At 38.9% G+C, this 70,290-nt stretch overlaps 2 protein-coding genes across 4 annotated transcripts; one reads left to right on the top strand and one right to left on the bottom strand.

Moving 5' to 3' along the window:
- Positions 1-12,542: 12,542 nt before the first annotated feature.
- Positions 12,543-38,270, top strand: LOC119775772 (NACHT, LRR and PYD domains-containing protein 3-like). 3 transcript variants are annotated; one of them, XM_038273851.1, is made up of 9 exons: positions 12,543-12,620; positions 12,780-13,002; positions 13,134-14,934; positions 24,301-24,474; positions 31,839-32,028; positions 34,684-34,856; positions 36,466-36,636; positions 37,048-37,218; positions 37,384-38,270. In XM_038273851.1, the coding sequence occupies exons 1-9, from the start codon at positions 12,618-12,620 to the stop codon at positions 37,394-37,396; spliced, it is 2,919 nt and encodes a 972-aa protein (XP_038129779.1). In that variant the 5' UTR covers positions 12,543-12,617; the 3' UTR covers positions 37,397-38,270. The 3 variants fall into 3 exon arrangements, 2 of the variants coding, with proteins under 2 accessions (XP_038129779.1, XP_038129780.1); XR_005279702.1 differs by lacking the exon at positions 37,384-38,270 and having other exon boundaries at positions 31,839-32,030; positions 34,766-34,856; positions 37,048-37,183; XM_038273852.1 differs by lacking the exon at positions 31,839-32,028 and having other exon boundaries at positions 34,686-34,856; positions 37,384-38,265.
- A 14,469-nt stretch (positions 38,271-52,739) lies between these two features.
- Positions 52,740-68,769, bottom strand: LOC119775773 (zinc finger protein OZF-like). Its single transcript, XM_038273853.1, has 3 exons — positions 68,731-68,769; positions 65,720-66,025; positions 52,740-54,910 (listed from the first exon to the last, which is right to left on the bottom strand). The coding sequence occupies exons 2-3, from the start codon at positions 65,916-65,918 to the stop codon at positions 53,718-53,720; spliced, it is 1,392 nt and encodes a 463-aa protein (XP_038129781.1). The 5' UTR covers positions 65,919-66,025; positions 68,731-68,769; the 3' UTR covers positions 52,740-53,717.
- Positions 68,770-70,290: the final 1,521 nt, after the last annotated feature.

Genomic DNA, 70,290 nt, shown 5'->3' with positions numbered 1-70,290 from the left:
GTGCTATTCTAGAAGAATTAAACTTACAAAATTAAACCAAATTCACAGGATTCAATCGCAGATGTCTGTCCAATGCTGGTCCAGGTCGGAATAAACTGCTCAAATCTACTGTTCTATGTAAAGAGTAGGCTATGACATCACAGACATCTGTTCTAGGCCCGCCCACTCTCCTCTGATGATAGAATTCTAGACATTATGCGGACGTTTCTGGCCCCGCCCACATGGTTCCGTGTTCTAAATGGAATAATGAGAAGGAGCATTTTCTTTTCCTTTTTTTTTCTTTTTTTTTTTAAATCTGGGTTTATCTGGTTTGGCTGATCAAATTAAATATTAATAATTTTCATCAGGCAGACACCAACAACCTGTTCAGAGTCACAGAGGAACCTCCAGCAGATTTTCAGAAGCAGAACATCCAGGGGCAGGACATAGAAACTGTGGAGAACTTCAAATATCTGGGTGTTTATGTAGATAGGAGTGAGCAGCCCCTGCTTAAAACCTTCTATGACTCTGTGGCTGCATCAGCCCTCATCTGCGCTGTTGTCTGCTGGGCCCCAGGCAGCACAGAGTGGGACAGAAAGACACTGAACAAACTGGTGAGAAGGGCCGCTTCTGTCCTAGGCTGCACTCTGGACTCAGTGGAGGAAGTGGCTGAGAGGAGTGAGTTGTCCAAGCTTACATCCATCTTGGACAAAGCATTTCTCCTCCTGCACCAAACTGTAGAGGAGCTGAGCAGCTCCTTCAGTGAAAGACTTTTACACCCTGTTTCTTAAAGGAGCGCTACCGCAGGTCATTCATCCCTCCTGCTATCGCACTTTACAATGCAGCATCATAACTGCAATAACTGTGCAATAACTAATGTGCAATCACTATTTAATACCCTGTGCAATAACTAATGTGCAATCACTATTTAATACCCTGTGCAATAACTAATGTGCAATCACTATTTAATACCCTGTGCAATAACTAATGTGCAATCACTATTTAATACCCTGTGCAATAACTAATGTGCAATCACTATTTAATACCCTGTGCAATAACTAATGTGCAATCACTATTTAATACCCTGTGCAATAACTAATGTGCAATCACTATTTAATACCCTGTGCTATAACTAATGTGCAATCACTATTTAATACCCTGTGCAATAACTAATGTGCAATCACTATTTAATACCCTGTGCAATAACTAATGTGCAATCACTATTTAATACCCTGTGCAATAACTAATGTGCAATCACTATTTAATACCCTGTGCAATAACTAATATGCAATCACTATTTAATACCCTGTGCAATAACTAATGTGCAATCACTATTTAATACCCTGTGCTATAACTAATGTGCAATCACCATTTAATACCCTGTGCAATAACTAATGTGCAATCACTATTTAATACCCTGTGCAATAACTAATGTGCAAGCACTATTTAATACCCTGTGCAATAACTAATGTGCAATCACTAATTAATACCCTGTGCTATAACTAATGTGCAATCACTATTTAATACCCTGTGCAATAACTAATGTGCAATCACTATTTAATACCCTGTGCAATAACTAATGTGCAATCACTATTTAATACCCTGTGCAATAACTTAGGCAATAATCCTGTTAAATAAGAGACCCCAGCTGTTATGTAAATATATGTGGATGCACTGTATATACTGTATATGCGCCATGCACCTTTTCCTTCTTTTGGAACCTTCTTTTGTCTATTGAGCCGATGTGACAAGTGAATTTCTCCACTGTGAGATCAATAAAATCTATATTATCTTTTGTTATCTTGTAAACAGATATTTCTGATCTAGTTTGGACAGCAAAGGGACACTTATTTTGTGGTGCTTTGACCATTTCAGTGGATCTTCTTCAGAAATAAAATTAAATACTGTAGTTTAAAAATGTAACTAATAAAAATCAAATACCTCTGTATGATGCTGAAAATGTCATTGCTTTTAAGATGATTTTTAGATAAGAATTTCAACAAACAAACCCTCTTAAGTTTGTTCTGCAAGAGAACCTACTGTGTGTCGAGGAGGATTTCTAACATTTTAGAATAACATGCTAATATCAAAGTCTAGGTAGTTATATCTTGTTTACATCCAATTTACATTATATTTATAGATCAAATGCTCTTTCATTTAACATTAACAGAAAAATTCTCCATTTTGATTTTACAGAGCATTTTACTACGTTCCACGCAAAGAAAAAACAACAAAAAACTGTTGATCTGTTCTGATGTTCCTGTTGAACATTTAACAACCTGTAAGATTATTATTGAGGTTTGAGGCAAAGAAGGTGGATAATGACCAAATCTTGGCATTTATTTTTAAAGGTTAAAATATCTAGGGCCCATAAAATAAGACTTATTAAATGGATGTCAATTACAATAAATGCACTGATTGGTTTGAGATAATTTTTTATAGCAATAATATATATTGTGGTAATGAAAAACTGCCCCATTTTCTGACAAAATGTCAGCATCTGTTTGACAAATAAGGAAATGTTTTAGTGTACCAGCAGTAAACTGGTCAAGACATCAAAGTGGACTCAGGTTGCTGATTGGTGGTCGGCCGTCATCTGCTGGTCGGGGCTCGAAGCTTTCTTTCTGAAATGGGTTGTTGTATAATCACTTTATTCTGATAATATTACAACTTTTTTCTCAAAATGTTACAACTTTATTCTCAAAATAAATAAAACTCCCTAATACTCCGTCGTAGGAGAACAAATGAACATTCATACATTAACCTGGATGATGATGAAGAAGCACCTTGCTGCCATTCTTCTGGAGACACAGGTTCTAAAGTGATTCATATCACTGAGTCCTTTTGCTTGGAAAAGAACTGATTAAATTTCAGTTGCTTCTTGAAAGAGAAATGCTTAAACCAAAGAATATATTCCATATTTAAGGTTAGCTTAGCATTTAGAGTATCGCAGCATTTGATTTTAAGCCAAAGTAAAAAGGCCCAATACAGCAATAGCAACTCAAGCAGCTAACCTGAAAGAGACATTAACTATTGACTTGCATGACTTCATACAATCGTAGTAAAGAAAAATATATAAATTTGGCGCGGCAAGCGAAAAATAAAATTCTACAGTAGGTTAAATGTTAGCACGTTTATTGAGTGAGAAGTGCGAGATAGCGCTAATGCTAAAATTGGAACTAGCTTGCGCTAATGCTAGCTCTTGCCAATGCTATCATTGCTAGCTCGCGCTAATGCTAATAATGGAGCTTGCTCACGCTAAAGCTAGCTCTTGCCAATGCTATCATTGCTAGCTCGCGCTAATGCTACTATTGGCGCTAGCTCACGCTAATGCTAACATTGGCGTGAGCTAGCGACAAGGCTAAAGTTGCAAACATTGTCTGGCTAATTTTAATGGCACTTTATATCAATTTAGAGCTAAACTCTGAATCTCTGCGCTTCTGCTTCCGAGACGTCCATGCCTTATTTCTTAATTTTTCTTAACAGGTCCTCGGTTGAAAGACCTGCTAACACCATATGGCTTTCCTCCACAAACTGAAAAGCAACGCCCAGTTGCTCATAGCAACGCCTGGTTGCTCATAGCAACACCGTCGCTATGAGCAACTTGTTCAAATCCAAATAATTTATAGTAACTTACATTATGTGTATGATCACAACATCTAATGGGCAAAGTTAAAACAATTTTAAGCTGCTTTTATATTACCTAAATTATTTATTTGACCTACATCAAAATGATCAAAGAACTTCATCCAAGTTTCTTTACCAGATATATCTTTTCTACCTTTCTTTACCAATAATGTATTATCCTTTATATTTCATGTTGGTAAAGCTTTAAAGAATCTTTTCAGTAAAACTTTTTGACTTAAAAAATAGAGAATACAATAACACAATTTAACTAAAATGTGTTAACATACAATAAACAGTAAATATTAAGACATTAAGCAACAAACAAACAGACTTACCACTTTTTTTAGGGTGAACAACATCTTTATTGCCTCCTTAATACACAAGTCCCCCTCCTGAAGCTGTACTTTGATGGCCGCTTAAACCTTCGCCCTGATTTCCTCCTGACCCAGGAGAGAATAACATCATATTCATGCAGTATATGCTGTTATATATGCATATATATGCAGTATATATAGCCCTTCCTTGTCATGCACATCCTGTGATGTTGGCATATGGTGTAATTTAATATTTCTTCAAACTGTAAAATCCTTGCACCAAACTAAATTATAATAAAACTAAAATGCTTTCTTTAAACCAAACTAAGATGTTCCTCTTATATGGCGAATTTATGTCTGTATATTTTGCAGAAATATGTTATGGCGCATGATGGGGTTTTTCATTTTTACATTATTCCGTTTCATTGTCCACATGCCACCTAGACTTGCAGTGAACGCTGACACACCGCTGAGCTTTCATGTTTTCATTCTTGAAGAACGAGATGTCTGCCTCTATATTGTATTGTTTATGTAGGTGTTTTACAACACTCAGGCTTACGTTGTAGATGTCGTATGTGTGAGAGATGTCTGACTGGCTTCGTGCGAGCTTGGACGTTACGCAGCGGCAGTCACTGGGTGGCTGGGTAGATGGAAAAGGAAAAAGGCCAGGGCCGAAAATCTTTCCCAGTCCGACCCTGGATCCTTTGATATTCCACCATCCACCATCTGCTACATTGTCCACAGGGTGGCAGAGGGTATTCTAGGCCTGAAAAACAGTGTGATCCTCTTCCCCCATGGAAACCAGCTGGCTGAGGTAGCAGCTGGCTTCCAGCAACTTTCTGGATCCACTTGCCTGCAAAAACTGTGGTTGGCAGCATTGATGGCATCTAGATCAAGCTGCCTAAAGAAAACGCAGAATGTTATATTAACCTCAAATTATTCCATTTAGTTCAAATCCAAGCCATATGTGACCACACCACTAGATTTCTTGATATTCTTATTGGGTATCCATGATTCCACTGTTCTAAAAAATAGTCCTGTTTACACCCACTCCCTCTACCCACCAAACCAGTATGTGATGCTTGGCGATGGTGGTTATCCATGCCTGGAACAGCCAATCACGCTTCTCACGCCATATAAGGAGAACCTGTGAGGAATCCAGTTGAAGCTCGATTTAACTGCCATCACTCTCCTGCAAGAGCTGTCATAGAAAGCTCCTTTAGAATTATGAAGGCAGGTGGAGAGCAATATTTCTAAAAGCACTGGAGGTAAAACCTACCTTTGCTGTAACTTCTTCCTCAGTCAGGGGGACATTATGGAGGTGCTGGAGGAGGAACCAGAGGCAGCAGAGGAAACCTTCCAAGGAGACGACCAGGAGCAGCAGAGTGGAGAGCCCCTGAGAGCAGGACTGGAGGCTGCAGTGTCAGCTCCAAGGATCAGAGCCCAGGCTCTGCAGGAGCAGCATTACATTTAGAAAGCTTTAAAACATTTCAATCTCAATAAATACATTGCATTTTTATTCATGTAAATATTTTTTAAATGGTTGTAAATATTGAAATTATGTAATTATTTTCTGTCTTTGTTCAATTATTAAATGTGTTTAAAGTTGTTGTCTCATGTATATAGGCGACAGTGGCGTTGGATGGAGGAGTTTGCCCTGTAATCGAAGGGTTGACGGTTCAAGCCCCGACTCCGACTTTCATTGTCGTTGTGTCCTTGGGCAAGACACTTCACCTGCATTGTCTACTGATGGTGGTCAGAGGGCCCGGTGGCGCCAGTGTACGGCAGCCTCGCTTCTGTCAGTGAGCCCCAGGGCAGCTGTGGCTACAATGTAGCTTGCCACCATCAGTGTGTGAGTGTGTGTGTGAATGGGTGAATGAATGTAGTGTAAAGCGCTTTGGTCAAGTCTCCTAACTTGAATAAAGGCGCTATATAAGTACATGCCATTTACCGTTTAATGTCTCTAAAATATTTCTTAACATCCCAGTTTATCTGGTTTTGATGAACGTTTAATGAATCTCTCCATCTTCTACGGTGGCTGAGAAGTGCAAAACACATTTACAATTCAAAAACAAAATAACATTGAAGAAACAAAATTATATTTTATGAAACAAATGTATTTTTGAAAAAAAAGTTAAAATTTTTAAAAACAAATTTACATTTTAGAAAACAAATTTACATTTTAGGTAACACATTCACATTTTAAAAGTTAGATTTTAGGTGAGAGAAAGTTTCATTTTAGAGAAAAAAAAATACATTATAGGGAAACAAATTTACATTTTTTTTTAAAAAAATGACCGGTTGGAAACACTTGTACAAGTGCAAAGACAAAACTGCACGCGGCAAAACACAGTTACATAGCCAAAAACAAATTAACAAAAGACGGCTACATGGAAAGGGAATGTCCCAGTGGCCAGCTGTGACGTCACGATTACCTTGACTTGTAGTACAAACAGCTCAATCTGTAGTCCTCCTGCTTCACGTGAAAAGTCAGCGGCGATTTTAGATGGAAAGAATTGCACTGAAGCTATTTTTCTTAAGTTTACGCTAACCGAACAATGTTTTGCCCTTATTGTGGTCTCTGGAACTTTTACGGGACACGGACCAGGTGGCAGGACCAAGCAGCAGGGCCGAGCTCAATAGGCTCTATGCACAGCTCCACTACTTCCTGAATTTAATGCAGCTCCTTTGTTTCCTGTCTCTCATGATTGGATGCACTGATTAATCCAGGTGTGTATGACCTAAGTAACTGGCCAGACACACCTGGATTAATCAGTTCATCCAGTAATGAAAGACAGGAAACAAAGGAGCTGCCTTAAATTCAGGAAGTAGTGGAGCTGTGCATAGAGCCTATTGAGCTCGGCCCTGCTGCTTGGTCCTGCCACCTGGTCCATGTCCCGTAAAAGTTCCAGAGACCGTCCGCACGAAGAACAAAATGGTGTAAATTGGCAGAAATTTGCTCCACAATAATAAAATCGACGCTGTCTTTTCACGTGAAGCAGGAGGACTACAGATTGAGCTGTTTGTACTACAAGTCAGGGTAATGGTGACGTCACATCCGGCCACTGGGACATTCCCTTTCTGTGTAGCCGTCTTTTGTTAATTTGTTTTTGGCTATGTAACTGTGTTTTGCCATTTGCAGTTTTGTCTTTGCACTTGTACAAGTGTTTCCGAACAGTCAATTTTTTGTTAGATGTAAATTTGTTTCCCTATAATGTATTTTTTTCCCCCAAAAATGAAACTTTCTCTCACCTAAAATCTAACTTATTAAAATGTAAATTTGTTTGCTAAAATGTAAATTTGTTTTTAAAAATGTATCCTTTTTTAAAAAAAATACATTTGTTTCATAAAATATAATTTTGTTTCTTCAAATGTTATTTTGTTTTTTATTTGTTAATCTGTTTTTGAATTGTAAATGTGTTTTGCACTTCTCAGCCACCGTAGTGATAAGAGAATTAATCATTTTAACATGGAAATAGATGTCATGTTTCTTTAAGTGGAGCTCCATAGTTCAGTGGCTGAACTCTTTTAGCCTCTAACTTCCTGCTCTTAGAGTTAGTTTCACTTCTCTCCTCAAAGAGATACAGAAAGTAATATCTCCACCGGAATCTACTACAAGGTAAAGAAATATGTTCTTTTTCATCTTTAACTCCATAAAATTAACTTTGGGAAAGTGTTCTCCAGCAAAAAGAATCTATTAAATTCCGCATTAATGGCCGTAATACGAGCCATTACTGTGAATAACTGTGGGTGGATGAGTGCAGTGATGCAATGCTGTAAGCAAAGCCTACAGCCGCATACAGGCTTAAAATAACACTAAAATGTTTATGATCACATAAGTGTCTGCTAAGTGGTGCAATAGCACTGCTGCCTTGCAGCAGGAAGGTTCTGGGTTTGATTCACGGCCCAGGGTTTTTCGGCATGGAGTTTGCATTTTCTCCCTTAGCACGCGTGGGTTCTCTCCAGGTACTCCGGCTTCCTCCCACAGTCCAAAAACATGACTGTTAGGTTTATTGGCTTCTCTAAATTCTCCTTAGGTGTGAGTGTGTGTGTGAATGGTTGTTTGTCCTGTTTTTCTCTGTGTTGCCCTGCGATGGACAGGCGACCTGTCCAGGGTGTACCCCGCCTCTCACCCATTGACAGCTGGAGATAGGAACCAGCACCGCTCGTGACCACACTTGGGACTAAGCGTGTTGGAAAAAGGATGGATGGATCACATTAGTCTTCATCCTTTAATTGTCTTTAACAGAAATGTTTATTTTATAGAAGTTGATTTTGTTTAGAATGTGTTTCAGTATAACCTCTTAGTTATGTTATTAGCATAGCTCACTGCATTTTTTTACTGTGTAAAAAAAAAAGTCCATAAACCACACTCAGGTGACCTGAGGGACTGAATAGTTTATAGTTCCTCCATGTTCTCACAGCCTCCAGCAGCTTTGGGTTAAATGCAGCCTAACCACTGGAACAAAGAGCTGCTCGGAAGGTTTGCTAAACTTTTAGTGACTGTCTGCAGCGTCAGGAAGGAGGTCACATGATCTACAGGCATCTGTTTTTTAGCATTACATTTTAATCAATCCAAAAATAATTATCAGCCTTTTATTGGCTTCCGTCTCTATCACATGATGTTTTGTTCCTCTTTTCACAATTTCAGTCTTTAACCAAACCGGAAGTTTGTTTCTTGGTTGACCACTGTGGAGCAACTTCTCACAAGTTTTCATCTATGGGTGGCATAAGCTTTGACTTGAGATTTTTAAAGGCTGGGTTTTTTATCGTATTATCTTAAAATAATTGTTTAAAGTTTACTAAATAGTTGTTACATTAAACAAAACCAAAAAGAGCAGCAATCCTCAGAGATACCAGCTTAATTTATTATGTCATTTGTTCCGACCTGTTTCAGGAAGCTGATCTTCTTTATAGACATTGTTGTTTAGACAGTTTTCTTCGGTTCTCTGCTTTGCTTAAATAAACTCCAAGATTTATTTGTTTCACAGCTGAAGTTGATTTAAACTTTAAGAATTTATTAGTCTGATTCTGTTCTCTGGTGCTTGGTGAACATATTTAAAGTTTAAGTTTTACTGAATATGAAGGGGAATCTCCAGGATTATAATTTTCTGAAATAGTCAAAATGAGGAGCAGCTGATGTTCTAAACAAGTGTTTTGGATTTTTGGTATTTAAATCAAAATGTCCTTTTCTCCTTTAATGTGAATAGAACAACAGAGCAGCTGCTTCCTGTAGAACCTTTAAAAATAAGATGGCATTACTGTTAAAATGTTTGAATTTTCCTTATTTTAAATTGTGTAAAGCTTTAGTGGAGCATATCATTTATAGTATGATGGTTTGGAAAAAACAGGTGAAGATGTTCAGAGTTCCTGCAGCAACTTTACATTTAAACTGTAAAAATGTAAGTCAGTTTGACAATATTTTCTTTTCAAACATTCAACAACTTGGTTTACATTGTTTCTAATGTGAAATATAGTTTAGTATCACAGCTCTATTTCTGTAATAGAGAGGAACAGCTACTGTATCATAGAGGTGTGAGTCAGTGAATATAAATGTATCTTCATGCTGTGTTCTTGGCTGCAGCTCCAGGTGTGTGACCTGATGTAAAGTGAGCAGCATGGATCAGTGTGAGGACAGAGAGGACAGAGTCCCTCCATCTAATACCACTCTGGGTGGAGAACATGAGGACCAGAGCAAAGATCAGAGGTCAGATCACCATCTCTAACTGTCCATGACTTTTCTCCATGTCAGAGCTCAGTATGAACATCACCAAAGCATCTTTATTCACAGGAAAAAAAATGAACCAGAACCAGAACCTGGACCAGAACCCAGCTGCGTTTCCTTAAATAGCAACAGGTCAAAGGATCTCCCTATTGTTTTTAAATCAGACCAACCTTCATCAGCAAACAGGTGAGCTGTTTCTAAATGTTCCACTAATTAGTTTATCTAACTTCTTTCCAGCATATAAATGTGAACACAACTCTTTCTCTCACATGTCTGTGTTCACGTTGAAGCAGTGAGTGATTGAGGCTAAATAATGGAAATAATCAAAGGATTGTTTTATTGCGATAATATGAAATGATCTTGTTAGATGATATTGGAGCTAAACTCAGTTGTTCTTCCGTCAAGTTGAATCTGTTTGGATCACCTCATGTCACATTATTGAACCAGAGTTGGTGCTTCTGCAGAGGTTAGGGTGACTGCACATGTAGGCAAGTCATGATGGTGATTCAACTATTAGATGGAAACTAAATCACCCCAATTACATGTGATGGAAAACATGATCTCTCACTGCCATCTGTAGCCTAGTAAACTAGCCCTACCCGCCAGCGGCCAAAATAATTTTTGCCTGCGAGGGGTCTAGCCTCAATCCATGCCCCAGGCCGTAGAAACGGCGGGCCAATCACAATGCAGAGATGTGTTTTGAATATCTGCATGCAAAGTGGGCGGGGTCTTGAGGGTGGGATGACGAAGCTGCACGACGCTGGAGAAAGCAAAACAAGGAAGATGGCAACAACTTATTGAACAAAAGCATGCACTGCGGCAGCAGCAGCTTTCAATGGAGTGCTCCATTGAAAGTTAAAAGTTATTTTTTCTGTCACTTTTGTTCAATAAAAATATGTTTTAAGATCATTTGAAGCGAGAATATTATACTTTAAAGCGTCACTGTATGCTCCATTTACCGATTTAATGCGTAATTTAAAAAAACTATTTCCGAAGTTGAGAGGACCACGGCAACCAGCAGACCTCCGAATAAACTGTTGCTGGTGTTTCTAAGTGTCTGTAGTTCACCTGTTGGTCCAGCAGGGGTCAGGTTGATTTAAACTGAAGCCAGAATTCAGATGAACAATTTTACAGAAATAATCAGTGACATAATACGTTGTTCCGAGTTCAGATTTGGATTATTTTGTTCCACGATTTGTGCTTCTGATATCTTTTGCAGTTTAAATGTATATGTTCAGATAGCTTTTAAAAGGAAACATAAAAGTGGGAAAATAATCCTAGATAAGTGACCAAATTGAAACCCGACCCCTTCATTTGATCATATTTAACCAGAAGGTTTGAGTGGGACACTGTAAATAAATAGAAGTATTTACATTTTAAGGCAGATTTTTAATTATGATGAATATTTGAAGCAAGACCAAAATAATCTACATAGTGAAATATTTCAAATGTACTTTCTAAAATCCAGTTTTTGTCATGATTGGTTTAAGCGATCTGACTCACATGCAGAGAACCACTCAGAGAACAAGGGAAAAAAGTTAAACAGGTTTATTAAATGTAGATGAATAACAGAAGTTGGATCTGGAACTCAGTGAACTGGTGAACTGGAACTGGAAAGTCTGAAGGGGAGATCACAGTGATCAGTTCAGGGATCGTAGGAAATTTGACTCAGGCTTGAATATTACTGGAGAGAGACTCCCGTTTGAGGGGGCTCTTGTCAATCCTTGAATCCAACTTGTGGGGGTAATCCAGAGAACGGGGAACTCGTTGGAGGGTGGACAGATAGACAAGCGTTGGACTCAGAGGAGTAAAGGAGCGGACTGTCACTTGGATTTCCGAAGAGGACTTGAACAGATCATGTGGAGGTTTTCCCCTGCTCAGTGTGTTCTCAGTTAATCCTTCCAGGGGGAGAAGGTCAAGGTATCCAGTCACTCAGGAAGGCTTCCTGCCGAAGAGCAAAGACAAAAACTAGATAAGACTCAGAGAAACAAGCTTGGTTAGACTCAGCTAATCTCAGCTTGGCTAGAGTACCCAAAACAGTTTTCTTTTTAAGTAATTTTCTTTTGCTTGCATCAATAATTAGAATATTAAAGATGTTTTTTTTCTTCAAACATATTAATTAAAACTGTTTTTCATGTAATATAAATAAACCTCTTCTTGCAGCTACCTTCTTCCTAAACACCAAAATTATTTCTGTCTATGAATCCTTCTCATAGTTCTCTGCAGATGTTGGACATTGTTTATCATGAAGCAAACAGATTCATCCCGGGTTGTGAACATCAAACATTCCTTTGGACTTTGTTCTGTCTCATTATCTTGCCTTTATTGTTCTCACACAGGCTGCTGCTCTGGAATATTTTATGAACAAATCAATAATTGTCTTGATAATCATATAGTAGTTAATAATAGTCTCTGATCACAGACTAGGATTATATTTACTGCTCCTTCTGTAGGGTTAGTGTTAGGGATGGGAAAGGTAAGATTACATTTCTCCAACGAGCTACAACAAAGTGCTTCAAAATGAGAGTCATGAGTCTCACAGTGAGATTAATTTTGTTTAGATGGAATAAGAATAATCATGTATAAATATCCTGATAAACAAAATTAAAAAAAAAATACAACTGATTGGAAAAAGTTCTGTTGAACCATCTGCTTCATGTTCCTCTGTAGCCTATGTTCAGTTTGAAGTTCTCAACAAATGGAACAACTGAACCTTTTTTTGAGCCAAGTTTTAATATAGTTACCATGACAACTGAATCTCCTCAGGTAGGCGCTTCCTCTCTGGTGACAGGTTTCCCCATGTTTCGGTTTTAGAGCAGCACACTACAAGGACCTAGTTATTTGTCTGTTTGTTGTTCTACAGAATGTGAGTTAATCCTTCCTGGTTCTTCCACAGATTGGATCAGCAGAACTCAGAGGTTCCCAGTGGTCCATCTGCCCAGCAGCATCACACCCAGCTGGACTCCATATTCATGGTCTGTACATGTGCTAAAATACTTCTCCATGGGTCCTGTTCACAGTCATCTCCATGCTGCACTTTGTAGACCAGAGGACTGTCAATCTGTCCAACATGGATCTGGTGTTTGGGTCCATGATCTCAGTCTGATGGGTCCTTTATTTATTATTCTGTTCAGCTGCTGGAGGAAAACATTGTTAGTTTTGTGAAGAACGAGCTGAAGAAGATCCAGAAGGTTCTGAGTCAAGATGAACGAGAATGCTTAGAGAATCAGTGGGAGAATGAGGAGGTATTGGAAGTAGAGGATGAAGAGCAGAGGAACAGAGAGGCTTTGATGGAGATCACCCTGAACTACCTGAGGAGTATGAAGCAGGGGGAGCTGGCTGAACGTCTGCACATTAGTAAGAGGATTTCGATAAAGATTTAAACCGATGGATAAATTATGAATTTATTCCACTCATGAGACCAGAGAGAACAAATGATCTATTGATAGAAATTGTTTCAGTGCTAATTATACTGTTTCATATTTCAGAGCATTTTTCTTCAGTTGGTCAACGTAAACTTAAATCCAGTCTGAAGAAGAGGTTCCAGTCTGTGTTTGAGGGAATCGCTAAGGCAGGGAGTCCAACCCTTCTGAACCAGATCTACACAGAGCTTTACATCACAGAGGGAGGGACTGGGGGGATCAGAGATGGACATGAGGTTAGACAGATTGAAACAGCATCCAGGAAAACACACAGACCAGAAACAACAATCAGACAAGAAGACATCTTTAAAGTTTCCCCTGGAAGAGATCAACCAATCAGAACAGTGATGACAAAGGGAGTGGCTGGCATTGGGAAAACAGTCTTAACACAGAAGTTCACTCTGGACTGGGCTGAAGGCAAAGCCCACCAGAACATCCAGTTTATATTTCCATTCACCTTCAGAGAGCTCAATGTGCTGAAAGAGAAAAAGTGCAGCTTGGTTGAACTTGTTCATCACTTCTTTACTGAAACCAAAGAAATCTGCAGCTTTGATCACTTCCAGGTTCTGTTCATCTTTGATGGTCTGGATGAGAGTCGACTTCCTCTGGACTTCAAGAACAAGGAGATCCTGACTGATGTTACAGAGTCTACCTCAGTGGATGTTCTGCTGACAAACCTCATCAGGGGGAAACTGCTTCCCTCTGCTCTCCTCTGGATAACCACACGACCTGCAGCAGCCAGTCAGATCCCTCCTGAGTGTGTTGGCATGGTGACAGAGGTCAGAGGGTTCAATGACCCACAGAAGGAGGAGTACTTCAGGAAGAGATTCAGAGATGAGGAGCAGGCCAGCAGGATCATCTCCCACATCAATAGATCTAGAAGCATCCAGATAATGTGCCACGTTCCAGTCTTCTGCTGGATCACTGCTACGGTTCTGGAGGCTGTGTTGGAGACCAGAGAGGAAGGAGAGCTGCCCAGCACCCTGACTGAGATGTACATCCACTTCCTGGTGGTTCAGACCAAAGTGAAGAAGGTCAAGTATGGTGGAGGAGCTGAGACAGATCCTCACTGGAGTCCAGAGAGCAGGAAGATGATTAAGTCTCTGGGAAAACTGGCTTTTGATCAACTGCAGAAAGGAAACCTGATCTTCTATGAATCAGACCTGACAGAGTGTGGCATTGATATCACAGCAGCCTCAGTTTACTCAGGAGTGTTCACACAGATCTTTAAAGAGGAGAGAGGGCTGTACCAGAACCAGAACAAGGTGTTCTGCTTTGTCCATCTGAGTGTCCAGGAGTTTCTGGCTGCTCTTCATGTCCATCTGACATTCATCACTCATGGAATCAACCTGATGGAGGAACAACAAAGGATTTCTGTTTGGTCTAGATTATTTTATAACCCAAATCTAACATATCTTCATCAGAGTGCTGTGGACAAGGCCTTACAGAGTCCAAATGGACACCTGGACTTGTTCCTCCGCTTCCTCCTAGGTCTTTCTCTACAGACCAATCAGAGACTCCTACAAGGTCTGATGACAAAGACGGGGGGTAGCTCAATGAGCAATCAGAAGACAGTTCAGTACATCAAGGAGAAGATCAATGAGAATCTGTCTGCAGAGGAAAGCATCATCCTGTTTCACTGCCTGAATGAACTAAATGATCGTTCTCTGGTCCAGGAGATCCAACAGGCTCTGAGATCAGGAAGTCTCTCCACAGATAAACTGTCTCCTGCTCAGTGGTCAGCTCTGGCCTTCATCTTAGTGACATCAGGAGAAGATCTGGATGTGTTTGATCTGAAGAAATACTCTGCTTCAGAGGAGGCTCTTCTCAGGCTGCTGCCAGTGGTCAAAGCTTCAAACAAAGCATTGTAAGTACTCACAGAATTTGGGTTTGGACACCAAGTGCTAAGACAAGGAGATTGTGACTGTTATCCCACTTCAACTGTGTGATTTTCATTTATAAAAGAATATTTTAAATTAATACTAGTCGAGTTAGTTAACAGAAACATTTATCTTTGCACAATTTAATTTGTCTTATTAAAGGGGAACGTAATAACTTAAATTTGTGTTTCTTTTATTTTTTTAAATGATGAATTATGCTCATCCTCGCTAGACCTAGAAAGACAAATTGAGCCACACATACAAGCTTTTAAGTAAGAAATGTTGTGTCATCTTTATATTATATCTCAGCTTATTTCTGCAAATGTGCTGATGATCTGTCTTCTCAAATCCTGATAAAACAAAGAAATAACATAATATTAAAAGTGTTTTAAAAGTAAATAGAGAACCCCAACGTATTAATGAGCTGGACTTTCTCTCCTAAGAATATTCTGGGAGATCGCTTTGAGTGGGATGTCACGGGTAGAGAGCCAGACCTTCTGGCCTGAGCGATAGGAAGGGGCAACCCTCCTCTTGTGGTTGGCCTATCTTTGGTTCTGCTCGGAGGTCCTTCCCACAGCCGTCATGGCCCTGTTCCAGAAGGTCTGGCAGCGGTGGATGTGGTGTTGAACGGAGGCAACGGCGATGGCTGCCTCTTCGGATGGAAAAAGGGGTGGCTGGTATCCAATGGACGCCTCGAAAGGGGATAGACCTGTTGCAGAGGAGACACTTGAGTTGTGGGCGTATTCAACCCATGGAAGAAATTGACTCCAGTCTGAGGGATCTGTAGCTGTGAGGCATCTGAGGCTGCCTTCCAACTCTCGATTCATTTGATTCTGTTCACAACCAGAATCTCATTGACACTGAATCAAAGCTGATAATCAGACAGATCTCTTATTTAATAACAGAGATGCAGGAAGGAGTAGACGCGGTGAGGAGGGAGATATCTTCTGGTCTGCCAGTAGCCCTCTCTCTACTGGTGGACCCTGGCTTTTCCCAAAAGAGGACATGAGGCTACAAGGTGGCCTGCTTCTCCACAGTATAAAAAAAGCTTAGCCCGCATACGGTGCTGCTTTTGCTCAGGACTTAGTGGAACGCTGCCAATCTGCATAGGTTCAGGTGGGGAAGGGTTGATTGGATGCTCAGTGGAGGAACTGTTTGTTACCTGAAGCTTTGAAGGAGCTGTTTTACAACCTCTTTCCTTGTGCGGGCTCGAATCCGGTTATCCAAGCGGATAGAGAGATTAATTAGTTCTTGGAGAGACTCAGGTTCATTAAGGGTGGCTAGTTCGTCCTTGATAGAGTCGTTTAGAGCATTCGCAAAAACGCCCTTAAGGGCTGTTTTATTCCAGCCTGAAGCAGCCATAATGCGGAAATCAATCGTGAAATCAGAAACAGTTCTGTGTCCTTGTTTTAATCTCAGAAGCTCGAGAGAGATTAGCGTCTTGTCAGTGTCGTGGTTAAATGTTAACTTGAATTTTTTGATAAACTGATCCTAACATGCACCACTGTGCAAAAGGGGCCAAATTTCTATCTAGCACACTGCTTACTAAAACCTTTATGGAACAAACATGCTTCAACTTATTCAGTCCAAATTTGCTTGAGTTATAGTCAACCTGTGGATACAAACAACTGCATTTCCAATGTATAGTTTGGGAGCTGTACTTGCTTTAATTCATATATGTAATTTCAGGTGTAATCTGCTGCTAAGAGCCTCAGGGCTTAAGGGATTGAATAATAAAATATAGAGTCTGGAAGGTGACTGCAACTGTAGTGCTCATGGCAATTGGAGAACCTGGGGCAGTAACCTCCACATTTGAGAAGTGGCTCCAACAGATAATTGGAGAAACATCTGAGATCTTAGTCCAGAAATGCTCAGATCTAGGGACAGCTAAGATACTGAGAAGAACCCTCAAGCTCCCTGGATTCTGGTAGAGGACACAGCCTGGATATGAAAGAAACCACCCAGATCAATTTTTATGTAACCAGGTGAAAAATGGGTACATGTCAAAGATATATTTTGTAAACCATGTTTTGTTTTTGTTTCACTGACTGGTTGTAATTCTTGTTCTTGTCAGCATGTGGTGCTGTTGGTACAGAGAGGTCTAAAGTTACCAGAAGTTGAAAAAAACTCTTGTTCATGTACCGTGGTACTCTAACTGGAAAGAAACGGAAGAGAAAGACATTTTTTTCTTTTTTTGAGCTAAGACTTGTTGGAGAAGACGACTCTATGGCCATATGAGTGAAGAATCCAAGTATTAGAGGTGCCACTGCCGTTTGTTATATGCAGCTGTGATGTTTTTGGCTTGTATGCGAAGCTACGTTGTTACTTTGAGTGTTAATATCGTTATTAGCCCGCCATTTCACTAGAGCTAAGGCTTTCTGTTGATAGAATACGGTTCACTTTTTTTCAAATACTGAACCTCATTTATTTATTTTTTTTTTAAATAAAGAACCCCTGTTATTTGAAGCTCTGTGTGCTGTGTTACTCCCGGCTTCAAATATTGGTACCAGGAGTGGGGACATATTTTTTTTCTTTTTTTTTATATTAGTCTCTCTCTCTCTGTGAGAGCCTGTGTATGGTGGCGCAGCTTTAGCATAAATGGCTGTGGTGAAGAACTGGCCTAAACCAGAGTGGACCTCGGTATCCTGTCTGTGTAACGGCATTTGTTTCAAGATCAGAGGAGGACGTTGCTGGACAGTCTGTGCTGGCGTGGTTGTGAGGGACTTCAGCCAAGGTGATCGTCAGCCCAGGACGCATTCCAGGAGGGGGAGAGCATCACCCAGCAGCGGTCTTGGAGCAGTCCAGTGGAATCAGGACTTGACTAAGTTATCCTTTGCTATTTAAATTTCTATTGACTGTTCAGTGAAAAAAAATAAAATAAAAAATCAGAACATGTCAGACCAAGACGAGAACTTTGAGATGCATGAAGAACAGGTAGTAGTGAATAATAATGAGGGTAATGAACAGGATGGTGGACAGAACAATGGACAAAATGACATTGAACAAGCTGGGGTGTTACAACAATTAAGTGAGTTAGCCAGAAGACAAGACGAGGTCATGACCGTCATATCATCACTAAATACTGAGCCTACCAGATCTTATGTCTATGTACCCAGAGAACGGCACATTTCACCGTTTAGGGGAGACATTGAAAAAGATGGGAGGAGTGTAGATGAGTTTATTGAAGAAGTAGAAAGGGTTATTTCTGCTAGAAATCAGTCTGCAGCTGAACAGTTCGATTTTGTGCTGTCACTTTTAAGAGGCTCAGCTCTGGAGGAGGTGCGTTTACGCAAAGTTGATGGTGATGTTGTAAAGGACCTGTTTGTTTACCTAAAAGATGCGTTTGGAGATAAACGTAGTGCTTCCCAACTTTTACAAAACTTCTACAACTGTAAACAGAAAGAGGGTGAAGGCATACGTGACTTTTCACATTCATTATCTCAGGCCTTTAGTTTTGTACGGAAACTGCATCCTAATTCCGTGACTAATGAGAACACTGTGTTGAGAGACCAGTTCATTGAAGGCATCAGAGACCTTTCCCTGAGGCGAGAACTCCGAAAATATATAAGAGGAAAACCTGCGTCTACTTTTATAGAGGTGCTGGAGGAAGCTTACTTGTGGTCCTTAAACCAAGCCCCTACCACAAAAATGGTTAGGAGTAAAGTGCAGACCTGCAGTAATGTTACAGTAGGAGCACAGTGCTGTGCAGTTAAAGAGACAGGAAATCCAATGTATCTGGAGGATGTGATGAAAACTCTTAAAGAGCAAGACAAAGTCACTAATCTAACTAGACCTAAAGAGAAGTTGGTTTCAATTGATGATGTTCTTAAAGTCCTCACTGAGCAAGGCAAAGCGATAACAGAGCTTACTAAAGCTGTCAAAGAGTTGACAGTACAGGGCAAAAGCCCTAGTAGCCAGACGCCATATAAGATCAAAACTGTTCCAGCATTTACCCCTGATGGTAAGCCTATATGCTTCAAGTGCCAAACTGCTGGTCATGTTGCCAAACAATGTCCCCAGAAAAGACACAAAAACTCTGATGAGTCCCCTGATTCCGGTCAGTCGGGAAACGAGAGACCCTGGTTGCAGTGAGTCGGGTAATGCAGGGTCATGTCATAGACTCATCTACGCACGAGATCACACGAGAACAAATAATTGAGCGTGCCATAGGAAAATGCCCAGTGGTTGATCTAAAACTTAATGGGAGGTCAGCTCATTGTTTACTGGACACTGGCAGCCAAGTCAGTACTATGACAGATGAGTTCTTCAGAAAATATATTGGTGATGATGAGAGCATGCTAGCTACAACTAGTTGGCTTAAAATAACTGCTGCAAATGGACTTGACATCCCTTACCAGGGATATATTGAACTGGAAGTTGAGACGATGAGTTTAAAGATCCCAAATTGTGGCTTCTTGGTCCTGAAGCCTTCAGCAAATGCTTTTGTGTCTGAAGAATGCTTAATTGGTATGAATGTCATTCACAGATGCAGACAGCTGGTGACAACAGAGTTTGACAATACTTTGGGTGGATCCTTAGACTCTGGGTGGAGGATGGCTTTTCAACAGGCACAGATCTGTTGCAGTGAGAGAAAGGCGATTGTTCGGGCTGCAGGCAGAAACAAAGTACGTATCCCTGCATCCTCGGTATCCACTGTGTTCGTAAAAGGTGACACTAAAACCTCAGATGCAGCCTCTCAGTTGATCATTGAACCGATGACTACTCCTCTACCACCCGGATTAGCAGTTATCCCAACACTTGTCACGAGGACCAGTCATGTTCTTCCGCTCCAGGTGGTTAATTTCTCCGCCGAGGAAGTTTGGTTGGGCCCCAGAACACGGCTAGGCGTGATCTCAAAGGTTGATCCTGTTAAGAATGAGCAGACGTGCCAAGTAAAGTTTCACCGCATCTCTGCCGATGTTGAACAGGTTTCAGTTGACTCTAACACAGTGCATACTGACAGAAAGGTGCAAGCCATTTTGGAAAGACTTGACATGGGGGCACGGAGGAAGAGCGTGTTGCTCTCTGTGCATTGCTGTCCCGTTACATTGATGTTTTTGCAGATGATGATGAGAATCTGGGTCACACAGACAAAGTGAAACATGAGATCAAGCTGGTGGATGACATACCTGTCACACAGCCATATCGACGTATACCTCCTAACCAATACCAGGAAGTCCAAGAACACATTTCTAAACTTTTGAAAAAAGGAATAATACAGGAAAGTGAAAGCGCTTATGCCTCACCAGTCGTGGTAGTCCGCAAAGGTGATGGCAGTATTCGCTTATGTGTAGACTATCGAAAGCTAAATCTAAAAACTAAGAAAGACGCATTTCCATTGCCTCGTATTGATGAGAGTTTTGATGCGTTGAAAGGTGCCAAATTCTTTTCCACAATTGACCTTGCCAGTGGGTATCACCAAGTGGCCATGGATGATCGAGACCGACATAAGACTGCTTTCACCACACCTTTTGGGCTGTTTGAGTTTGTACGCATGCCCATGGGGGTGTGTAATGGGCCTGCAACATTTCAAAGGTTGATGCAAGCAACTATGAGCGATCTGATATTTGACATCATGTTAGTCTATCTGGATGACATATTGGTATACTCACCCAGCTTTGAGTCTCATTTGGAAAGGCTAGACCTAGTTTTTAAACGTTTAAGAGACACAGGGTTAAAAGTGAAGTGGGAAAAATGTCACTTTTTACAGAAGGAAGTAAAATTCCTCGGACACCAAATTTCTGCAGAGGGCATCGCAACTGATCCCTCCAAGGTTGCAGCAGTCAAGGAATGGCCTGTGCCTGGCACTGTTAAGGAACTCCAATCATTTCTAGGCCTATGTAGCTACTACAGAAGGTATGTTGAGGGTTTTTCAAAGATCGCAGCCCCACTACATGACCTTGTGAATCATTGTCGAGGAGCTGCTACTACAACCAAAGCTAGTCAAAAACTAAATGCATTATGGGATGCCAACAGCCAGATTGCCTTTGACACATTGAAAGAAAAGCTTGTGACTGCTCCTATCCTAGGTTATGCAGATTTCACTTGTCCTTTTGTTTTGGAAACTGATGCTAGTGGTCAGGGTTTAGGAGCTGTCTTATATCAGCAGCAAGGTGACAAAAAACGGGTCATTGCATATGCAAGTAGACGGCTGAGAAATGCAGAGCGCAATGATAAAAACTATAGCAGCATGAAACTTGAGCTGCTTGCGCTTAAATGGGCTATAGTGGAAAAGTTTCGGGGTTACCTTCTGGGCTCTAAATTCACTGTAATATCAGACAATAATCCCTTATGCCATCTGAAAAGTGCGAAACTTGGGGCTATTGAACAGAGATGGGTAGCACAGTTAGCTGCTTTCGACTTTGACGTGCAGTACCGACCAGGTCGGTGTAACACAGCCGCAGATGCATTGTCACGACACCCATTAGCAGGGGAGCCAGAACCAACGGAGGACGAGGAGTTTGATGATTGCATTGCAATTTGCAATTTGATCTGTAGAGGCACTGCCCTTCAGCCGGAGCTGGTTACAGCTGGGGTCAAATGTTGTCAGCTAAACCAGATCAGGGCTGCAGAAACTGGTAAGGTCGAGTCAGATGCTAAAGAGGCCACGCCAACTCTTCCCGGTTATTCCAAGGAAGAGCTGAGGACATTTCAATGTCAAGATCCAGTGATTAGTGTTTTAAAACTGTTTTTGGATCGAGGCAGACCACCCGGTTCACAAGAAAAGAAAAACCTTCCTGTTGCTGCCAAATCATTGTGGAAACAATGGAAACACATTAGGATACGTGATGGATTGATGTACAGAGTAGTGAGGGATGATCATGTTGGAGAGTGCTTTCAGTTGCTCGTTCCAGGTTGTTTACAAACAGCTGTAATGAAGAGTGTTCATGACTCTATGGGACATCAGGGAATAGAGAGGACATTACAGTTGTTGAGACAGAGAGCATTCTGGGTCGGGATGCACAAAGATGTTGAGCGATGGGTCAAGAATTGCGAACGTTGTATTCTCACAAAGATGCCCAATCCAAGGATTCACCCTCCAATGAAATCATTTTTGGCAACACGACCTTTAGAAGTTGTGGCAGTAGATTTCACGCTCCTTGAACCAGCCTCCGACGGCCGTGAAAACGTTCTAGTCATTACCGATATCTTTACAAAGTTCACTCAGGCGTTTCCTACACGTGACCAAAAAGCAGAGACCACAGCTAAAATCCTCTTAAAGGAGTGGTTTATGAAGTACGGTGTACCTGAACGTCTCCACTCAGATCAGGGCCGTAACTTTGAATCAGAGGTTATTGCTGAACTTTGCAGAATGTATGGTGTGAAAAAAACACGTACAACACCCCATCATCCGACAGGGAATGCACAGTGTGAGCGTTTTAACCGCACCCTGCATGAACTGTTGCGCACACTTCCACCTGACAAAAAGAAGCGTTGGCCTGAACATTTACCTGAGCTGGTTTATGCGTATAATGTTACTCCACACGCGACTACAGGATATTCCCCTTACTTCTTGCTCTATGGGGTAGAGCCACATCTTCCTGTTGATGCATTGCTTGCAAACGAAAGTCATCATGATAAAAATCTTGATTGGCTTGCTGTGCATCAGCAAAGACTCAAGGAGGCACATGCTAAAGCAAAAGAGTATACTGAGCGGAAAGCAGAAAGACGCATTGCTCAGCATAACCACAAAGTGTACTGTCCTTCAATTGATGTTGGAGAGTATGTTTATCTGAGACACAGACCAGCTGGTCGTAACAAAATTCAGGATGCATGGAGCCCAGTTGTATACCAACTTATAGACATAGTAGGCACAACTTGCACAGTACAACCTATAGAGGGAGGACCTACAAAAAAGGTTAACAGGACTGACATCAGGTCATGTGTTAATCTGCCCGTCACAAACCAAAGACCCAGTGAAAACACAGTAACCAAACAGACAAGCACTACTGACCCACACACTGACTCATGTATTGAGAATGATGGGGGCATAGTCATTGAAGAGGTTTCTTTTGACTTAACTCCCTGTTCAGGTGGAGAAAATTGTCCTATGGGTGACAGTATTCAGAAACGAGCAGAAACTCAGTTGATTTCAGCACTTGAACCTCCTGTGATTGAACAGGTGGAAACTGAGATTGTTGACAATGAAACATGTAATCCTGACAAACCGTGTGAGATACCAGTATCTCCTCTTTACATTAGGCAAGTTCCCAGACCTGCCCCCCGCAGGAGTAAAAGAGTGAATGCAGGGAAACACCCAAACCCACATCATGAACCTAGGTCTGCTTTAGAGCCAGAACTAAATCCTTAGATGGTTTTACAGATTATTGAAAGCTTAGGATTTGTGTTTTTCAGAGGAGCTTTAACAGAGGTGAAAAACGGTTGCTTTGTCACCGAGGACGATGACGATTTAGCAGGGGAGAATGTAACCAGGTGAAAAATGGGTACATGTCAAAGATCTATTCTGTAAACCATGTTTTGTTTTTGTTTCACTGACTGGTTGTAATTCTTGTTCTTGTCAGCATGTGGTGCTGTTGGTACAGAGAGGTCTAAAGTTACCAGAAGTAGAAAAAAACTCTTGTTCATGTACCGTGGTACTCTAACTGGAAAGAAACGGAGGAGAAAGACATTTTTTCTTTTTTTGAGCTAAGACTTGTTGGAGAAGACGACTCTATGGCCATATGAGTGAAGAATCCAAGTATTAGGTAAATTAATGTTTGAACTGAGATATCTTCCGTGGATAAAACTACAGATATGATGCTTATGTTATGTTTTTCTGTTTGTCCTCTTCTAGAGGTGCCACTGCCGTTTGTTATATGCAGCTGTGAAGTTTTTGGCTTGTATGCGAAGCTACGTTGTTACTTTGAGTGTTATTAGCGTTATTAGCCCGCCATTTCACTAGAGCTCAGGCTTTCTGTTGATAAAATACGGTTCACTTTTTTCAAATACTGAACCTCATTCATTTATTTTTTTTTTAAATAAAGAACCCCTGTTATTTGAAGCTCTGTGTGCTGTATTACTCCCGGCTTCATTTATATAAGTATTTAATGACATATTGAAGTGGGAAGATGGGGTATTAAGCAGTCCTTTTATCATTTATTTGAATAATAGAAGTATTGCCTTTAGTTTGTTCCTTGGTCTGCTGAATCACAATAACCACTTACTTTGCAGGGCTTCCGTAAATCTAAAGAGCATCCCTGTAAATTTTGATGCAGCTGCAAAAACTGTTTTTATACCCTGGTAATGTCATATCATTACATAAAATAAACATTTGTGTTTCATCTGTTATGTTTAATATTAAATTTTTTGTTTCATTAAATCGTAATTCTTAATTTCTCTATCTGTCTCTTCAGACTGAATGACTGTAACCTCTCAGAAAGAAGCTGTGAAGTTCTGGCCTCAGTTCTCAGCTCCCAGTCCTCTAATCTGAGAGAGATGGACATGAGCAACAACAAGCTGCAGGATTCTGGAGTGAAGCTGCTGTTTTCTGGACTGAAGAGTCCAAACTGCAAACTGGAAAATCTCAGGTCTGAACATCCGTCCAAGTTACATTTGAGGCCTTGTTTTATAACGTTGACTTTTTATGTGATAAACTTCAGAGAATTGCAACATAAAAAAAAAAAAAAATCAAAACTCTTAATCTGAAAATTATTAATGTTTTTATTAGTTAAACATTATGGAATATATAATCTTGGTCACATTTATCCCATCAGTCTCTCTAATGTTCACACTTTGTCTCATCAATACAAAGACTGATAAATATTTTGAGTTTAGTGTGTTGTCCAACGAAATAAGATGTCTACTGAGAAAGCTGGAATAGAACCCAAAACCTTCAAATTGCAAGACTGATAGTCCACCAACCTAGCTACAGCCATCCAATAAAAGTATTACAGGCTTGGAGGTACAGTATGTCTGTAAATCGAATGAATACAGTCATATTTTCTTCCTGAAGACATGCAGGATGTTTCTGTTTTGAACTAAGTGAGCAACGCAATGTCTGTGGAACAACTTTAAAAAAGACAAACCTAACCAAAACAGAAAGGAATCCCAGCTGCCAAGTTGATTCAATTCAGTTTTTTTATATAGTACCAATTCACAACACGTCATGTTAAGGCATTTTAGAGAGACACTTCAACCAGATACAGTCAAATTGATTCAAAGTTTTCTATCTAAGGAAAACCAGTTGATTGCATCAACTTGTTGACTTGGATGCAACACTAAGTATGCGTGTAGCGACAGTGGAGAGGAAAAACTCCCTTTTAACAGGAAGAAACCTACAGCAGAACCAGGCTCAGAGTGAGCGACCATCTGCTGAGGCCGGAGGATGTTAACATTCTATTATAGATTTATCAGGAAGCCAATGAAGAAAAGCTAGGATAGGCTAGATATTACCTCCCTTTTTAATTTTCATCAGATCTCTGTTGGCAGTATTTTGGATCAGCTCAAAGCTTTTAACTACAGTTTCTGGACTTCCTGATAGTAAAGAATTACAATAGTCCAGCCTTGAAGTAACAAATGCATGGACTAGTTTCTCAGCATCACCCCTAAACAGGTTATTTCTAATTTCTGCAATATTCTGCAGATGAAAGAAGAAAATTCTATAAACCTCTTTTTATGAGATTTAAATGGCACCCCACAGCGACATTCACCTCCCCTCTTCGTCACAGAACATGTTGAAAAACATGGTTGCAGTGAGGCCTTTGTGTAAACTTGATCCCAAAGATTGCCTTGTTGTACAAAGTTGTCCCAGCCAGATGAACCATTTGTGAGCAAATTCATTTATTTCACGATGCACGACATCAGGAATAACAATGACTCCAGCAGAGCGGTCAAAAACTTGTTTGTGCTTCCAGATTCAACACCTGTCAACTACCTGTCACCTCTTGGTTTATATACTGGAGCCGACAGCCCCATCTAGTGACCAAGAAAAGAAAGAAAAAAGAAGCAAAAATACACATAGTTGGCTCCAATAGCGTCCTTGGACATAGCTTGTTGCAGATTCTATAAGGCAGACATAGCTCCAGTAATATGAGTTTCATTAGCATCAGAAATATATATACAGCAGGAGGTTTTAATCATCAGACATACACCGCAGTTAACATGTCCACAACCATTTGTTTTGCAGTACCGTGAAATGCATTTCACTTAATTGTTTGTTTTGTTCTTAATTTGTTTTTCCCAAATATTTTTATTAAATTTTAACACACACTGAAGGATAGTACCACAGCACACTACATATAAACAAATCCAAACATACACCAAATTAAGATTACAACAATATAACAGAAAAAACAAAACTATAAATAATAACAAGAAAAAAGAACAAAACATAAATAAATGAAAACTAATTAAGTTAATAAATACATAAAATGCTTCTCAGCTGGTATCAGTACCGCTTACACTTGACATCCCACCTCCACCCTTTTCCAGAAAGGATAAGAATCGGTACCCATGGTAAGCGGTACATTCCTTGCATCTGTGTAGAAAGCATAACAGTAAATGCTTCGAATGAACTTCAATCTGTGTACATTTTTTGTGTAGCCAGGATTGTTATTTCCTGTTTCAAAAACTGTTCTGCAAACTTCTCATCTGGGGTTAAACACACACTCTTAGTGGTGTATAGATCAGCTAACAGATTTTAAATGCTTTTAGTCCTACATTATCTTTAATACAGGTTTTACAGGCTCCTGAATGGCATAAAAGAGTAACTGGCTGTCCATTACCGTATTTTTACGACTATAAGGCGCATACAAACGTCTTTTTTCCCTCAAAATGTGCGGCGCGCCCTGTGTGTTGTTACTGCGGACGTTGTTGAGATCACCATGAGAACGTTAAAGGGGGAAGTGTGGGCGTGGCTTGGGTATAAAAGAACAGGTATGTGCTTTATGCAGACCTCCTCATCTCCTCATTGAGGAGATGATGAAAGAGTGGCTGAGGGAGGTGAATATAAGGAGACCAGGTGTTTTTTTCCACGCATCAACATCGCTGTTAATCTGTGCCCATCTCAAAGCCGATGTGAAAAACATGGTGAAACAAAAGAACGCTGTGCTGCTGTTATTCCGGGAGGTCTGACAAAGGAACTTCAACCGCTCGACATTGGTGTGAACCGGCCGTTAATGCTGCTGATACACCGGACGCAGCAGGTGCAGCAGAAGCAGCGAGTTTACAAGCAAAGTCAATGGTTGAAGCGCGTCAAGGCGCAGCAAAAGGTCCCGCAGCTCGTTTTGAGCAGCAGGCGCGGCGCGTCTGAAACGTTTAAGCATCTGACGCGCGTGATGCGCCGCAAACGCAGTGCTGCTCAAGACGGAAAAATTTAAGTTTTGCTGCTTGATGTGCCGCATCAACCAATTAGAGACGCTGATCTGGAAGCTGACAGTGAGACAGACATCGCTGATGAGTGCTGTGATCGCTCCTCTGAAACAGTTTATTAACGCCTTAATTAACTTCAAATGCTGAAACCTGCTGACAGAATATGTTCGCTTTTATTATCCTGGTGCCTGCAGTTTGGATTATTTTGATGAAAAACACCTACCAGCCGTCGCGGTGAACCGCGAGGAGGTGACCCGGCCAGAGGCTGCTGTTGAATTAAGTTTTCAGGTGGATTTTCCCACTTAAAAACACATTAAAACTACTTTATTCCCACTGATCACAGCAAATATAGCTGCAGGGCAGAGAAAGGATAGAGTAGCTCCGCCCAACGCGCGTCAGACACACTTTTGCACCGCGCAGCCAGAGCAGCAAAGCTGCTTCAGCCGCGCGTCAGAACTAACTGGTACAATCTAAACTGCAGGCACCAGGATAATAAAAGTGAACATATTCTGCTGGCAGATTTCTGCATTTTAAGTTAATTTATAAACTGTTTGTAATGTAATGTTGTTAATGTAATAAGCTGTTTCAGAGGAGCGATCACAGCGCTCTGTGTCATCAGCGATGTGTCTGTCTCACGGCCAGCTCCCATTAATACTTGTAATAAAATAAACAATAAAAATGTAATAAATACATGAATAAAACACAAACATACTCAGTTTTGCTCCCGCTCTATTTTCAAATATGCAGTAGAGGTATTTAAACGAAGTAGAGGACATGTACCTGTATATAAAACCTGCGCCCTATAGTCCGGTGCACCTTATATGTGTATTAAATACAGAAATGGCACACATAACTGAGACTGTGCCTTTTAGTACGATGCGCCTTATGGCCGTAAAAATACGGTAATTGTGAGTACTATGTATGTTTTTTTCCTTTTAATGCATTTAATAGCTCCTATGCTCCACACACATCTACTGTTTTTAATGGTTCTTGATCCCCATTTGCTTTAGCACCTAGTCATGCCTCAGATGAAGAACCACCCCTGCGGCCTCCTCCCTTTAGATAAGATGGTTGTATCTAATTGGGTCACTCCCAAAACCAATGGTCGGGTGACCCGCAATTCCAGCATCCCTCATCTGTTTTTACTGGTCTGGGCTGAAAATCCCCTAGGACCGCCCCTGCCTCCTCCACGCCTTTGAGTTAAGTTAAGAAAATATTTCTTCTGAGTCGCATAAAGAATCGGCTGAGAATATCTGAGCCTCCGCTGCTGATGCACCACTTCACTTTTAAAAAAAAATTTTACGGCATGGCGAGCATATTCCAATACTGTGCTTACAATAGACGTTGCCAGAGTGATTAAATGTTTTTTAACCAATGCAGAGATGTGTGGCTTGAAACCTCCCATTAACATATATTTTAGTTTGCCATCAGCGTAGGGTATGCCGCTGTGGAACTGTATTCTTTTTCAAAACCTATTTTGAACTCATTGACGTCTTCTCCTATTTTTTGTTTTATGACCCCTAAATATCCATAATATGCCCTCTTGTGGTAAACTACACTCTGTGTCTGCCACAGCAGTCCACTGCTGTCTCTGTTCTTCTCGCATTTGCGTTTGATGTTCAAATATTATGCCTCGTGGGGTTCTGCCAGTATAGTTTGCCCTTATTTTTCCCCAATGTTTCCCCACTAACACGTTTCGAAAACCAATGTCCATTTAAACCATATGAGTTAGAAGTTCCCCCCATGGCATGCATTCATACTTCTGGATCTTACTGCGGAGAAGTTAAACCTTCCGAAGCCTTTCTAGCTTCCTCTAATTGCCACGGACAGAAAACTACGATTGTTGATGGCTGCTGATATCCGACATTGATTTGCGAACTGCACCTTTAGGCTTGTCTGTAGATAACGGAAGATTTGATTCACTCAGTTCACCCAAGTCCAGACATGGATTTGAAATTTGCCTGGGAGGGATTATATGGCGGTGGTCTTTCTTTTTCAGTCGTTACATTGGCTCGTGTGACTGAAGTAGTCCTCTGGTGGGTTCTTTTCTTTTGTTTCAAGCCTATTATTGTTGGAGGCACTGGGAGTCAACTCTGCGGTCACTGCTTGAAAGTCGCTGCAAACTTTAATTGCTTTTGCAAGGGACTGTAACCTCTTGTCTACTTTTGTTAGGAGCTTTAATCACCCGTCTACGTTTGAGGGGGACTATAATGCCGTCTTAACACTAGAGTGACCAGACGTCCTCTTTTTCCCGGACATGTCCTACTTTTCTCTCCCAAAAAATTGTCCAAAAATTTCAATATCGTCCGGAATTTTGGTCAACTACAGTGCAGCAGAACTGAGCGGTGAAGTTGGTTCAAAGTTGGATATTGGATATTCAAGCTCTGCAGAGTCAGCGGGATCTAGCAAGCGGTTGACCCAACTGAGGCCCTCCGATGTCGGCCAGCGTCTCGCAGCTGCTCCCTCCTCCCACACAAGATGGTGCATTTAGAGACCATCAACAAATCTTTGAACCAAGCACTCTTGAGAAACAAAAATCGGAAATTCCTTATCTTATAACCAGCTAATAAGAAACTAATATAAAATCATACCATATGTAGGGCATACTTGCTTTTATGCAATTTTAAGCTATTTTCAATTTTTAACATATTCTTAAAGACAAAAGCTGGGACTTTTCTTCAATAACTTCCAGGTCATATGACCAACTAAATCAAATTCTTTGTAAAATTGTTTTACTCCATTATTAAAGGCACGTGAATTTTTGTTCCATTTTAAGCCTTTGTATATTTTCTAAACATTTTCTATTACAAAAATAATTGATATTCTTCAATAGCTTCCAGGCCATGTGACCCACTGACTTCAAATGTATGTCAAATGTTTCTACTAAATTTGGCCAGATGGGGCACGCTTATTTTTATTCCATTTCAAGCCTTTGTATATTAGGAGGCTATTACAGTCAGTTGACCTCTTGTTATTACATTTATTGACAGTTTCTATAATTTCCTTTTCTCTCACAGCAGTGAGAAACATTGAATGTGGATTTCTGCTGATTAAAGCTTATTTCAGAGCTCCAGTTTTTGTAGGATACAGGATTTATTCTGCCAGTTTGGGACCCACACTCACAAATGTACTCAAAATGTCCTGAGTTTTTCTAGATACAATGATTCGATAACTTCCAAATCCCTTTGATTTTTTTCTTATTTCTATCTAATTACTGCATAGAAATCAGTTAATTTATTCTTACATTTCTCATATTTATTCTCTACCTCCAAAGATCTATGCCTTATGAAATCTCTGTATAGTTTGTTCTTTTTTTGCAGGGATTTTGTAAACCCTTTTTGATCCATGGAGCTTCTGACTATTTGTTTTTATGAGAGAAGATTATTAATGGAAAGTTTTTATCATAAAATACTTTAAAGATATTCAGAAAATTATCATGTGGTATACCGACATTATCTTCTTGCAAAAAGACTCCGAGTTATGTTTTAATAAATCCTCTTTGAAAGATTTGAGTTATTCAAAGCAACTATTTTGGTGCTTATTCTTTTAAGCTGTGGATTATCCTTACTTCATACATAGAAATTGTCACCGACAACCAATACTGGAAGATGATCACTAATATGCTTACATATTAATCCATTTAAGATGTTGTTATCTAAGTTATTAGTAAATATATTACTTATTAATGTGGTACTGTTAAGTGTGTTTTTGCTAGGTCTTGTGATTTTGGGAAAAAAGCTCAAACTGTACATGGTATTAATGAACTCTTCAGTAGGTTTATGATTATTTGAGTTAAGTAGATCAATTTTAAAGTCACCAAACATGAAGAACACCTTCTGAGAAGTAACTGTGTATACTTATTTCCATATTGGAACCAAAAGCTCTGTATATACACCTAACAATTTTTTTTTTTTTACTTTTTCATAAATATTTAAACTGTTAAAGTCTCAAATGCATCTTTAGTCACTCTACTCGTGTTTTCTACAGTTTTATACTTTAAGTTTTTGCCAACATACACAGCTACTCCTACCCAAGTTTTCCCCTCTCTAATGATGTAATTGAACCCTTCATTTCAAAATCAGCTCCTTTCTCATGAGTGATCCATGTTTCAGAGTTGGCTACGATGCTGAATGGCTTTTTAAACTGGTTCGGACAGTCTTGTATGTTGTTGAAACTTGCAAGTAAATTTCTGCTGTTGAAATGTGTGATAGAAAAGTTATCAACTTCCTGTTGAATTGATCAGTTGTGTTGTAGCAGCAGTTATCAAAAATGTCATAGAAGTGTCTAATCTGAATCCACATTTTCTTCTTCCATGTCCTTGCTTTTATAATCCATGTAGCTACATGTTTTCAGTTCCAGTTTATCTGCACTAATAGTTGTAGATGTTAGTGTTCTGTCGATAGATAGATAGATAGATAGATAGATAGATAGATAGACAGAAACAAACACACAGGACATTGATGTGAACAGCAAATGTTTTCCAGATGATGACATCACTGTTTGCTTATCATGTTTTAGTCTGTGTTTACATCCATATTGCGTAATTTCATTAGAACTGACTTTATTTCTTCTCTAATCCCAGACTTGGTGGCTGTAAACTTTCTGAGGCTGAATGTGAAGTTGTGGCCTCAGCTCTGAAGTCCAACCTTCATCTGACTGACGTAGAAATAGAGACAATCTATGGGGGTGGAGTTCTCAAATCCTTTGGAGACTCTGGAATGAAGCATCTTTGTGAGATACTGGAGAGTTCAATCTGCAAAGTGAAGAAACTGCAGTGAGTTTTCTCTGTTTATTCAAACCAAATCATTCACTGATACTTTTGTACTGATTTTAACTCATAATTTATGCTGATATACTTTCTTTAAAAACAGCTGCTGTCGAAATGTCAGAATACAATTTCTCAGACTTTTTGTTTTGTTAATGAATAATTTTCCTCTTCAGGATGTTTTATATATTTGACTTTATTTTCTAGTTGTTCAAACATTGTTCAAATGTTTTGGACTGATGGACAAAAATGAGGAATATCAGTAAAATGATGTTAAGTAATGGAGATTTTTCAGTTTGATTTGGGAAAGATTCAGATGATGAGACAAGATGTATTTCTCAGTTGTGATTTACATCTTTACATCCAGAATTACATTTGATTCCTCTAGAGTAGAACTAGAACCACAAACATGTTAAAAAAAAAACTAGAATAGAATAAGATGATCTAAAAACTCACTTGGAGCCACAAATACTTAAAAAGCTGCTTAAGTTCAGCATCTATTTCTGACTTATTTACTTCAGTATTTATTTTTCAGAATTCTTTTTCCTTCCTACGTTTGAACCCAAATATCAGGACTTTCTACTCCTTCCTTTCTCCAAACTGGCTCATTTCTTCTCTCCATATTGATAGATATGACGTAAGAGCTGCAACAAAACAGAAGAATCAGGAAGAGAATCTGTCCAATTGGAGCCCAGTTAGTTTGTAGAAATTACTGATAGAGACATGGATGAAGACAGGAGGCTGGAGACATTGATGGATCAGATTGTGAGACACAGACATTCCCCGTCCATTCCCCCTTTATTAGGGAGGAAATGTCCATGTTGATTCTGTTTGCAGCTTTAACGGTGTGAATAGCAGAGCTCTAAAAGGATTCAGCTGCTGATAAAGGATTTCTGTTCACTTCAATCTATACCATCCTGTCTGAATATTAAAATCTAGAACCAAATTAGACCCAGTCAGTGTTTTTATGTTCTCTCTACCAGCACGGTGAGAAAAGGAGCTAAATTAACCTGGTTTTTTGGCAGAGATGGCAGATGGGCATGCATGGAGTCACAGATTAACAGCAATGGTGATGAGTGGAAAAAAACCACCTGGTCTCCTTACATTCACCTCCCTCAGCCACTCTTTCATCACCTCCTCAATGAGGTGGTCTCAAAAGTCCGCAGTAATAACACACATAGGGCACACCGCACCAAAGGGCGCGGCGCACATTTGGAGGGGAAAGAAAGACGTTTATATGCGCCATATAGTCGTGAAAATACGGTAGTAAAACTCAACTAAACTAAACTAACTACTATGTACAAAGAGGAAGGGGAAAACGGTTGAAAAACATATTACAGTTTAAGATGGATTCTGTGTTTGAAACCAAAGTTTATCTGGAAGAATTTGGGATATGATCAAATTTTCACTAATTTTAAAGAAATTGGAATGTTTTCAGACCAATTCACAATGCAAATCCATGAGGTGAATAAAACATTATTTGGCCAAATAATGTTTTGTGGATGATTTGCTTAATCAAGAACCAACAACCTTTAGTTAAATGATTCTTTACCCTCTTTGAAATAGCTAGCAGCGAATAGACATCAGGATTCTACTAAATGACTCTTGGTCATACTTGCTAATGGAAATGTAATGAGTATCTGAGGAACACATGAACACTAATGTTATATCAGTGTTTAAACCCTTAGTGAAATAAAGCTTGTCCAAGCTTCAGCAACAGCTCAACACATATTCCTGTAGCATAGCGTAGCGTGCAGTCTATTTTTTAGCATCAATTAGCGTTGTCTTTACTGAGCAGTAAACACACGATATGATTAGCATCATCAAAAGACATATTGCTTGTTCTGTCCCTAATCATGCCAGACCTGCAAACCTTTTTCCATGTCCGTTTGGAAAGCTTGAGTTTCATCCATTTGCAGCTCTGCAGTCAGGGACTCATTGTCTCAGTCTCACATCAGGGGTCCCCTCAGTCTCACACCCAGGGCATGGTTCTCATCCAGTTTGGCTCTGTAAGTTCTGAAACTCAAGAGAAATGTGTTGCAAAAGTTCTGTTTGCAGCAGTTCAGTTCTGAAAAGTTCTGACTTATCCTTGATGGTTCTGGGGATCTGGTTCCCCTGGGGCCCGATCTCCACTGTGGGCCACAGTGGGCCCCAGCTTTGAGCGCAGGGGCAGAAGGGACCAGGAGAGAGGTGCTGGAGCAGAAAAGCAAAAGAGCCAGAATCCTGTGTGCTCTGTGGTTTTCTCTGTCCTCACAGGGAAGGGGTAGGTTTTCACACCTCTGCTGGTTTCCATGTGACTGTTTGTGACTGCTTAGGCTCAAAAAGTGGGGGCTGCTGAAGTCCCCCAGCTGTTATTCACCAAAGCTGTGTTTTCTCCTCTGGTCATCCTATCAGGATGAAATATGGACACTGCTTCCCACTGTCCAAAAAGTATGATCATGGCATATGGCACAACAACTATACTCAGTGACCTTGGCCAAAGAGAGAATATGTTCAGTGATTCTGTACGATTGGGCCAGCACAGTGTCAGTGAGGAAAATAACCAATGGTCCTTGGATTAGTGTTCATCACGTGCCTTGGTCACATATTCTGCTCAAATGTTTCAATGGAAAGTTTTCATCTGCATCCTGTAGAATTCAGCTACAATCTTTTATTCTTATTCAGATTGTGGGACTGCAGATTGTCAGCGACCAGTTGGGCTTGTCTTGTCTCAGCTCTGAAGTCTAATCCAATCCATCTGACAGAACTCTGCCTGAGATGGACAAACCTGGACCCTGGAATGAAGGAGCTCAGTGGGTTTCTCCAGTCTCCCCTCTGCAAACTACGGACATTGAGGTCAGATGTAGTATATTTTTTTATTCTAATATTATTACAGTGCAAATCTCAGTGTTAAGGTAAATCAGTGAGCTACTAAAGGATAAGTAGGCTGTTTTTTAGAGGATGCTGCATGTACACATGTCCAAAAACTGGTAGAGAAGTGAAAAAGGGACAATTATCAGCAAAGGTGTTAAATCAGAGTTTGTTTTTTTATGCATATAAATCAACATATGCAGGTAGATTTTTTAAGTCGTGATTAAGTGGTGTGATACTGTGATGATGATTTTGGCAAAGTGCTGACTCAGTATCAGGTTTTGAGAAAAAAATTATTTAAAATGAATATTAACCTACACAGAAAAATATCATAGGCTGTCAATCACAATAGCTGAAAAAGTTGAGTTGAACATGTCAAAGAAAAATTTTGTTTTAAATTACTTCCTTGTTGTCTTCAGTATCTCAGTAGTGCAGCTTGTCTCTGTTCCCCTTTTAATGATTATAACATTTTATCTATAAGAACCTTCAAATCATTCTATGGATGAACATGGTACTGAATAAGATGATAAAAAGATAGATAACAGCTAATTTAGAACTTGCATTGACTTGGATAAACATAAAAGTCAGAACTGAATGAAAGGATGAGGTTGTTTTTGGCCTTGTACGTTCATAGGATTGATTTCTACTTAATGAGACAGGGAGCCAGTGGAGTTAATGAACAGCTGACAGGTAGATGATGGAACGATTCAGCCATTTTGGGCCCCAGATGAACTTTAATCAGGGGCCCTCCTCTAAGTCAGTGATTCTCAACCTTTTTTAATTACGACCCAGAATTTAACACTAGAACTCTCAATGCCATCATTTTGACAGTTCTGAGATTTTAAGCACCTTGTGCTCCATTGCTGCACACAAAAAAACACTCATATGATGTTTGTCATAAATGTGAAGAGGTTGTCAGGGGGAAATGTGCGGGGGTAATCAATTTTTGTAAATAGAATTGTAATTTCAAACTTTTAACCTGTGTGGTAAAACAGTCCTATTTATTTTACTGATTTATTTTGAATACAAATTAAGACCACAAATAATAATAGCATACAATACAGCCTTTACAAATATATATATATTAGACCTGATGTAAGGACTACATATCCACAATGAGTTTATATCACACACTAGAACCATTTCAGTGGATGACAATGTCACTACTCATGCGTTCCATTGTGAAAAATGTCACCCGTCAAACTGATAGCCAGTGGGAGTTCTATTAGGATCAGAATTTTGGGAGAATTTTTCTCATTTTAGTCAAAGAAAAGAGCTTTTCCTGCCGAACCTCCCCTGGCCTCAGTTTTGTTCCCGTGGTTTCTAGCGACTCCTGTGGGCTTTATCTCCATCTCAGTATGGTAGCAGCTGCGTATCGGTGTTATACTATATTCAGTGACCCTGGCCAAAGAGAGAATGTGTTCAGTGATCCTGTATGATTGGACCAGCACAATATCAGTGAGGAAAATAACCAATGACCCTTGGAAGAGTGTTTGTCACATGTTGGGATCACAAATTCTGGGGGAATGTTGTAATGGAAAGTTTAAATCTGCATCCTCTCTAATTCAGCTAAAATGTTTTATTCTTTATTCAGGTTGATTCACTGCAGTTTGTCAGAGATCAGTTGGGCGTCTCTGGTCTCAGCTCTGAAGTCTAATCCATCCCATCTGACAGAACTGAACCTGAGCTTCAACAACCTAGACCCTGGAATGAAGGAGCTCAGTGGGTTTCTCCAGTCTCCCCTCTGCAAACTACAGACACTGAGGTCAGATGTAGTATATCTGTTTATTCTAATAACATTGCAGTGCAAATCTCAGTGCTAAGGTAAATCAGTGAACTAGTAAAGGATCAATAGGCTGGTGATTAGAAGAGCAGGTTACGACTCTAAGAAGGAGGACAGACATGTTTAGAAAATAAAGGCCTCAGTTTGTCTGAAACTCCTCAACAAATGAAATGACTGTTTGTCTGGGTTTGGGTTCTGCTGGAGTCCTGTTTGAGTATCTGCTCTAGGGCCCGTCTGGTGTGTGATTTTTCCTTCTCTGCTGAAGTCAGCAGGTCTTTATTGGAGCAGCAGCATGTTGGCATTAATATCAATGAGAGCTCTTTAACTGCTTCTGTTGGACTGTTCTATCCTGCATCCTGTTGGATCAGCTCACATCTTTTTTTTTTTATCCAGATTGTTTAACTGTGGTTTGTCAAAGATCAGCTGTGCTTCTCTGGTCTCAGCTCTAAATTCAAACCCCTCACATCTGGAACACCTGGACCTGAGGGGCAACAACCTGAAGGAGTCAGATGTTCAGCAGTTGCAGGATCTTGTAAAGAGTCAAGACCACAAACTGAAGACTCTGTAAGTAGATGGAGTGAGTCTAGCTGCTCCACAGCTGCTCTGAACAGGACTGAAGTCCCTGCTGCTCTTTATCCTGGATGTGCTGCATCACTGACTGAAAGCTAATGCAGATAGACGTGGGAAACACTCATTTATCTCCTCTGTTCATCCTTCTTGTCTCTGCAGGGAGTGGAGATGATGATCTTAGTAGAGGAGAGAAGCTGATCTGTGTCCTGATGATTCACAGAGGTTGGAGCTGCAGCGGTTTGAGTTTAAAGAGACCCTGACTGGATCCTGATGATGAGCTCTGAATTTTAAGATTTTCTTCTCTTTATTTATGTCATGATCTGGCCTGCTTGCTCATGCATAATTGGATATTTCTTTCACCTGCCGTTTTCCCTCCCTGCCTCAATTATAATTTATTCCTCTCACCTGTTGCTTTTGGTTTATATTCTGTTCAGCATTAGCATTCAGTCCAGATTATTATCCGTTTTCAGTTAGGTCCATCTGTCCCAGTTTTATGACAATTTGTTCCTGTCTTTCATTTATTGTCTGATATTGTTGGAACAATGAAGATTCAATTTAAACTCAGCTCAATTTCCTGGCTCCATGGAGGTTTGATCTGAATCTGATCAAACTGTACAGTTGGGCAGGGTGACCAGTTTAGCTGTGAGTCTGTTCAGGACTATTGTGTTAAAGACAGCTGTAATCCACTAACAGCATCCAGACATAGCTCTGCTGGTGCTCCAGGAGGTTCAGTGCAGAGTGGAAAGCTACAATATGGCATCCTCAGTGGATCTGTTCACCTGCTATGGGAACCGGTGGGGGTCCAGATCTGGAGGGAGATAGTCCTCGATGTGCTGAAGAGCCAGTCTCTCAAAGCACTTCATGATTAGCAGAGTGAGGGCCACCAGGCAGTAATCTTTCAGGCTGCTGATGGGAGACATTTTCAGCAGCGGGATTATTGTGGATGTTTTCTAGCAGGATGGGATGACTGCCTGGACCAGGCAGAGGTTTGAGATACTGCTGATCAAATCATGTCTATGTATGAGGATGTCATTGGTATTTTTTAGAAATAATAATCTACATTATTTGATTGTAGATTTGTGGAGAAATACCAAGTCACACTACTTCATAATGCCAGTCCAGGATATGAATATGTGTAATTTTCATTCATTTATTTAACTTATTAATTGGTATAATTATTTCAATCTGAAAAACTCACACGGAAAGAAAAGACAATTAGAAGAATCGTGTTGGTACTATTACTTTAGAGAATTTGCTTGATAGGCATAAAGAGGAGTAAAGAACAGGACTGTTTACCCCAGGTTTCTGCTGGACCTTGAGATGAGACAGGGAACTCTGTAAGTATCCGGGAGATTGACACTGATAAAGCTTTAGCTACGATGGTGAAGAAGGGGATGGAAGTGGATTGAATCGGGGTCATCTGAATCAAAGTCTGACATAGCGCGACCATTGCCTGTGCTTTGGGTAACAAACTGAGAATTTGATTTGGAGACCTTTTAAGATAAACTATAGAAGGTGATTGGCCCATGACCAAGGTGAATAGTAATCATTGCTTCAGTTGAACTTCTGCCTAGGATCCATATTATCAATTAACATTCCTTTACCGACCCAGGCTGAATGACACCATACTTGAGATGCTTCATCATGGTGTGGGTCCCACATCCCACTGAGAGAACAGTAAGTAATGGTCACAAAGGTTTGGTTTATAAATAGTAGAAATTAGTTAATTTGCTTCAAAGAGATCACCCCAAACATTTGAAACATTGGAACATTTGTGTTTTAATTTGTCATTATTTCATTTCATGGTTCATTATGTATTGTTGTTCTATATATTAAAAAGCAGACATGCCCTGCTCCAAATTCAGAGTTGCAGGATGATTTCAGTGTAATACCAATTTACCAATACCAAAAATTTTGTGTATTTTCCAGACTGACCTACTGCAACTAGGGGCCCAGTCAGGTATTTTTGGGCCCCATGAATAGAAATCTTGAAGGGCTCCTCCATGGCCCTCACCACATGGTTCAGCTTAGAGCCCTCTGTAAAATTTTGAAACCGGTTTACATAAAATGATGCATTTTAATGAGATTTTACAAAGGAACTTACATATGTTTATGAGAGCACTTTCATATTTAAGTTACATTTTTGACATGCTGCAATACTACTTGGGCTTTTGGATTGTTACAACTGTTAATACTTATTGAAATAAAAGTGTTTCACTTATGAATATGTTGAAAAATATTAAGACTTTTAAATGTAGTTTTTGTGCTTGTTAATGTGTATTTTTTGATAAAAAGGATCATACAACAGAAAATGTCATCCTTCTTCCATAATGTGTAGAACAGAAAAAAATGCCTTTCTCTATCCAGTCTTTGTATAAAAATGATTTTTGTTTAATAAAGATGCATCTGTTGTTCCACATAGGGACAATATATGATGCAAAGCTATGATTATAAAAAGTTTCCAATACTCCACAACCTGTTTATGAAAATCTGATCATTTGATCGGTAGTTTAAAGTTTTCAACATCACATCGCATCAGGAATTCAACCTGTGGGATGAAATATTTGAGTGTGCCTTTTCTCAGCCTAAATAGTTGTGGTCATAAAGAAATCTTGTACCAGTCTCTATGCTGGAATGTTATGCAGGGAGTTAAAGTAGAGATAACAGAGTGCAGTTGCCTCCTCACTCTAGACAAGGGTGAAATATAGATAACATCCCCTTTAAGGTGCTTAAGACTCCCTCATTCCGTGAACAGAAGACAGCTGTTGTGAAATGTTTATATGGCTAGTAACAACCCAGTCTCATGGGAAAATGTACCCCCACTACGTTGGTCCACACTGCAAAACGTAGTGGAGGTACATTAATGGCCATTTTTTTGTGGTACTGTTACGTTTCTTCTGCCTATACGCTTTCTATTGTTTTACGTCCTAGTCACGTGACTTTCAAGATTCCAGCTGGGAGAAGAAAAAAATATATATAGATGGTCGACATTCGCTCATTTTTTTGTGGAAAGATTAATAACTTGAGTTTGTTTTTGCATTAAAATGAGTTTTGATTACATTTCTAGTGAGAAATGTATAGTTTGTTGCCAGAATATTTACTCAGGGAATGTACATATTCACTTGCTTGTTCGTTTCTTGCAAAGATTTTTCAAGATAATGTGAAACTGAAACGTTTTGGTATAAACATGGCTGAGATTTCTCTAACTTTTAGTGGGAAAATCAATAATTTCAATCAGTTTCTGCATTTAAATGGGTTTTGATTACATTTATAGCGAGAAGTGTAGGGTTTATTTACATAATATTTACTTAGTGAACATACATAATCACCCGCTTGCTAGTTTTTGCTACGGGTTTTCGGATCTCGTCAGGATTATGTGAAATTGCAACGTTTTGGCACCTTCACAAAGCAAATGTCACTGACTAAACAGATTTGAAAAGAAATTTGGTCAAACTAGATTAAACAGGAGATGGATCCTACATGCTAAAATATCAAAATCAAACATTGAAATAATAAAAAAAAATTACCGTGTGCGCCTTTCAACAGGAACAGAATAGTCTTTTCCTCTTGAGTGGATCAGGAATGTTTCTGCAATGCTGGCATGTTTCTCTGCAGCCATATTGGATTACCCATAATTCAGTTCAAATCCACTAACTGGACTAGTCATGTAACCTTTATACCTTTATTTCCTTTGCTCCTTGCTCCCCTGTCTAATTGGTCCAGCATCTTGGTATCTGAAGTTCCTTCATATTTTCAAGTTTGCTTAGCCAGCACTGCCAACGTGGTTTTAATTCTATAGGCGGCAGTTCGTCCCATCCTATGCCCTTTTGGCACATTTCTTGTAACATTTTCTTGCCCACTAGCAGGAAAGGAGCTAGAAAACCTAGCGGGTCAAATACTGAGGCAACTGTGGAGAGAATTCCTCGCCGTGTTGCAGACTTTTCATCCAGATTGACCTCAAAGGAGAACGTGTCACTGTTCACGCACCATTTTACTCCCAACACAGTCTGAACTGGAAGTTCATCATGGCTGAGATCCACATCATGGACTCCACTAGCACATTCACTGTCAGGAATGGACTCAAAAATGTCTCTCTTATTTGAAATAAACTTGTGTAGGTGTAGTCTCACTTTACCAAACATTTTGTACTTCTCTGACCAGTTTGATGGCAGTATCCAGAGAATGTACACTGATCAGGAGAGAGTTTAATGATCCACCTTATGTCAAAAGTGATTGATGACTTAGGACCCTATGACCTCGATAATCTTATGACCCCCGCTCCCCCCTTCCGGTTTCATCCCCCACAAATGAATTATGACCTATATGACCTTTTTGACCTCCCTCCCCCTTTTGACCCATCCCCATCCTTCTGGACCCCCCCCCCCCCCCCCCCCCCCACTCATAAGTCTATGACTTCTTGCATCTGAGTGTGACAACTATTTGATTCTAACCCTCATTTCCCTCAAATTAGGCTTTGATATGCATGTAAACTATTCTGTAAATTTTTTCCATTCACAAATCTTATTTTATTTTAAATACAGATATCTTTTTATAAGGTATTTTTTTTACTTTTCTAAATGAATTTAGTTTCATCACTAGAGCTTTAAAATATGTTAAGACCATTCTTTAATTCACCATTGAAGCCTGTGCATCACATTTATGCTCACAAAATGTGTTACTCACAAACACAACCTGAATTGCTAGTAAGTTTCCTTTCTTAAATTAAGCTTTAAATGAGTTTATAGAATATATATTATAACTTTTCTATCCACAAAACCTGCTTCAATTTAAATACAGGTATCCTTTCACCAATCTTCTTTGTATTTTTCTAAATGAATTTACTGTCACCATTCAATCTATCCTTTGACCTGCCCCCAGAAACCTTCCAAAATACCTCATGCACCAAGAAAAAGTCTGAAACAGTCACGCTTCCACCCTCAACTCAGAAGAAGTATGCCAATTTTATGACAATTTTGCAGCTTCACTATCAACCGATCTTAAAAACTTTGCCTGCACACACACACACACACACCACGCATGCACTTTGTTGACCCCTTACTTCTGCTCCTTCGCAGATTCCTGGTGGTGCTCAGAAAAAAAAAATGCTCCTTAGTGTTTGGTGCACAAACCCTTTCCTGGGTAATAAAAGACAGATATCCCTTTAATCAGCATTTTCTAAATTTTTTACAGTCATCAATGAAGCTACAGATTGTTTTTTCCTAAACAAATGTATTCTCACCTCACCAGCCCTTGACTCAGAGAAATTATGCAGATTTTTTTAAAGGGTTTCCTAGCTTCACCATCAACCAATCTCTCTTTCCCAGCAGGATGAAGAGGGAAAATTTGGTTGATTGTTTCTATCCACTCACCCCTCTTACTGAAGACATTAGAGTGAATAGAGAAGTCATCTCACCCTGATGCCAAAAGGGTGGAGACTCAAGCATCTTTTTTGCTTTGAATTTAGGTGACAGACATCGTTCTATACCCAAAGCTGAGCAGTTGTAGTTGAAGCTCTCATTCTTGCAGGTGTTTACAGCCTAGCAAAGGTTTATGTTGTCCTCTCTGAATATACAAGCATGTAACATGTAGCAATTACAACTTTAGTATCTGTTGTCATCACTTTGAAGCAGAAGTTTAGGCTTCATGATAACCCTTTAAGTTATGTAAATACTCTCCTTGTCCATCTGTTTGTGGATGATCAGCCTTCCATGAGTTGCAGCAGCCTCCTTTGCAGAAGACCGTCTGAGGAGTAGAACTTAGACTTTTGAATATTTTCCACCCAGTCATCTCTACCCTACTGTATCTCCTTTCAGACTTGTTGGAGTGTGAGTTCCTGTCTCTAAAAAATGCAGGCAGCACCCGGTGCTAGTTGTTACTTTATTGCATTTTTTAAAACAAATCTGCAGTTTACAACCCTCATTTTACACTAAGGTAATCTGCCTAAAACAAACAAATGTTCTGGTATTAGTATCACACTTGGAGGTCACAAGTCTGGACGGCTCTCATGCAGCTCGGAGCCCCCCTGGGCTCCAGGCGCTATTTCCTAACCTTTCAGCCAAACTTATCCAACTTCTATGTCTACATGCCGTTTTCTTCAGGTCATTCAATTCCTCTGCAAACAGAAATGTGTTTTTAATTACATTTTTTATATTTAAAACATTCACGATACTGTTTGAGGTTTAATTAAATTCCCTGTGTAAATAATTTACCTTGTTACTAATTTTCATTATAGGACAATTTATAAATCATAATTTTCCAATAGCAAAACCACAATTCAACTTTTGCTGTTAATGGGGTTTATTTTATTGGTCTCTTACCCCTAATAATTCTTGAGTTGTATTTTGTTCTATGAAGTTTCATGAAAAAGTTAGTTTAAATATATCTCACTGTCTTTATGAATAATTGAATGAGTAAAGATCTATTTAATTCACCTTTAAGAATCCTCAATGATCAGTATTTCATTTATATTCACTTTGCTATAATTTGACAAGCTAAACTCAGGTGTAACTTTGTCATCGACTGTGCAAAGATAGGATTTGGCTAATCTAGTGTGCTTTAACATACTCAAATACAGTATAAGCTCCAGAATCAGTCACTGTAAATGCCATACACAATGTCATTCTAGTGTAACAATTGGTGCATCACTATCATCGCCCCTGCATGTGCTCTATGTGTTTTCCTCTTCCTCCTGCTGCCACGTGCACTTATGGATGCCCTTGTGCTTGAACATTATGTTCGTTATGGACAACTGTGATTAGCACAGAAGTCCAATAACTGAACACTATTCGAGTTTGGATCGGGTAGACTGTACCTACCAATCAGCATACAGTTCACCTCGCCATGGTGTCATCATTCCTCACCATGGACGGTTCTAGACAGGGGCCAACGGGGGCCAGTGCCCCTGTAGATCATGTCTTGGCCCCTGTACTGAAGACATAATACTTAAAAGAAATTCTAATGATGATCTGCGTTGGAACAGACATGGTTACTGATAGATCCTTTGGATTTATTTCCTTTCTTTTTCTTTACAAATTCTTACAAATTAGGTTTACTAATTATCAAGGGCGTGCATACATAGACACTAGGTGGTGCTAAAGCACTAGGAAGTTTGCCCTTTATCAAAGAAAATGCCCTTTTGAAACTCGTTTTTTTATTATTATTATTATTATTAATATTAATAAGATTTTACTGAGGTCGGTTTTGAAATGATCTTTTGAAAACCTGAGCCATTAAAAACGACTGAAACAATGCCCTGAAATGAGCCACCTACTTGCGCACAAACGACCCTCTCTCACTTCCTTTGTCACGTGAACTCGGTCGCTCGCAGGGCATGCCAGATGCGCAGCATCATAGCAGTTTTCAGATAGCAGGAACGGTGGCTGACAGGCTGCTTCTCTCGTGCCCCGTTAGCCAGGTAATATACAGAACAAGCAGAATAATTTTGTTGGGCATTAAAATGTCTCATTCAGCAGCACCAAACACGCATTTTGCCGACTGGTCACCTGATAAACTAGTTGTCTCCTTGTAAGATGCTATTTTACTTTTTATATTTTATATCCATATTTTTATCTTAAGCGTATACATTAATCTATTTTATTGCATGACGTATACCCACAGTTTTTAGATATTTTTATAATTTTATTTACCTATTCCATATTATATGTTTCATGTTGCACTATTGTACCACAAAAAAATCCTAGTTTGTGAACTCCTTCACTAACAATGGCAATAAATCTGATTCTGATTCTGAAAGTTTTACACTGTAGCCCAAGTCAATGACAGATAACGTGAGGACGACCACATAGGCTACAAATAATTTTGGTAGAGTTTGCAATTGCAAATACGGAAGAGGATTAGGGCCACTGAAAAAAAAAATAAGTTAACTGATTTTTTAATTTTATTTCAGTTTAGTATGGGAAAAAAGTCAGAATGCTGACTTTAATCTCAGAATTCTGTTGTATAGGTTTTGTTAGGCAACATAAATTAACACACTTTGGTCTCTTTATTGTCTTAATTGTATATTGATTTAGTAATTGCAGCACAATGCCAAGAAAGGAGGGTTAATCGTATTGAAAAATCTTAAAAGCTGTTCACATTTTATTTTTAAGTGGTTTGTACAAAATCAGCATGTATTAAAATAGCTATTATTTTGTAGTCTACCATAAGTCATATCCACGTGACAAGACTTCCAGTCATGTTGCCCTACTAGCCCATTATTTAAACTAATGTGGCATATTTGTTAAAGCTATTATTATTATCATTATTATTGTCATGATGGTTATTATTATTATATTGTAGCCAGTCACAGCAGGGAAGCTCTATACCATCAACATCTACCAGGACAGGAGATGAGGAAGAGTTCAGGGAAGACACAGAGACAGAAAAAGACCAGGATGAGGGAGAACAGCAGGATGAGGGAGAGCAGATGGATGAGGGAGAGCAGATGGATGAGGGAGAGCAGATGGGTGAGGGAGAGCAGATGGATGAGGGAGAACAGCAGGATGAGGGAGAGCAGATGGATGAGGGAGAGCAGATGGATGAGGGAAAACAGGGAGATGAGCCAGATGAAAGAAAAAGAAAGATGAGCCAGTAGTACGCTTTAGTCTGTTCTGTTGGTGATGTGGCTTTTTTTTCATTGAAAACTCACGTTTAGAGAATGTTACAATAAAAGTCAAATTTCATTCAACATGCGTGTGTATTTTTTTTATAATTAAGTGTTCCACGTGCGCTAAAAAGTGCCCTCCCCCCCCTCCTGAGCACCTGCCCCCCAAAATGTCTGTGCACGCCTCTGCTAATTATTCAAAAATAAGAAGGTGATAGCTTCAGTATACATGTTTGGATTGAGTGGGATTGAGATAAAATCCCAGTTTACATCTGCTAAATGTTTTTTTTTTCACAACAAATTTAAAAATCCTCTAATTTTCACAGAGAAATTTAACTGTTTTTCTTGAGTTGTAATTCAAATGTTATAGAAAATGGTAGTTTTAACTTAAATTAAGTAAAAAAAAATATGTAAAATCCTTAATTAAATATGCTCCTAGTGCTCAGTGGCAGTCAGTGTCTATGTTCTGTTCATCCTGTGGATGTTCTCTGATAAATATCCTCTAGCATCACATATTCTTAGGGAATTATCCCAAAAAGGATCAAGGATCAGACATAACATAAAGTTCATCCTGGCTTTCTCTGTTTTTCAAAGGCTAAACCAGGATCAGGAGGTGTGGCTATGTCAAGCCAGGCTTAATTAACCCAGATAAATTCACGTCCACAGCTTTCTGAATCCACCATCCTTGTTTTGTGTAACAGCCCCCTGAAGTAGCTTTGAACACTAAAATGTCATGTAATGACACATATCATCCTATTAAACAACTATGAGCCAAATTGGTATTTATGAAATTAGCAATTGGTTCAAATGCATCTGTAAATATTTCAATGGCCGTCGGAATATCTACAACATGAAGCTAAATATAAACCTGCAGCGTTTTTATTCAGAGAATCTACTTGGTTTCCAACTGGTTTCATTGGTTTGTAAGGCAGACTTCCAATATGGCTGACGAGCGTATGGCAGAGACACAGTCCATATCATGCTGTGGCTGTTTTGTGATTATATTGGCGTCAGAATGGATTAAAGAAATCCAACCACTCAAAAGTTTAGGTTAGTATGTTATTATTTCACTGTTTTGTTCTGTTTCTTTTTACTATTTACCTTGATAGCATGTGGAAACTTCTGCTTTTCAAAATAAATGAGGACTCAAAATTTTATTTAAAAAATGATATGTGTATCATAAAACAGGTTCAGAGCCATTCTCTTACTCTTGTTTAAAAATCTCATCAGCTTGCAGGCAATGAGATATACAGTACTGTCTCTGAAGCATCAGGTATTATTCCAAGCAGCATTGAAGTACACATCTATTGGTAGCAGTAGCTTTTCACTTTGTTTTGCAGTCATCTCTTAGTTTTCATTAAACATGTATACTTAAAATTTGCCATAAATAAATAAATAAATAAATATATATATATATATATATATATATATATATATATATATATATATATATATATATATATATATATATATATATATATATATATATATATTTATTTATTTATTTATTTATGCTGATAGCGACCATAATATTTTTTTGCTTCCAGAGGAAGCTGAGACAATGCCTGCTATGGGCTATGGGATTTTAATGTTTTCTACCTTCTCCAATACTTATTTAATTTTTTAATGATGGACAATATGCAAATGCAGATCTGTTCCCTGCCTTTGCTGTAACATGCTCTCCATGTCTGGTGTTCCTGTGTTCCTTCTGTTCCCCTCTGGGTTTAGTTTACAAATAAACTGTTTACTTTCTCCAACAGTGTTTGCAGTTGTGTACCATTTTCTGCAATTACTGATATGTACTTAGTTCTAAAGATATAGAATCTCTCTGGTACAACCACATATAATAGGTTTCTATAGAGAAACATGTATGTAATTGTGTCTGTTCTGAGGGAAAGCAATAAAAACTTAATTGTGAATATAGTGTTTTATATGTGTGTGGGTGTGTGTGTGTGTGTGTGTGTGTGTGTGTGTGTGTGTGTATGTATAGGTAGAACAGATCAAAGTAGCGACAGAAACAAAAAAAGTAACTGATGAAGATAAAACGATTGTTTAATATATATTATTATCTATCAAATTCAAATGAAAAGTATTCTTTACTCAGAATCATCTAATGCAGGGGTCTGCAACCTGCGGCTCCAGAGCCACATATGGCTCTTTGGACCCTCTCCAGCGGCTCTTAATAGTAGTTAAAATGTATATAAAGAGCCAAATAATTTACTATAATATATACCGGTATCAATAGCTTTAGCGTTTTTTATAAGATGGAAAAAAATGAGATTAAAAGAACCAGAAATATGTTTTAAGAGACATTTTTCTATGAATTAGCTTGAAAATTATATGTTTTAACATTAAAAATACATGAATTGTTGATTGTTTGAGATGGCAACAGCTGATTTCCTATACAAGATTTAAAAAAAAAAGTTTTCTAGAAAAAGTCATGTTATATTTTGCGGCTCTAAAAAACTTTTACTTGGTCAGACTCTGGGCAAAACGGCTCTTTGGATATGAAAGGTTGCAGACCCCTGATCTAATGTATACAATTATGATTCTTCGTTTTAGACCACTATGGCCGTAGGTGCTGCATTGCTGTTTGTGAATGTGTTGAATAGTTTTCACCACAAGATGGCGCTGAATATAGGGTGTTTTCAAAACCTGGTCTTTCTGGACTGGATCCTTGAAAATAAAGAGACAGGAAGAGTTTTGGCTGTGGATTCAAACAGGTCCATCCTTCCCCGGCTTTCACCACACGTACACTTTGTTGCTTAAATAACATGGCTGTTAACACAAAAAGCAGGAAAACAATATATACTGAACTTCTCACTACAGTTGTTTTTCTCTTTCTTTCTTTCCTTTTTTATTGTTGAAGTGAACAAAGACTAAACTCATGAGAATACAGAGTCGAATAGAGGTGACAGCCACCGGGAGCAGGAACAAATAAAAGAAAATGTAATGATATAAAAGGGCTAGAAAGATATAAGTAAATCTAAACAATGCATGTATAAAAAAGATTTCTGCAAAATCTCTTATATTCAACAACAACAAAAATACTTAAAGTAAATTGTGCAAAAAAGCTATTAAAAATAACAAATGATAAAAAAAGATAAGCTATACAATAGTAAATTTGATAATCAAATAAAGATACAAACGTTGACAAGGAACAATAACTTCTCTGAAAAAGAATATAAGATGTAAGGGGTAATTATGACATTTGGGCAGAAAAGCAGAGCATTTTAGGATTGATGGTAGACATTTTCTTTAAGGACAAAGTAAGTATATTTATTTCATTGTTAAATGTTTTGATTGTAGGGAGAGTTTTTGAAGACGATATTTGTGTCTGAAAAATTTGACCATAATAATTATATTGTTAATTATAAATTATATTTGTTTATCTTGGGCAATGAAAAAGATAAGGAATATAAGGTATAAGGGGTAATTATGAATTACATTCAGACAGAAAAGCATAGAGGTTTTTTTTAGCATTGGTGGTAGACATTTTCTTTAAGGACAAATTTTATTTGAAAATAAATAAAATAAATAAATTTTGACCATAATAATGATCTTATTAATTATAAATTAGCCTATATTGTTTATCTTGGGCAATAATTTCAAATTTTATTACAGAGTGGGAGAGAAAATTTATGTTTAAGGATTTAGAGAGTAAGCAGTTATGAACTGAGGGTAAATATGTTTTGGGTTTTACTACAATAAATAAACTAATGTTCAGTTCATTGCTCTTCTTGCTCACACTGATGACATTTGTCAAGTTTTGAAATTAATCTGTTTATGTTTAGGTGGAATTGCAAATTTAAGATATTTGGTTCTCAATGCACAGATAACGTTTTTGGAGTATTCTTTTAACAGGAAAATTCTTTTAATTATATAAAGGATATCAGATATTTTTGACACTTTTCTTAAAAAGATGTTTTTGCATTTTTCATCTATTATATGGCTTCCTTCAGTAAATTTATTTTTAAGTTTAGGAACTGGAATGTTACTGAAGCAACCTTGAACTAAATGGATAAATGTTTGGGGATATAATTTGTCAATTTTTCTGGGAAAAGAATCCGGCATTATATTTATCATTTAAATCATCCAGTGACAATACAGGTGCTGGTCATAAAATTAGAATATCATGAAAAAGTAGATTGATTTCAGTAATTCCATTTAAAAAGTGAAACTTGTATATTATATTCATACATTACATACAAACTCATATATTTCAGATGTTTATTTTGTTTAATTTTGATGATTACAAATGACAACAAATGAAAATCTCAAATTCATCATATCAGAAAATTAGAATATTGTGAAAAGGTTCAAAATTGATGGCCCCTGGTGCCACACTCTAATCAGCTAATTAACTCAAACCACCTGCAAAAGCCTTTAAATGGTCTTTCAGTCTAGTTCTATAGGCTACACAATCATGGGGAAGACTGCTGACTTGACAGTTGTCCAAAAGACGACCATCGACACCTTGCACAAGGAGGGCAAGACACAAAAGGTCATCGCTAAAGAGGCTGGCTGTTCACAGAGCTCAGTGTCCAAGCACATTAATAGAGAGGCGAAGGGAAGGAAAAGATGTGGTCGAAAAAAGTGTACAAGCAAGAGAGATAACCGCACCCTGGAGAGGATTGTGAAACAAAACCCATTCAAAAATGTGGGGGAGATTCACAAAGAGTGGACTGCAGCTGGAGTGAGTGCTTCAAGAACCACCACACACAGACGTATGAAAGACATGGGTTTCTGCTGTCGCATTCCTTGTGTCAAGCCACTCTTGAACCACAGACAGCGTCAGAAGCGTCTTGCCTGGGCTAAAGAGAAACAGGACTGGACTGCTGGTGAGTGGTCCAAAGTCATGTTCTCTGATGAAAGTAAATTTTGCATTTCCTTTGGAAATCAAGGTCCCAGAGTCTGGAGGAAAAGAAGAGAGGCACTTCATCCACGTTGCTTGAAGTCCAGTGTAAAGTTTCCACAGTCAGTGATGGTTTGGGGTGCCATGTCATCTGCTGGTGTTGGTCCATTGTGTTTTCTGAGGTCCAGGGTCAACGCAGCCACATACCAGGAAGTTTTAGAGCACTTCATGCTTCCTGCAGCTGACCAACTTTTTGGAGATGCAGATTTCATTTTCCAACAGGACTTGGCACCTGCACACAGTGCCAAAGCTACCAGTACCTGGTTGAAGGACCATGGTATCCCTGTTCTTAATTGGCCAGCAAACTCTCCTGACCTTAACCCCATAGAAAATCTATGGGGTATTGTGAAGAAGAAGATGCAATACACCAGACCCAACAATTCAGAAGAGCTAAAAGCCACTATTAGAGCAACCTGGGCTATCATAACACCTGAGCAGTGCCACAGACTGATCGACTCCATGCCACGCCGCATTGCTGCAGTAATACAGGCCAAAGGAGGCCCAACTAAATACTGAGTGCTGTACATGCTCATACTTTTCATGTTCATACTTTTCAGTTGGCCAACATTTCTATAAATCCTTTGTTTTTATTGGTCTTCAGTAATATTCTAATTTTCTGATATGATGAATTTGAGATTTTCATTTGTTGTCATTTGTAATCATCAAAATTAAACAAAATAAACATCTGAAATATATGAGTTTGTATGTAATGTATGAATATAATATACAAGTTTCACTTTTTAAATGGAATTACTGAAATCAATCTACTTTTTCATGATATTCTAATTTTATGACCAGCACCTGTAACTCTCCATCACTTCTCACTGCTGTTATGGGTGTTGAGATGTTCAAGGAGCTTCAGCAGCGGTACCGTATCAGATTAATATTCCCACTGCAGAGGTATTAGAATCTGGTCCTGATGCTGATGTGTTTCTGTCATCAATTTATGATTGATTGATAACTTCCAGCTCTTACCTTGTTTACCTCTTCTGCCGGCTGGGTGGTGACCAATCATTTTATACCTTAAACTCCACAGAAAAGTAATATCCAGTTGTGTTTTTCATAAAATAAGCTCACGTTTCATAATAACCCACCAAAGGTCATTTTTTGGCCATGAAAAGTGAGAATTGAGGGGTGAAAACAGTCTGTCTCTGTGATGAGGCTGTTCCACCATTTTAGATGATCTACATAGCCTGGACTTGTTTACCAATCGGTTTGCTACCAACATTAATCATCTCAAAGATCTCCAGCACCTTTATTAGACACTGAAACTAATGAGCCGGCTTTGCACACGGTGCACTCAGCCTCATTGGACGCCATAGTTAGATCCTTCATTCCACTAGTTAACTGAAACATTTGTTTTATCAGGTGCCAAACCAACTGGGCCAGAATACGTACCTACATTATTTCCTAATCTAAGTTCTCCAACAATCAAAGGAGGATTTATCCAATGGCCAGATTTGAACACACTCAGGATCTAAAAAGCAAAAAGATTAATGCTGACGGAGGAGCAACAGCAAAGACTGGAGAAGACAGAAGGTGAATGACATTAAACTATTTATTTTACAGCTTTAGTTTGGCTGAAAATATCAGAGAAAACATGGGAAAACATTGTAAGTTATATTAAAAAAAAGGAAAAAGAAGCTAAGTTTTACAATCCATGAGGTTTTTATTGCTGCTTGTTCATCAATGTAGAAGTGATTACAGTAAGTAAAAACATCCACAGCAGAATATAATCCATAAAATCAGTTGTATAAAATAGGTGATAGTTACTTTCAATCATAGCAGGTAAATAGAACATCTACAGAATCAAGAACAAAACTATTAGAATTAGTTCAAAGGAAAATTATACTTTCAAAAAATCTTTAAAAAGCAGAAACTTCACACTTCTAGAGGAGAGTCAGATTTCTTTAATACATTATTAAGACAAAGGCTTTTTACCAAGTTAAAGCAGGTTCAAACTGATCAGTAAAAATAACATCAACATCATCAATCCTGTTTATCTTTTTAAACAAACATGTTTCATCATTTTAGGACTTCAATTTACCTGAACTACAGACTCCAGCCTCTAAACTGAGTTCTTTGATGTCCCGTAGTTTAACCCCATAATCCCAGCACCCCCTTTCAAGGTGGCTGGAGCTACTTTGCAACATTAATTAGCTTGTAGCTGACTGACTCTGAGACAGACACACACTTATATATGTCCCAAATCTTCATCTGAGACTCCTCTATAGATGATCTACTTCATTCTAATATCCATTGACCATAGCTCTAACACTGTGCCAAAAACAGTTGGAGTTTTGGTGGGCCTGGTTTCAACAACACACGTAGCAGGGCTGATTGATGCATTGCTAATGAAAGCCAACAAGACACTGAATTAGCTAAACTCTGATCATTTGCAGCTGATCTCTTAGAAAATCCTCCAAAACATCAGCAAAACTGAGCAAAGCTCATTAAATCTGTCCTAGCTTTGCTTTTATTGTCATCTGAGGATATTTTTATCTGAATTAAAGTCTGTTTCCGGAATATATCCAACCAATACCTTATCATTCAGCTAAAAGTTTCTTAGTCTCAAAAATAAAACTTGAGTTTTTTTTTCTAAATAAATGCATTAGGAAAAAGTTGTGCCACACCATGCCAAAATGGCACAGAAGGGGACAATCAGGATTTTATTTTTCAATTTAAACTTCTATAACTTCTCAAATGCTTGTTGCATGGACAGCAAACTTGCTATATCTGTAACCAAGATGTTGTTGCTGCACTTTTTTTGCATGAAAAAGATAATTAATCCATGTGTGTCTCATGTAAAGAGGTGGAGTTTCTTGATGGATATTTTATCAAGAGTCAAACATGCAAAATGCTTCTACTGTTTATTCCTGTGGTGTCTAACTGCTGCGACTTATGTGAAACAAATGCTTTAAAAAAAAAAATTAGAAATAATTCCATATCATGCATGAATAGATGTAAACTGAAAAGTCAAATTACCTTCTCGTTTAAAACCTTTGTCACAAATAATTCAGGAGACAGCTTCTCACCGGTGTGAGTTCTCATGTGTCTATTCAAATGACTTGTTAGAGTAAAACTTTTGCCACAAATTGTGCAGGAAAAAGGCTTCTCACCTGTATGAAATCTGATGTGAGTAGTCAAACTTCCTTTTTTAGTAAAATTCTTGTTACAAATGGTACAAGAAAAAGGCTTCTCACCTGTGTGAATTCTGATGTGAGTAGTCAGATTACCTTTTTTAGCAAAATTCTTCTTACAAATATTACAGCAAAAAGGTTTCTCACCTGTGTGAATTCTCATGTGAGCAGTCAAACTACCTTTTTTAGTAAAATTAGTGTTACAAATGGTACAGGAAAAAGGCTTCTCACCTGTGTGAACTCTCATGTGAGCAGTCAAACTACATTGTTTGATAAAATTCTTGTTACAAATTGTACAAGAAAAAGGCTTCTCACCTGTGTGAACTTTGATGTGATTATGAAGCTCAGATTTAGTGGTGAAGCTTTTTCCACAGGATAGACATTCAAACGGCTTCTCACCAGTGTGAATTCTCACATGTCCAGTCAAATGATGTTTTAGAGTAAAACTTTTGCCACAAATCGTGCAGGGAAAAGGCTTCTCACCAGTGTGAATTCTCATATGAGTAGTCAAACTAGTCTTTATATTAAAGTTCTTGTTACAAATGGTACAGGAAAAAGTCTTCTCATCTGTGTGAATTCTCCTGTGTTTAGTCAAATTACTCTTTTCAGTAAAATTCTTGTTACAAATCGTGCAGGAAAAAGGCTTTTCATCTGTGTGAGTTCTGATGTGTTTATCAAGATTTGACTTAGAGGTGAAGCGTTTTCCACAGGAGAGACATTCATAAATCTTCTGACCTGTGTGAGTTCTCATGTGAACCATTAAATATTCTTTTTTTAGAAATTCTTCTCCATATGTCAAATATCGGGAAGGTTTTTCTCCTGTATCTTCAGTCTGCTGCTTCAGAACAAGCTGTCCTTCATGAGCACTTATGGGGATCTCCATGGCTTCCTCTTTTTTCCAGGGATCTTCTGGCTTTAGCTGCTCTTCTTTTATCTGCAGAGCTTCTGGTTCCTCTTGGTCCAAACTGGAATTCGTCTCCTGCTGGTCAGAGAAATCCTCCTCTTTTCCAACATAATCCTGAAAGCGTTCTAGAAAGACAAACAGAGCAGAAAGACTTTCTATTGGTGAAGCACCGAACTCTATTCTTGAGTTTGAAGATCATATCAAGCAACCTGAAGATATAAAATTCATTCTGGCCTAAATTTGTTTCCCCAAAACTAATAATTAAAGAAAGTAGAGCATTTACATCCAACACCACAGTGACTGTCTGGCAAATGAGGTAGTTATGTGACACACTAGCCTTGGCAGCGCTTGGCAGGCCTTAATGATAAAGCCGTCTGGAGCAGCTTCCTTATTTTTGATAAAATTGTAGCAATCAGCAGGGAAAGGGGGCTCTGGGTTTTTTTTTTTCCTTTAAAAAAGTTTGAATCACAAAATGAAGTGAGCACAGTTATAAAAAGATCACAGTGCCAGAAGAATTCTTTTGTTGATAAGTTTAGACTGTACTGGAGGCAGGATGGACTGCAAGGCCTGGATGATGAGGTGATCACCTTCAGTCCCTTACATGGAAATGTGTCCCATTCTGGACACTTTGAAATCTTGTTTTTGCTCATCTGGGATCTCTTGTCTGGGTTCCCCATCAAAGAAGAGCAAAGTAACTTAGCCATATAACTCAAGAGGAGGATACTTGCTTTCACTGCTGTAAAAAAGTCATTTGACCAAACCAAATGAAGATGCTCCATAGAAACAAAGAAAAATTTATTCGACCAGACCAATTGAAGAAACTACAATAGACAGGATAAAGGAGGGGTCAGATAAAGAGAGTCAAACCATTTTAATATTGATACTGATGACCAGTAGTCCAAGTGCCATTAGGATAAAAGTTGGATCCATTGTGAATTTTCACAACTGATATTCTCATGGCCTAAGATAGTGGACTTGTATCTGTACTTGTCCTGTCAGATCTCAGGGCTGCATTTCATACAGTAGATCAAAATTTTTTTTTTAGAAAGACTTGAGTATTTTGTAGGAAATAAAGGAACAGAACTAGACTGGTTTGAATTGTATTTATCAGACCAATTTCAGTTTGTTCACGTTAATAAAAAAAATTCTTACACATGCTGCAGGGCTACCTGTGGAGTACCACAGGGATCAGAGCTGGGGCCAATTCTCTTTACTATATATACTATATGCTACCAATTGGTAGAATTATTAGACAACATGGGATTAATTTCCACTGTTATGCTGATGATACTCGGCTATATCTGTCTATGAATCCGGATGAAACGAAACCAATACAAAGACTACAGATATGTCTTGAAGATTTAGAAACATGGATGACTCTAAACTTTCTGCTCCTGATTGCAGACAAAACAAGTTATAGTCTTTAGACCAAAGTCTTTGAAAAAGAAGCTGATTAGTCAGTCACTATTTGGATGAGATTAACTTGATCTCAGATAATAAGTCATATTTGGTGTTATTTTTGATCAGGGCCTGTTTAAATCCCATACCATAGAGGCTTCTAAAATGTCCTTCTTTCATCTCAAGGAGATTGCAAAAAAGAGAAATCTCCTGTCCAGGGGTGATGCTGAGAAACTAGTCTATGCATTTGTTACTTTAAAGCTGGACTATTGTAATTCTTTACTATCAGGAAGTCCACAAACTGTAGTTAAAAGCCTTCAGCTGATCCAAAATGCTGCAGCCAGAGTTCTGATGAAAATTAAAAAGAGAGATCATATCTCTCCTATCCTGGCTTCTCTTCATTGGCTTCCTGTTAAATCCAGAATAGAATTTAAAATCCTCCTTCTCACATATAAAGCCTTAAATGGCCAAGCTCCATCTGATATCAGAGATCTGATTGCTCCTTATGTTCCTAACAGAGCACTTCGCTCTCAATCTGCAGGTTTACTAGTGGTTCCTAGAATTTCTAAAAATAGAATGGGAGGCAGATCTTTTAGTTATCAGGCTCCTCTCCTGTGGAACCAACTACCAGTTTTAGTCCGTGAGGCAGACACCCTGTCAACTTTTAAGCGTAGGCTTAAAACTTTTCTTTTTGATAAAGCTTATAGTTAGGGTGGCTCAGGTTATCCTGAGCTATCTCTATAGTTATGCTGCTATAGGCTTAGACTTCTGGAGGACCCCTTTTCATCATTCTATCTCCATTCTCCCACTCTGCAAAATCTGTTAGTTCAATCTCTAACTTTCTGCTCTCTCTGCTTTTTCTTATAGTAGCTTCATCTGGTCTGTTCCTGTTTTGCTGTGACACCATCCTGGAGAGAAATATCAGCTGTGCTGCTGCCATTAGCTCCTTTGTTTATAGATGCTGAACTTGGCCTGTCTTTCAGTGAAGTCGCATTAACTGTGACTAATGCCCCATTTACACTATCCCTCAGAAGCCGAGTTTGAACCGAGCTTGGATCAGTTAACCCTCCTGAGCTTGGGTTTTACAACCATTCCTCACCTCTTATCGGCTGTCCACGATACTACAGCTTTTAAGGCGGAAATTACATAAACAAAAATGGTAGCACCCATAACATTCAGGAATGTATGTGCCTGAGAATGCGTCCTTTGCCCAAACTTTATTTAGAGCCTCAGTCTCAGCATCCTCTCTGGTCGCACCATGCTCTTTTGATGCCATTTTTTGTTAAAAGGGAGAGAAGAATTTGTGAACGGTTGTAAACAGATCTGTGAATTCCAAAGCTAAAACACATCAGAAAACCCGCAAAATTAGTCAGCTGACTGTAAAAAGGGGATGAAGTGGTCTGCTCATGCACTGTTATCAGAGAACACAACTGAACTTTGCCGAGCCCTACTGTTGAAATAGCACGAGATTTAGCGCAGTTCGGTTGTGTCTGGCATGGTCTAGTTCAGTTGCGTTCTATCTAAACTCAAGTTATCTTTCTAACTGTGTTTGGCCTGTACTCAGCACAATTTCAAAAGGGTAGTGTAAATGGGGCTTAAATGTATATGCCCTTTTCATCCTCTGACATTGGAGCTGGCTCAGAGCTCGTCCGCCTAGCTTTGCATTTACTGGACGGGGCTGCCAGTGGAGTTGGTTGACAGTTGCCTTTTGTATCGCTGCTTCTGTCTCTTTGAACCCCAGTCAGCCTCAGCAGATGGCCGCTCACACTGAGCCTGGTTCTGCTGGAGGTTTCTTCCTGTTAAAAGGGAGTTTTTCCTCTCCACTGTCGCTACAAGCACGCTTAATGTGAAGGATTGCATTTTAGTCAATGAGTCTATGCAATCAGCTGGATTTCCTTAGATAGAAAACAATTTTACTGGTTGAATTGTAAAGTGTCTTGAGATGATGTGTTGTGAATATGCGTTGCATAAATAAACTGAACTGAATTTAATTACTGTTTAAACTCCTCACTGACAAGAGTTAAGAAAAAACTGGGAAACAATCCCACCTTAATTAATTTGTGACTAATGGGTAGGGCTGGGTGAGTTTTCAATTTAAATTTATTTTGCCATGTAAAATTTCTCTACGATTTTAAATGAGACATTTGATAAGTCGACGCCTTAAAAAATTAAAGTTTTCACAAACCTGCGAATACCCAATGACAGCTAATCAGCACCGCACGTAAACAATTAGATGGAACAGAGCCACATATGCATAAGAAGCTGGCAGCAGTGCAAAGCCGTGGTGAAGTTTGCAGCAAATAATTTCTCCAGCCTAACCGTAAAACCTAAGACTTAAAAATAACTGAGATCTCTGTTGACGGGAGTTCTGAACCAGGATCAGTTAAAATACTGCCCAGAAGGACGACATCGTCGAAAAGAAGGGTCTGAGATGTTGGATGGCTTGGAGGTACTTTGGGTATTTGAAGTCAGACGAACAACAGAGTAATACAAACTATGAAGAAGGAACGTAGCTACTAAAACAGGAAACACCAGCAATTTGTTTCAGCGTTTAAGACAATTCCACCAAATAGAGCCCGCACAGCAATTTAGATTGAGATTGGAAAGTGAGAAAGTTTGCATTACCACAGATAGTGGGGTAATTATAGTGAAAAAAACAAACCTCGAATACAAGGGCGTAGGTTTGATTTAAACTTTGGTAGGGACACTATTCTTCAGTTTCACTGGTCCTTTGCAAAAAATATGCATGCTCTTTTTTATGCTTAATGTGAGCTTCAGGGCTCATTTTGTTTAAAGAGAACAGCAGCATTTCTTGCTACATTAATACAAATCTTATAAGCACTACATGCACTATATGCTGTTTATCAATATTTAAAGCATCACTGACTCTGATTAATGTGGAATTAGGACTTTTTCCACTTTGAAAAGGATTGCATTTAAATTTACCTGCGACTAAGACAGTGTCTGTTTAACCAAATATAGTCTAAATATGTCTGTAATATGTGGATTTATCCTGTGTTTTCTTCTTAAGATATAGAATTGTGCAGAGGTAAACAGAGGTAAACCCCACTCTTATTTTTTATTTTTTTTTTATTTAATATGCTCTCTCTGGATCATGCAAAATAATACATTCAAGGGACAGCAAATAAATGTATTGTATTTACATGTGCACTGGAACTATAAGAGGAACTGACACTGAGCATTTAAAATATTAATATTAGAAGTTGTACATCTGGGCTGTGGTTACTCTGTGTAGCTAATTTCATGCATTTTATCTATGGCTGAAACAATTAATCATATTAACAAATTATTTAAATAATCGTGAACTATGTAATTGATTAATCGTAAACTGGAGTATAGGGCCACTAAAATGTGCCTTTAGCCGACAGAGCGACCCACTTAGAGCAGGAAATATACCAAGATTGTAAAAAATATGTAAACATTTTGCATTTAAGAAGTAAAAAAAAAATAGTTTTTGTCTGTCAATATTCTCCATCCAGAACTCCTCCAAAGGAAACGTTTAAACGTTTATGTTTCACCTGGTTTCATTTCATAAAAGATCTTCTTTAAGTAGCCTTTGGCTATCTGATTAAAAGATAAAATGAAAGAAATCCTAACGTTGTTAACTTACATTTCTCAAGTTCCACAAATCAAAAAACTCTCTTCTACTTCTTTACAGAACTCCAGTCAGAAGCTTTCGCCTGTTTTAGCGTAGATAATATATTTTTTTTAATTTGGACTAGTTTCGTAGCACAATATTAATTTATTTTAGCGTCTTTTTTTTCGCGCTCCAAGCACCCGCGCGTGCACACATACAGACTAGAAAACACGCAATCAGAAAGAGAGAAGGCGGAACTTTATTGTCTTGAGGAAGCTGAGATCCTTTAATGTGTGCAGCAAGATGTTGGAGATCTTTTACCAGTCTGTTGTTGCCAGCACCATTTTCTTTGCTGCTGTGTGTTGGGGCAGCAGTATTAGAGCCAGCGACACCAACAGACTTGATAAAATCATCAGGAGGGCTGGCTCTGTACTTGGACTCAGGCTGGAGTCTTTTGAGACTGTGGTGGAGAGGAGAACGCTGAATAAACTCTTATCCATCATTGACAATGATCAGCACCCTCTCCACCACACAGTGGTCAGACAGCGGAGCACTTTTTCTCACAGGCTGCTCCAGCTCCGCTGTCGAAGGGGCAGATACAGGAAATCTTTCCTACCATATGCCATCACATTGTACAATAAAAAATAAACTCTTGTTTCAGCATACAATAACCAGCACTGTACTATACTGCACTCCATGTTTTTAATACTATTTATAATCTGTTCACTGCACCTTAGGACTGTTCACTGCACCCTTATAATGTAAATACGTGTGGATGTTATGTTATTTTTACTTTTTCTTATCTCATTGTGTTGTGACTGTCACTATGTGTAAAGCTGCTGCTACACTGCAATTTCCCAGCTTAGGATAAATAAAGTACATCTATCTATCTATCTATCTATCTATCTATCTATCTATCTATCTATCTATCTATCTATCTATCTATCTATCTTAAGGCAGAATAATCAGAGAGTTAAACCGCGCAGCACAGTTGATGCGCTGCTATGTGAAAGGGACAGGAAAGAGCAGGCAGCTGCAGCTACCAGGCAGAGAAGCTGCGAGAGGAAAAGAAGCGGCTGCTGTATAGTAAATTATAAACATGTTGTTTACATCCAATTATTGGTAGGGACAAATGGGTCCTTCCAAAATTTTGGTAGGGACATGTCCCTATGGTCCCTATGCAAACCTACGCCCATGCTCGAACAACTGGACCCGCCTGAAATGTTTTGGCCAATGACTTCTGTAGGCTGTCGGTGAGTTGAATAGAAGAATTGCATACCTTATGATTTTATATATATATATATATATATTAGGGGTGGAACGATTCGGTTCACGGTTTCGTGGTCACGGTTTTCGGTTCTGTATATGTTGATTGTTACACCGAAAAATAAAAAAATTTATAAAAAATATAAAAATGATAGAAAAAATAAAAATTAATGAATGAATCATCTCGCGCATGCTCTCTACCATCTCCAAGGAACTCAGAGGGGAGCGGACGGGAGCCACAGAGGAGGCTGTATGCTTTGCTTTGAGCAGGCGGTCTGGAGCGCAGCGGAGCGCTGACGGAGTATGTGGGATTTAGGGCTTAGCATGACATGTTGGTCATGTTGCTGTTAGCATAAACAAAACGTGTTGCACAATGCTTACACACTGTTGCACTTTAATTCACAGCTTTCTTTCCGCCGTCATCGTAGGTCACTCTAAATGCAAAGCGCTCCCATACAGCAGACCTATAAAGTGCTGCTGGCGCGTCTTCCAACTCCTGTTCTTTCCCACTCGCCATACCCACACAATTCTCCACACCAACTGATTTTTTTTTGCTACACCCGGCTAAGCTTCTTCTTCTTGTTTACTACTGGTGGTTGGCTTTGGTCGCAGTACCGCCACCTTCTGCTCTGGAGTGTACACGCTTCGCCTATGAGAAAAAGGAGCAGCGCATGAACAGAACGAAACACACGTGAACTGAACCGAGACAGTTGAACCGAACAGTTCGGACGGTTTTCATAAACCGTTCCATCCCTAATATATATATATACATATATATATGGTGACACAGAGAGGAGGATTTTAATTCTATTTCAAATTGAATCTGGATCCACTGAACCAAACACAGGTCAGGAACAGTTAAAATCAGCTAAAATCCTGGTGATACAGAGTTATTCGTCTAGAATATGAGCTCGAACAGCAAGGAGACATCCGTGGTTCCGGCAATCTGAACATGATTACAGATCATGGCAGTGTCATAAAAGCCACATGAAGCAATGAGAATGATAATTAGAAATCCCAATTTAAAGCACTGTAATCCTAATTTATGGATTTAAACATCATCCCAGGTGTTGGAGTGTTTTACAGTCCATATTCTTCCAGATCCACATGGATCACAACTTTCAGGACTCTGCAGACTCAGATGCTTCTAGATGCTGCCTGCTCACAATGAGGCTTTTGATCACAACTGTTGTGCCATATGCCATGATCATACTTTTTGGACATTGGGAAGCAGTGTCCATATTTCATCATGATAGGATGACCAGAGGAGAGAACGCAGCTTTGGTGGATAACAGCTGGGGGACTTCTGCAGCCCCCCCTTTTCAGCCAAAGTCACAGGCAAGTCACATGGAAGCCACCAGAGGTGTGAAAACCTACCCCCCTCCGTGTGAAGCCAAAGAAAACCATAGAGCACACAGGATTCTGCATCTTTTGCCTCTTCTCTTTTTCTCCCTCTTCTGATGCAGCCTGCTTCTGCTCCTGCGCTCAAAGCTGGGGCCCACTGTGGCCCACAGTGGAGATGCGGGCCCCAGGGGAACCAGATCCCCAGAACCATCAAGGATAAGTCAGAACTCTTCAGAACCTAACTGCTGCAAACAGAACTTTTGCAACACATTTCTCTTGAGTTTCAGAACATACAGAGCCAAACTGGATGAAGACCATGCCCTGGGTTTGAGACTGAGGGGACCCCTGCTGTGCAATGACTGCAGAGCTGCAAAACTGGATGAAACTCGAGCTTTCCAAACGGACATGGAAAAAGGTTTGCAGGTCTGGCATGATTAGGGACAGAACAAGCAATGTGTCTTTTGATGATGCTAATCATATCGTGCGTTTACTGCTGAGTAAAGACAACGCTAACTGATGCTAAAGAATAGACTGCATGCTACGCTATGCTACAGGAATATGTGTTGAGCTGTTGCTGAAGCTTGGACAAGCTTTATTTACTAAGGATTTAAACACTGATATAACATTAGTGTTCATGTGTTCCTCAGATACTCATTACATTTCCATTACCAAGTTTGACCAAGAGTCATTTAGTGGAATCCTGATGTCTATTCACTGCTAGCTATTTCAAAGAGGGTAAAGAATCATTTAACTAAAGGTTGTTGGTTCTTGATTAAGCAAATCACTCAATAAAACATTATTTGGCCAAATAATGTTTTATTCACCTCATGGATTTGCATTGTGAATTGGTCTGAAAACATTCCAATTTCTTTAAAATTAGTGAAAAGCTAATTTGATCATATCCAAAATTCTTCCAGATAAACTTTGGTTTCAAACACAAAATCCATCTTAAACTGTAATATGGTTTTCAACCATGTTTCCCTTCCTCTTTGTACGTAGTAGTTAGTTTAGTTTAGTTGAGTTTTACTAGACTTAGTTGAGAGTGTTAAACTGAAATATGTTTGACTTGGAGCTGAATGATTTTTGTTAATAAACTCTTATATTTTGAACAGAAGTTGTGGTGAATTTATTCCATGTATGTGCAGAATTAACTGTTTGACAATGATTAGAGCTGGAATCACTCTTTCATTTATTGTTCTAACGTACAGCCAATAGGGCTGTGTGTCATAAACAGTATATAACAGCCGAAACAATATTTGATTAAATAAGATATTTTACCACCCCCACAGGGGAGGGCAATAAACATCTTAAAGTATCAGAAACATAAATTCCCAGCGGGCTGGGAATAGAATTTAACTATAGAATCACAAACCAACACTTCAGTTTCCCACAATACTTCCCATTATTCACAAAAATCAAACACGTGTTTGATAGATCTGAGGCCAGTAACGAGGAGATTTATTCTGACTCGTTTGTTTGTTCGTTTTAATCGGACAACCCTGCAGCCACCTAATCTCTCCTATCATCTGTGTTATAGACCCCGTTTGTCACAATTTAATCTGATTGTTTCTCTATTTCTGCCTTTTGTTCTACAGGCTGCATAAACAGTCAGTTCTAGAGGAGAAGCTGATTTCCAACCTTTATGCTGTTTTTAGATTAAAAATGTTCTGCTTGGATATCAAACCACTGTGGTGTGGGTTAGGGGACGTTGATGATGCAGAAACCTCCTTGTTCACATGGTGCAGCTGAAACCAGTTCAGAAACAGCCTGTTATGGTCTCATCACTAAAGCTCCATTTCTGCAGCAAACACTATGATAATACTGTGAATGACAGAGATTTGGGATCTGCTGACAGACCAGGATCTTTGCAGACTGATGTTAGACTGATTCACAGAGAATGGAAGATAGTGGGAGATGTTTCCTTTACTGGGGAATTATTAACGTTCATTTCTTCTTCTTCAATCATGCTAGTTAAAAGCAGAAACTTCTCATTGACAGTAATGTTCCTGTGGTTTTAAGGTGATTTCTGTGTCACCAGTTGATCTGCAGTAATGTTCCCAACATGAGATCCAGCAGCTGCTGATGCTGCTTAGTGATTCGAACACATTCTTCCTCAGTGGACACAGAAATATATCAGTCAAGTTGGATTTCTGACAATATTTTGTAAACTGTTTCATTTCATTGGAAGTGTTTTTAGACAGGCATTGATGCAGCCACCTGTCTGTAACAAACATCAGCAGTTTCCAGCTGCAACAACCAGTTTATCTACCACACCGAAAGTCCCAATCCCAGCAGACCAGCTGTATGCCACTGCAGCTACTGCAGTGGCACTAAGTCACTCCCAGATTCCACATACTCCTTCAGCGCTCCGCTCTGCTCTGCTCATGTACGTCATGCAAAGTACCTGTCTGTCATGTTACTTAATGAGAGCTGTTCCACATCCTCCGCACGTCACCGCCCACGTACATCTTCTACGTCCTTCACCCGTCAAAATAAGGACCCGAGCTATTTTTTTGCTCCGCTCCGGTCCGGCCAGGTCAAGATCCGCAATTGCAATCGCATCAAACAGAAAAAAGAACGTTGAGAAGATCCGGTTTGTTTAATTAAAGTATAGAAACAACAGATCGGTGACTAGAAATTAGAGCAAAATTCTTATATGTTCCAAAAAACTAAGAGCGTTTAATTAAATGATTGGATGCAAACCAGGAAGCAGATTTCTCATCTCCAGCAAAATATTTATTTTATACCGAGGGGCTTAAAAGTTTAATCAAATCCAGTCAAAAGAAACTTCTTATTGCAGAAATGGATGAAGAGATACTAAGTTTGGTAATAGAGAACAGTTCATTAAAAAAAAGCAGTGTTGAATTATCCTAGTTATCCCCGTTCCAAAAATCCACAACAAAACAAAAATATTTGAGCAAAAACTTTACATATGCTGAAAGCTGACGGGGATTTTTTTGATGCATTATTTTAAATTAAGTGTTCAAAGGGTTCATACAGGAATGAGTGACTCTAATTTAATGCTCTTTTAATGCTATTAGAAATTATTTTAATGCCATCAGCAAGAACCATGTACACAAGTTATTAGTGTACATTAATTATGAAGGAGCTGTAAGCACAGTTCCATGACTGTTGAATATATATATATATATATATATATATATATATATATATATATATATATATATATATATATATTCGACAGTAAACCTTTTGTAACAAATAGTACAAGAAAATGGTTTCTTATCTGTATGAAGTCTGGTGTATGTAACAAGATTTGATTTCTGAGAGATGCATTTTCCACAGGACAGACGTTCATTATTCTCACCTGAGTGAGCGCTTGTGTGATCTATTAAATGTTCTGTTTTTAGAAAGTTCTCTCCACATGTTAAACATGGGAAATGTTCCTCTTCTGTCTCTCCAGGCTCTGTTTTCAGAACAAGCTGTCCATCCTGCTCAGTTATGAGGACCTCCATGGTTTCCTCTTTTGTCCAGGGATGTTCTGGTTCTTGCTGCTCTTGTTTCATCTGCAGAGGTTTTGGCTCTTCTTGGTCCAAACTGGAATTCCTCTCCTGTCCACAGAGCTGCTGGTCAGAAAAATCCTCCTCTTTTCCAACATAATCCTGCAGGCGGTCTGGAAAAACAAACAGCAGAAAGACTGTCTATCAGTGGTTAAATAAAGGACACTTTACTTTAATCATCCTTTTGTTTATCAAACTATATATAAACAGACTGGAACTACATCTCCCAGCATGCACTGCAGCTCTGACATTACAATCACTGGTTTAGACCTAAATTTTATCTCTAAACCTTTAGACAGGGGCGCAATTACATATTTTTGAGGTGGAGGCGACAACACATAATCGTTCAACTTTCTCTCCATTAGACAGTAAACGAAAACAGCATCCTTTGGAAAAACACCTCTTACTCTTCTCTGCTCTTGGATATGGGCCATCAGAAACTTTCGGTGGGTCATTTTCAACCATGTACTGCCTAAATATGTCCCCCATTTTGTGTGGTAAAGGCCATTCAGATGGATCTTCTGAATAAAGCCTCGTCTCAGCACTCTCCTCTGCAGCTCTCTGCTCCTCTCCCTCTTCATCATCTGAACCTCTCTGCTCCTCTCCCTCTTCATCATCTGGTCCTCTCTGCTCCTCTCCCTCTTCATCATCTGGTCCTCTCTGCTCCTCTCCCTCATCTGCACCTTTCTGTTCCACATTCTCCCAATTTTCCCAAAAAAGAACACAATGAGAGATGGTGATCAGAAACTCAAACCATTATGGTATATATGTTTTTGCTGCCTCCCTAATGTATTTATTCCTACCTGATGTCCTCACTTGTCTCTTCTATCACCGACCTCATGTCTGTCTCCTTCACCCCTTGTCTGTGGCGTTCTACACTAAGTCATATGGTCAAAAAGAATTATAAATTAGCTGTAAAAATGACAGATCTTAATACAGTTTTTAAAAATAATGTTTAAACATTATCGATTGGGATTAAGTAGCTGTTCCCTCACTTCCACCTAATATTAGACCAACCTTTTGGTTTCCCCTGTCTATCCTGATTCGTCCTCTGTCATCTTCTCTTCTTTCTCTCCATCCTCACAGCTGAATTAAATGAATGTTATGTTAAGTAGGGTTAAAAAATACAGCAGTCAAACTACAATAAAAATTTATATTTAAATTTGAATTATCTTCTTGTTGGATAACAGTTACTGAGTGGACACTGCATCTGATCTGACTTATCAGATACATCACAACACCACTGTAGTGATACTGAATAAAACATTTAAACTCCAGTGTCCCCCTGCCAAAAAGGTGGTAACATGGGTCACAGAGTCTAAGGGCTATAATGACACTGGATTAATGTGTCTGATTCACACATAAACTTGTACAACTCATCTTTAATTTAAAAAATCAATAATAAGAAATGTACATATGAGTGAATAAATTGCAGCCTAGAGGGCTAAGCGTTGGATCATAGCTGGGCACTGGCCACAAAATTTTAGCTTTCCTGTGTTAATATTTCACAAGTTTTGTTTCGGTCATTCTTACACTTAGTGTGTGGATATGTGTGTGTTTACAGGCGTATGTATCAGATATTCCTAGAAATACGGAACAAATCGCGTTCCTTATCGCTTCAATAGGGGGCGCAACATTTAACAGCCAAATATGGGGCGACTCCGTATCAGACTAGCTTTATCTGACCTGAATATTTACAACCCTCCTTTCCTGTTGTCGATACAGTGACAGAACTTACCTACTGTCTTTCAACCACATTGAAAGGCTTTTTTTTCATCCCGCCAACAACTTTATCCTTCTTCCTTTTTCTTTTTCTGTTTTGCGCCCCGGATATGTTTTTTTTTTTTCTGGCGCTCCATCTTGCTGTTAAGTGTGCACCACGAGTGGTAGTCGCAGATTAAAAAAAAACATGACAACTAGAAAAATGTATTTTCTAGAGGGGTTTTTTGACACCCCCTCGAGTGCAGCGCCCCTATGCGTTGCATGCGCTGCATACCCACTGCCTTTAGATTATATATCTATATATCTATATAAATATATCTATATATAGATATATCGATAGATAGATACATCTCTACATAACTATACTGTAAAAATATTGTAAAATACAGTTAAAATCTCCACAGCTGTATATAGATTATCTATTGTTCAGAGTACACAGTGCACAGAGTACACAGTGCACAGTATATTTTTACCCATGTTTTATCTGCTTTTATGTATACTGTTTTGTATTTTACTTAAAACATAAAGCTCTTTGATCAGCTGTGGTTGTTTTTAATTCCTTAAAAAATTAAATTGGATTGGATATTTAATACATGTTATGAAAAGGTATTTAAAGAGTTTATGCTGAGTGATCACTTTTCAGGAAAAAGAACCGGAGAGATAGAGCATCAGGGTGCAGACACAGAGCACCCTGATGTCAGCAGTCTGTTGATTTAAACAGAAACACGCTGCAATGCTGAGGCAGCCTTCTACTGTTCTGTTTAAAGCGACCTCCCCAAGATGGCGCCCATAATTTTTGCGCCGTGACAGTCAATGCGGGTCTACTCATATATTATCTCTATGGTAGGGACGGCTTTTTCCGATTGCAGTGAAATCTGCGCGAAAAACAGGTTTAACCGGAGCAAATTACTAACTAGACCGCAGTTATTAAAACCCAATGCTGTCAGTGAGCGAGCTGACCGTAGTAAGATGGCTGCCAACCGGAAGTTAGCTTTAGCTTAGCATGTTGATCTCCTCTAAGCAGTTTTCCAATCAAATGAGGCTAAAATCCACAGTGTGCATCATCAGGGAATCGTTTCTATCAGGTGTTTCCTACCTATCCGGTGTAAGATGATCTGGGGGATCCTGGTGAAATCCAGCAGTAGATGTTGATCGTCCATCTTTTCTTCTTTGAACTCTTCCTCTTTTCCTTTAAACTCCGTGAATGTTTCTTCAGCAGGAGTTAACTGCTCGGTGATAAACTCTCCTTGAAGCTGGACTGAAGACATTCTCACTGCAAACACTCCCAGATTATCAGCCTCTCTACAATGACTCCACACACATGCTAAGCTAATGCTGCTAATGCTACCCGATCCTTCACATCATCTACTTCCGGGTCACCCTCGATTTTACTTTGTAAAATAAATCAAAATTACGTGTTCCCTCCAAAAAAATAGCAAGCATACTTAACTATAATATGTTAATTAATCATGTATTTCCTGAGAATAAATGCCTTAAAATCATTTTTGCTTTGTCACTCGCTCGTGACTTGCCAAAGTTTTTTTTTTTTTTTCAACTTAAAGTCAACAATAATATATAAAACATTCAAGTAAACAAATATGCCAGGGGGTATGTTACAAATAATAAATACAATCAGGAGGAAAGACAAAGAGATTGACAAACATATGCGCTGGGGAGTGTCATGTGTGCATTCGGGGTGGGTATTGCCAAAGAAGTTACGATTCGATTCGAATCACGATTCACAGGCCACGACGCGATTCTATCACGATGCATCACGATACTTGAATTATTGCGATGCATTGCAATATTTTCTCCTCCATGTTTTGTTTTTGAATGACTCGGCACAGTATCCCACGGCCGGAAATGCTTGTGACACAAGGCAGCGTGCGTCAACACATTTGCAGCGACATCTACTGGACTGGAAGTGGTATTGCACTTGTTTTTGGCTGATGTTCGCCAACCATTCATGCAGTTTTATTTATTCATTTTTTTAAATTAATAATCGATTCTTGGCATCAAGAATCGATGCAGTAGATCACAAAAATTTGAATCACGATGCATCATCATCACGATTATTTTGCACACCCCTAGTGTGCATATGTATGTATACATATACATTATACAAATAAATATTTCTTCTAAAACATGAAGTTGTCCAGAATTTTTAAATGGGAACAGATTGCTATGTTTTTTGTGCCTTCTTGCTTGACTCAATTAAATAAAAATTTAAGTCTGGCTTTTTTTTTTTTTTTTTTTTTTTTTTTTTTTTTTTTTTAGAAATGTAAATTCATGCAAGCGAAATTTGGCCAAGATAATTAAAAGATTAATAAGGATAGGTTTGGAAAACATTTTACTTTGCAGTTGAAAACCAAATAAAACATCTTTCCAATGAAGCTGAAAATTATTTAAAATATTTGAATCCACATAGTTACAAAAGTGTTGCCAGAAAGTCTTAGAATATGGACACAACCAGAACAAAGAAGATCTCAAAAAGTGCAGTTCACCAAAATATCAGGTGGTCTTTGGCGGGATAGATCCTGTGAATGAGTTTGAATGAGACTTCCTTCACCTTGTTGGTGAGAAGAAAGTGATTGGGTAACAGCCAAGTGTGTTTCCAGGACAAATCGGTTCCAATATGGAACAACAACAGGAACAG

The sequence above is a fragment of the Cyprinodon tularosa genome, unplaced genomic scaffold, assembly GCF_016077235.1.
Source record: "Cyprinodon tularosa strain WSP-4 unplaced genomic scaffold, ASM1607723v1 ctg893, whole genome shotgun sequence".
Lineage (NCBI taxonomy): Eukaryota > Metazoa > Chordata > Actinopteri > Cyprinodontiformes > Cyprinodontidae > Cyprinodon > Cyprinodon tularosa.
Note: the sequence above shows the minus strand (reverse complement) of the source record. Positions and strands in the feature narration are given on the sequence as shown.

Bases quoted from the DNA above. Each gene is read 5' to 3' on its own strand.
- LOC119775772 (XM_038273851.1), top strand. The intron at 24,475-31,838 runs GTCTGAACATCC...CTCTAATCCCAG, and splicing joins TGCAAACTGGAAAATCTCAG to ACTTGGTGGCTGTAAACTTT. The intron at 32,029-34,683 runs CAGTGAGTTTTC...TTATTCTTATTC, and splicing joins TCTGCAAAGTGAAGAAACTG to AGATTGTGGGACTGCAGATT.
- LOC119775773 (XM_038273853.1), bottom strand. From the start codon at position 65,918: ATGAAACAAGAGCAGCAAGAACCAGAACATCCCTGGACAAAAGAGGAA. The intron at 54,911-65,719 runs GTGAGAATAATG...TTGTCTTTCTAG, and splicing joins TCACACAAGCGCTCACTCAG to AACGCTTTCAGGATTATGTT.